Source organism: Papaver somniferum, chromosome 3 (genome assembly GCF_003573695.1).
Source record: "Papaver somniferum cultivar HN1 chromosome 3, ASM357369v1, whole genome shotgun sequence".
NCBI lineage: Eukaryota > Viridiplantae > Streptophyta > Magnoliopsida > Ranunculales > Papaveraceae > Papaver > Papaver somniferum.
Window position 1 is genome coordinate 167,579,306 of NC_039360.1, and position 72,089 is coordinate 167,651,394.

Sequence of the window (72,089 nt, forward strand, 5' to 3'; positions counted from 1 at the left end):
AGACAAAGAAAATTTTACCTTTGCTACTTAAGTTTCTTTGCGATCAAACAAATTAGTAATAGCAGAACAAACAATGAGAAGCAAAATTAAAATTAAAATCAAAATAAAAAAATATTGAATTAATTAGGAAGTGAAACTCACATGTCTTTCTTCATGGTCGATACTATGAAGAACAAAACTAATCAGAGGGAGTTTTCTTCTCTTTGAACTTTGGGAACTGACTTGCAGTTTTCTTTTCATTTGGGATTTGTTCTCATTTGGGAAGTTATTGGAACGCCTTGTATAGAAGACACCTAGGCGAAATAGGGAGAAAACAAAGGACTTTATGACACGTAGTGTCAATATGGAGAGTAGCGGTTTTCCACTTTCTGTGATGCAAAAAGGAATCCGAGCTTTAAAAGACAAAGGACGGCGGATCAATGTTTATCCAAGGAAACGGACGGAGGAGACCTTCGCTTGGTTGGACTACAAAATCACGACCACTCTTTGTGTTTCCATGACTCAATACCGACCACTTTTTGTCTCCCGAAAAGAAAACTGTGTCATAGTTAATTAATTATTTTCAGTATCGGTGGTATACATATTTCCGTGTTTCAGAACATTCTCTTACGAATCATACCAATGTAATTCTGATCATACGAAAGTATGATTCCGAGAATTGGGCACCTACACAGATTGAAGATGGTCAACATACTGTTATTGTTCATAAGATTCAGCAGTTGTCTAGAACAATCCTTAACCTTGTTTCCCAGCCGTATGAGCAATACCTGAGTTCGAAGAAGAACTAGCTCAGAGAATGGTACAACTAAGCCTTACAAGGATGGTGTTATACAACCCTATTTATGAAAAGGGTGTTTGGTATTATCGTGAAAGACAAATTCTTCAGTTGCAAAGAAGATCAATGGTATCCGTCAACCCTTATCCCAGTTTAGATGTTTCAGCAGACGATTACTTCAAAGTGATAAGGGAAGGTCATTATTGGAAAAAAGCTGATCAATTGATCCAGGAGCCAATGGACAGAAATGACTACCTATTGATAGACGCATTTATGTGTCTAATATAGCTCATTTGTATATATTGTTAGTGCTAGATATCGTACTTATTTGGTTATTTTATTTATTTTTGGAAGAATAAGGCTTTGTGGCGAAATTGGCTAAAAATGCGGCACTTGGACCTCCGTTGATAACTACCAGAAGCACCCTAGAAGTATGTTGGAGACACCCCAGAAATACCCCGGAGGAACCCCGAAAAAGTGCGGAAAACATCTCAGAAGAATTGCTAAAGGCATCCTTAAGTTGGATAAGGGGCACCCACTTGATAAGGGGTGACCATTTGCTGTTCGCACCCCATCAGAGGATAGGGGGACACCCTTCTTCTTCACGTTCAAAACAGAAAAATGGCGGGAAATTTGGAGTTCACGGCAGTAAATTAGAGTTTGGATTTTTGACGTGATTTTATGAGATTCAACACTGGATTTCGATTGGGCTGGACTCTAATAGACTTAACTGGTCTTCTATGGGCAATTTCCTCGATCCAATTGGGCTGGAATAACCGGGAGAAGAGATCAAAGTCCAAACAAGATACCGCTTCTCTGTTTAGGGTTTGGGATTGGTCAGAGAGATTTATGGGATATTCTTGCGTGGATATATACCAATTCAGTTCATTCCAAGTCAGAGAATAGTTTGGATACGAGAGAATAGCCAACAGAACCACGTGAATCAACAAGAAAGTGATTTTTCTCCAAACTGCCCGAGAAGAATAATGAGATTATTCTCGGATTTGATCGAGTTTCTAGGGAGTTGGATAGATATAAATAGCTGTGTTTTCATCATAGAAGGGTTAGAAAACCTAAGGAGAGAGCTTAGAGTCCAGGAGAGCCGAGGAGAAGCGATTACAGAGAGTTACAGTGCTGCTGCTACTGCTGTTCGAGGAGGAAGAAGAAGAGGAAGAACAGACCTGCTAAGGCAGTCGTTCTTCAACAGTCTTAAAACCAGAAACGAGTGTCGTTGTTTTACAACAACAGAAAAGTATCGTTTAATTTACAGCTCTTTCCCTTTTGTAACAGTGACACTGTAACACTATTACAGCGTTACAAACTTCAATTCTACATTATTTACATCAATAATAACACCTATTAATCCATGGATACATCTTGTGAGTGTGTTTTTGGGATGAGGAGCTAAACCCATTAGCCAAGGCGACGGAGGAAGCCATTGTTCCACATTAATTGGTATAATTCTAATTTTACTATTTATTTGCAATATTATTATTTGATTATTTGCATGGAATTGAAATTGAAATATTAGTTTTTATTGAATAGTTGTGAATTAATTTGATGAAGCATGCTGGGTTTTAATAACTTTTGATGTTTTATACTTTTTAATTACAATTATTACTTCAAAAACATATTTGAGGCAAATATTAGAATTGATTTTAAAGATAGAATTGCATAAAAACTATTTAGAGTTTACTATTTATTTGGTCAATGGTGGAATCCTAGTCTTGGTAATTTTCTCTAAAATTGAATTATTTTATTTATTTTCCTTTTTAAATTAAATCTAAAAAAATTGTTTTCTTCACAAGTCTGAAAAGACCCAGTTTTACCACTATTACTACAATCACTATTTGAAATCCACCAAATTTTTGGCGCCGCCGACGCGGATTTGTGTTTAGGTAGCATTTTTTTTTTAGATTTATTATTATTTTTTATTATTTTTTATTTGTTCCTTTTTACGTTTCTTTTTGTCTTTGATTTACAGGTTTGAAGTGAACACTAAGGAGTTGGAGAAAAAAAAAAGCTTAAAGCGTAAAGAGAAGACAAAAAGAAGAATATTTTTTAGGATTTAGTTTTATTATTATTATTTTTTAGAATTGTATTAGGAAATATTTTGTAATTTACTTTTTGTTTTTTCACTTTATTTTTGTGGACTGTGGACTTTAAACTTTGGACATTTTTATTTTTATTTTTATACCCTACGGAAGGGTAGTTTAAATACAAACTGTTTGCAGGGAAGGACGACGATTACAATATCGTCTCGGCCCCTCGGGTTCGCACACTGACACCGGAGTCAGTGGCCCGAGTCGACTTCATCGGTTCTTCGCCCGTCTGGTACGGGAGGTAAAATTCTAATCACCCGCGAATCTCCAGCAAGCGGGTTTACTGTATTCCTTAAGGTGATTCATTGATTGAGGACGAATTTGGACTTTTTTTTAAATTCCTAGTAAAGGGCAAGGACTGGCCATACAAGATAAGGGTTCGGATTTCATCACCGTTCTCTTCTTGCCCGCCTTAGGAAAACGAAACCTAACGCGAACTCAAGCTTTAAAATATGATTAGAAAGAGACCTATAGGGTATCGAGCTTGTTAGGAAAATTTTTCGAAAGATATTGGTCACCTTTTAAGCATACTTCGAAGTTCTTGATGGTTTCTGTGAGTTGAATGCGTGACTGCGCCGCCTTATACCGGTGAGGCCTTGGGTATTAAAGCTCCACCGAGCTTCCCTCGCCTTGATTCAACTTACTTTAACTCGGATTGATTCCAGAGGGGTTTTCTTAAACTTTAACGAATTCCCCTTCGAGAGATAGAAGCTAGTCTAGAAACAATCTAAGTGGAGCCATCATGCTTGTTGTTTGCTAGAAATATTTAGGTTCGTTGTGGTAGAGTCGAGTCAACCTGCAGTGTGATTGCTAGAACCTTCATGTTAGGATTTTTATTTCTTTTTGATATTTTTAGTGTATGCCCGATTTTGTTAGGGCTTGGAAAAGAGATACTCTAGGTCGATTGATTAGCGAAAAACCTGGTAGTTCTTCTGATATAAGCAGGGAGCTCAAAGATTCTTCTTTTGAGAGCCCTGTTTTTGATAACTTCAATTTTGAGAATCTGTCTCTTCGTGAGGAAAGTACCCCTAGTACTTCTGTTGTGCCAGCGATGACAACTTTGAAAGATTACATGTTCCCAACTAGGACCAACCGAGCTTCGTGCATTAAATTGCCAGCCACTACAACTAATTTCGAGATAAAACCTAGTATTCTTCCGATGATACCTATATTCTTAGGAAAAGATGATGAGAACCCTTATTTCCATATTAGGGACTTTGAGGAAATCTGTGGGACAATTAGAATAAAAGACCTTACTGATGAAGTCTTGAAACTTAAGATGTTTCCCTTTTCCTTGAGAGATAAAGCCAAGACCTGGCTGAACAACCTACCATCTGAAACCATTGAAACATGGCAGGAACTTATTGCTGATTTCTATATGAAATTCTACCCTAAGCATAAAACTGCAGCTGTTAGGCAGAAAATTAGTGCTAGTGTGCAACAAGAGGGAGAGTCTCTTTATAGGTTTTTAGAGAGATTCAACGATCTCCTATCCCAGTGTCCTCACCATGGATTTGATAATATGAAACTCGTACAAATTATTTATGATGGTTTAGACTATTCGACCAAAGCCATGGTTGAGTCTATGTGCGCTGGTGAGTCCACTAGTAAAAATGCTGATGATGCTTTTACCTTCTTAGGAGCTATCGCTGAAAAATCCCAACAGTGGGAAACTTGTGTTGAACCCCCTAAAAGACTCTTGGTCAATAGAAGTAGCACCAATATGGTAGATACAAGTTTTTCGTCAGATGCTAAGTTTGCTGCTTTGTCCAGAAGGTTAGAAGCTTTGGAAATGGGTCAGTCTAAAAATAGGTCCCTTGTTGAACCTAATTGAGCCTCTCAAGTCTCTAGTTGTGGAATAGAGCCCGATAATTCATTTTGGGAAGGTCAGGTTAGTGAAGAACAAGCCAATGCTGTCTATAACAACGCTAGGTTTGAGAACCGTCAGAAGTTTGACCCATACTAAGAAACCTACATCCATGGTTGGAGAAACCATCCTAATTTCTCTTGGTCTAAGGGCCAGAGTCAAGGCCAGTATAGCAATTCTCAGCCTCCCCCAGGTTTTTCTTTTAAGAACTCTTCAGGTCAAACCCAGTTTCAGAACACTTCTGAGAAAAAGATCTCTACCTTAGAAGAAACTCTCATTATGTTAGCAAATAACCATGACATGCTATCAAAAAACCACCTTAGCTTTCAACAAGAAGCTAGGAAAGAGTTGAAGAATAATTCCCAGAGTCTTGCTAAATTAGAACTTCAAGTAGGACAAATAGCTAAGTTTATAAGTGAGAGAGAAAATGGAAGGTTCCCTAGTCATACTGATCCTAACCACAAAGGAGAGAAATCGTACAATCATGTGAATGCTGTCACAACCCTGAGGAGTGGAAAGAAGGTTGACAACAAGGTTGCCATGCCTGATAGTGAACATGCTGTAGTTCACCCTGCTGAGCCAGAGAATGAAGAGACTGATAGAGTCTCTAAAGAGACCAATGAGGGTCCTGTTGAGCCCGGCTTTGTTCCCAGAGCCCCATTCCCACATCTGCTAGTTCCGACTAAGAGGGAGTCCAACTTTAATGATATATTGGAGGTTTTTAAGCAGGTTAATATCAACCTTCCATTATTAGATGCAATTAGGCAGATTCCCTCTTATGCCAAGTTCCTTAAGGACTTGTGTACGCGAAAGCGTAAGCTCAGTGTCCAGAAGAAAGCCTTCATAGCTAGTAATGTGAGTTCTATTATTCAGAATACCACTACTCCTAAGTATAAAGACCCAGGGTCCCCTACCATTTCTTGCACAATAGGTAAATACCGTGTTAAGAAATCGTTGCTTGACTTAGGAGCTAGTGTGAACTTACTACCATATCATGTGTACCTTAAGCTAGGACTTGGTGAGATGAAACCTACCCAGATGACACTTCAGTTAGCTGATAGGTCCATTAAAATTCCTCGTGGTGTGATCGAGGATGTTCTCATAGAGGTTGATAAGTTTATTTATCCAGTGGATTTTGTTATCCTAGATACCCAACCTGTCCCTGACCCAGAGAACCAAATACCAGTGATTTTAGGTCGCCCGTTTTTAGCTCCATCCAATGCGATCATTAACTGTCGAAATGGTATTATGAATTTGTCTTTTGGTAATATGACTATTGAGCTGAACATTTTTAATATTAGTAAGCTACCCTCTGAACTAGATGACTCGAATATAGAAGAGGTGAACATGATAGGAACATTAGTCGAGGAGTCATTACCAAAAACTTTGTTAGAATATCCATTAGAGAAATGCCTAGCTCACTTTGGGATTGATTTTGATGATGATAAGGTGATTAATGAGGTGAATGCTTTGTTAGATTCAACCCCTTTGTTAGATACTAGTAATGGATGGAAACCTAAGTTCGAATCACTACCAGTTTCTAAGTCTACCCTAGTTCCTTCTTTAGAAGAGCCTCCTAAGTTGGGCCTAAAACCATTGCCAGATACCCTGAAGTATGTGTTTTTAGGCCCGTCTGAGACTTTACCTGTGATTGTTTCTTCCGACTTGGATAGAGATCAGGAAAGTAGGCTAGTAACCGTCCTTCAAAACAACAAGGAAGCTTTAGGGTGGACCATAGCAGACATTAAGGGTATAAGTCCTACTGTTTGTATGCATCAGATCAATTTAAAGGAAGACACCAAACCTTATAGGGAGATGCAACGTCGACTAAACCCCAATATGAAAGAAGTAGTTCGAACTGAGGTTCTTAAGCTATTAGATGCAGGCATTATCTACCCTATTTCAGACAGTAAGTGGGTCAGCCCCGTTCAGGTTGTTCCCAAGAAATCTGGTATTACTGTAGTCCAGAATGATAACAATGAGTTAATCCCGACCTGAGTGACCACGGGTTGGCGTGTTTGTATTGACTATAGGAAATTGAACAAGGTCACTAGGAAGGACCACTTTCCCCTTCCCTTCATCGACCAGATGCTAGAGAGATTAGATGGACATAGTCACTATTGATTTTTAGATGGCTACTCTGGATATAATCAGATCGTTATTGCCCCAAAAGACCAGGAGAAAAACACTTTTACCTGTCCCTTTGGTACCTTTGCGTATAGACGCATGCCTTTAGGGCTATGTAATGCCCCAGCGACTTTTCAGCGTTGCATGATGAGCATATTTTCTGACATGGTAGAACGGTTCTTAGAGGTCTTTATGGATGATTTTTCAGTGTTTGGTTCGTCTTTCGATGAGTTCTTGCATCATTTGTCATTAGTTTTGACTAGGTATAAGGAGAAAAATTTAGTGCTTAATTGGGAGAAATGTCACTTCATGGTTCGTTCAGGAATTGTTTTAGGGCATATCGTATCTTCTAAGGGTATAGAGGTAGATAAAGCCAAAGTTGATCTTATTAAGACTTTACAGGTCCCAAAAACCGTAAGAGATATTAGGTCATTCTTAGGGCATGCAGGTTTTTATCGTCGATTCATTAAGGATTTTAGCTTAATTTCTAGACCTCTTTGCAATTTGCTTGCAAAAGATGTTAAGTTTGTCTTTGATGATGCTTGTTTAGAGGATTTTGAGAAGCTTAAGTCATTACTCACTACCGCCCCCATAGTCCAGGCACCAAACTGGAACCTACCCTTTGAGATCATGTGCGATGCTTCAGATTATGCTATCGGTGTTGTGCTAGGTCAGCGAGAAAATAAGTTACTTCATGTGATTTACTATGCTAGCAAAACTCTGAATGATGCCCAGTTGAACTATACCACTACTGAGAAAGAACTTTTAGCCATCGTGTTTGCTCTAGACAAGTTTAGACCCTATCTCTTAGGTTCTAAGATCGTAATATATACTGATCATGCTTCTTTGAAATACCTTTTGTCTAAGAAGGATGCCAAACCTAGATTTATTAGATGGATCCTATTGTTGCAAGAATTTTCTCCAGATATTAGAGACAAAAAGGGCGCAGAAAATGTAGTAGCAGATCACTTGTCTAGGCTAGTTGTTAGTTCCCCAAATGATTCCCTTCCTATAATGGATAACTTTCCTGATGAACAACTGTTCCTTGTCGCCCAATCACCTTGGTATGCGAATATAGTGAACTATCTTGTTACTGGTCGAATGCCCCAACATTGGGGTAAACAAGATCGTTCTAGATTTTTAGCTGAGGTTAAGAACTTCTTTTGGGATGATCCTTATTTGTTTAAGTATTGTCCAGACCAGATTATTAGGAGATGTATACCTGAGAGTGACCAGTCCAGTATTATTTCCTTTTGTCATGATCATGCTTGTGGGGGTCACTTTAGTGCTAAGAAGACTGCTGTTAAGATATTGCAGTGTGGATTCTATTAGCCGTCATTGTTTAAAGACTCCCACAATTATTGTGCCACTTGTGCACGTTGCCAGAAATTAGGAACCATTTCCCGCAGGAACATGATGCCCTTGAACCCTATTTTAATAGTTGAGGTCTTTGATGTGTGGGGTATTGACTTTATGGGTCCGTTCCCTAATTCTTTTGGTAATCTATACATCCTTGTCGCTGTAGAATATGTCTCTAAGTGGATTGAGGCGGTTGCGTGTAAAAACAATGACCATAGGGTTGTGATAGAGTTCTTGAAAGAAAACATACTTACACGTTTTGGTACACCGCGAGCTACAATTAGTGATGGAGGGTCCCACTTTTGTAATGGACCTTTTAGGCTCTTGATGAAGAAATATGGTATTACACATAAGGTAGCTACCCCGTATCATCCACAAACTACTGGTCAGTTAGAGGTTTCCAATAGAGAAATTAAACGTATTTTAGAGAAAATAGTTAATCCTGATAGGAAAGACTGGTCGTCGAGGCTTACTAATGCCTTATGGGCTTACCGTACTGCGTTTAAAACACCCATTGGAATGTCACATTATCGTTTAGTATTTGGAAGGCATGTCACCTGCCTGTTGAGTTAGATCATAGATCCTATTGGGCTATTAAGCAGTTAAATTTTTCACTTGACAAGGCAGGAGCCCATAGGAAACTCCAGCTCAATGAGTTGGAAGAGATTCGTAGAGATGCGTATGATAGTGCGAAGGAGTATAAGAACAAAATGAAACTTGTGCATGATAGGAATATCCTAAGAAAGACATTTTCTCCAGGTAAAAAAGTTCTTCTGTATGATACCCGCTTACATCTTTTTCCCGGGAAGTTGCGTTCTCGGTGGACGGGTCCTTTTTTATTGTTCGCACTGTTTTTCCTCATGGAGCTGTGGAAATTGAGTCACCGGATGGTAGTAGTTCTTCGAAGGTTAACGGTCAGAGATTGAAACCCTTTTTGGAGCCCTTTCCTACAGGTGATGTTGTGGAGGTCCCTATGGAGGACCCTGTTTACCCTTGATTGACCATTGAGGCGGTTTGTATGTTGTTTATTACTTTCTTCCTTAGTCTCTATAGAAGGATTGTTACGCTTTACCCAGGTACTATCTTTCCAACTTCACTCTTTACCTTTGCCTCGTGTTATTATTCTTTTGGTATTGCTCTTTCATTAGAAACATTGAGGACAATGTTAGATTTAAGTTTGGGGGTGGGGAAGAAACTTTTTGTTAGTTGTAAGTTGTAATAAATAAACTCCAGATCCTAGAAATTTATCGTTATTAAGGAGGGAACTATCCAATCTAAGTGGATGGAAGCATTTTGGTTTTAGGAGTTGAGGAACCAATCTGACTAGATGGAAACATCTATAGAGTCTATTCATAAAAGCACAGAGCTCAGGTGTTAGAAAGAAAAAACATGGTAGTTTCGCCATATCCTCGTGATGGAAACATCGAAAGAATCCTGATCACTTCTTTTTGTTTTATTTTTACCATTACTAGGGTGAAATAGAGTGACTGAGATTCCAAAAAAAAAAAATTGAAAAATTGAGGCCAGACCACCAGACCAACCGGAATAAATACAATAAAGTCGACCACTGGTACCCTTGTATATGCCAGCTGAGTTGACCTAGAGTTAGGATTATCGACCACTGGTTCCCTTGTATATGCCAGTGTGTTGATATTAGTCAAGACCAATATCTCAGTCCATTAGGATAGGTTCACCTTAGTCAACATCATCCATGTACATCCACCTTCTTAATCTATCCATGTGATTGGTTGACTCCGGTTTATGATGTCCAGAAACTATCTGAGTAGAGCTCTGTCACTTTATATGAATTTTAGTATGCTTGAGTGCAAACTCGTGTACAACAATTGGAATTTCGCATCAGGGTACTTCCTCCAATAATCAATAAGTATGCCAACCAAGGAGGTTCTTTAGTGCTTTCCGAGGTTCTGCGTAGATAGCTAGGGTCTGGAGTAAAGTTTTGTGGGTATATCTCTGTAAGCCCTCCCGAGACTATAACTCGGCCACTAGGGCCACCTAGGGGTTTAAAGGCTTATTGCATACGCTAAATGCAATCGACGATGCCTGCGAAGTGAGTTAGGATTTTATTTTGTAGTTTTGATTTGCTCGGGACTAGCAAATAATAAGTTTGGGGGTATTTGATAGACGCATTTATGTGTCTAATATAGCTCATTTGTATACATTTTTAGTGCTCGATATCGTACTTATTTGGTTATTTTATTTATTTGTAGGTGTTTTTTCAAGAATAAGGCTTTGTGGCGAAATCGGCTAAAAATGCGGCATTTGGACTTCCGTTGATAACTACCAGAAGCACCCTAGAAGTATGTTGGATACACCCCAGAAATACCCCGGAGGAACCCCGAAAAAGTGCGGAAAACATCCCAGAAGAATTGCTAAAGGCATCCTTAAGTTGGATAAGGGGCACCCACTTGATAAGGGGTGACCACTTGCTGTTCGCACCCCATCAGAGGATAGGGGGACACCCTTCTTCTTCACGTTCAAAACATAAAAATGGCGGGAAATTTGGAGTTCACAGCAGTAAATTAGAGTTTGGATTTTTGACGTGATTTTATGAGATTCAACACTGGATTTCGATTGGGCTGGACTCTAATAGACTTAACTGGGCTTTTATGGGCAATTTCCTCGATCCAATTGGGCTGGAATAGCCGGGAGAAGAGATCAAAGTCCAAACAGGATACCGCTTCTCTTTTTAGGGTTTGTGATTGGTCAGAGAGATTTATGGGATATTCTTGCGTGGATATATACCAATTCAGTTCATTCCAAGTCATAGAATAGTTTGGATACGAGAGAATAGCCAACAGAACCACGTGAATCAACAGGAAAGTGATTTTTCTCCAAACTGCCTGAGAAGAATAATGAGATTATTCTCGGATTTGATCGAGTTTCTAGGGAGTTGGATAGCTATAAATAGTTGTGTTTTCATCATAGAAGGGTTAGAAAACCTGAGGAGAGAGCTTAGAGTCCAGGAGAGCCGAGGAGAAGAGATTACAGAGAGTTACAGTGCTGCTGCTGCTGCTGTTCGAGGAGGAAGAAGAAGAGGAAGAACAGACCTGCTAAGGCAATCGTTCTTCAACAGTCTTAAAACCATAAATGAGTGTCGTTGTTTTACAACAACAGAAAATTATCGTTTAATTTACAGCTCTTTCCCTTTTGTAACAGTGACACTGTAACACTATTACAACGTTACAAACTTTAATTCTACATTATTTACATCAATAAAAACACCTATTAATCCATGGATACATCTTGTGAGTGTGTTTTTGGGATGAGGAGCTAAACCCATTAGCCAAGGCGACGGAGGAAGCCATTGTTCCACATTAATTGGTATAATTCTAATTTTACTATTTATTTGCAATATTATTATTTGATTATTTGCATGGAATTGAAATTGAAATATTAGTTTTTATTGAATAGTTGTGAATTAATTTGATGAAGCATGCTGGGTTTTAATAACTTTTGATGTTTTATACTTTTTGATTAACAATTATTACTTCAAAAACATATTTGAGGTAAATATTAGAATTGATTTTAAAGATAGAATTGCATAAAAACTATTTAGAGTTTACTATTTATTTGGTCAATGGTGGAATCCTAGTCTTGGTAATTTTCTCTAAAATTGAATTATTTTATTTATTTTCCTTTTTAAATTAAATCTAAAAAAATTGTTTTCTTCACAAGTCTGAAAAGACCCAGTTTTACCACTATTACTACAATCACTATTTGAAATCCACCACCTATCTTGGTATAACTCTATTTTAAAGCTCAATATTGCTATTGAACCGCAAAGTTTGGGTCGGATAAATTTCCCAGCTTTAGGTAGGATGCCACTTGCAGATGAATTTATTCCTTCCCAACCTCCACCAGATACGGGTGATGCATTTGCATATCCTTCTCAAAGTTCATCGTCAAACATGCCACCATTTTCTTGGGAGGTACAGACTATATCCAGTGCGTCTGGAGAGGTTGTTACTTATCCAATTGTTTCTAGTGCACTTGATCGGACTTATCCATACTTGGGGATCAATGTTACAGAGTTGCAGTATTAGACCCGGTTGAACGATTTAAATTTTCTACTTCAGGGATTTTATAAATTGCACTAGGAAGAGTTGCAAAAACTGAGGGACATCATGATGTTTGACATGAGTCAAGGATTTGATGGTAATGATGGTTCAGGTAGTAGTAGGGGAATGAGTCCCAATATTAGAGGAATGAGTCCTAGTGGTAGAGCTGTTAGAGAAATGAGTACCAATGGTAGAGGAATGACTCATTTGAGTCCCAGTGGTGGAGGTGGAGGAATGAGTCCAACTGGAAGTCAACAAAGTCGTGGAAGTGAAAGAAGATTGAGACGTCGTTCTATGCAGGAGTTACTAGAAAGTTCTACTCCAAATATAGTGTTAAATAGTCAAGTAGTACGTGGTGGTGAAGAAAACATTGGCTTGGCTACAACTCCTGCACGTATGTTTAGTCATATGCCAGCTGACATAATGACTCCAGGTGGTGGTGTGAACATGGAAGTAATTAGGCAAACTCCTCAAGAATATCAACAACACATGTTTCAAGATTTGTATCGTGTTCCCTTGCGCCCTGAACCCATTTCTTATCAAGTTTATGGTGATTCTGATGAGACTCAAGCACCAAGTGAGTCTCAAACCGGCTCACTAACTGATATGTTGAACAACACTCTTAATCCAGAAAACGCGGACAATTGGATCTTTGGTCAGGGAGGAAATGGACAAGGTAATGAGTAGTTTAAATGTAATCTTTTAGTTGAAATGTAAGTAATTTAGTTGAAATGTAATCTTTTTTTTTTAATTAATGGAAACTTTTTTTTAGATTAATATTAAATTACAAACTAGTTTTACATTTCATTAAAAATTAAGATTGCAAATACAAACTTATAATTTGGATCCCTGCACATGAACATTGTAGAGTTCATAACATTCGTCGTGACTAAACCATATTCCGTTGTCTTTAATGAATTTGGTACGAGCTCTAATTTTTATTTCTTCATTTGATAATGTAGGATTATCCCCTTTTATCAACCACATAATTTGCTGATACTTTATAATATTGTTATTGATGAAACAATAACGATTTTGAAGACACTCATTTGTTCTTCTTGGATTTACATGACTTAACGTCGTGAACCTTTGAAACACAGTGTCCCATAAGTTAAAAGTCTATAAATTGAAATCTATATCGCTTGCGACTGAAACCCAACATCGAATTAAAGAAACATCTTCCTCTGGAGTAAAATCCACTTCGTTATGCGAGCACCAGGCATGTTGAAATGAATTTGAATTTGAAGTTGGGTTGGAAAGGGTAGAAGTTATGTATTTATAGAGGGGGGAAATGGTAGCCGTTGGATGAAGATCTGATAAGCGTTGATCAGACCAGCGAGCGACAACTTGACTAACGCTGGCGTTGGGGTGACCAACGAGCGCTGACTTGACCATCGAGCTATGGACACTCTATCGCTCGATGGAAACTCTGTCGTGTATGCCTGTATGTTACTCCTGACATATATGTATATGAGTTTGGCAGTTTGGCATACCCATAATAGGTGCATATATGCCAAAAATCAGTGTTTGGCATATGCACAGGAATAGGCCTTAGTGATTAAATTAGAATGATTTCATCAAAAAAAAGAACAAGATTAAATTAGAATGATAATTTGATTTATTGAAAATAGATTTCATTAAAAAAAGTAGGATCATCTGCAGGGATTTGACTGCTCAGAACTTGAACATTTACGCGGCATGGGGGAATGTTTTGCGTCGTCTACGTATGTGGTTATGTTGCAGTTGTATGCAACTACGTGGTTGGAAGAAGGCCTGCAAAGAGAGGAAGGGAATGCATATAAATATCATTGCCAGTACGCTCAACGGAGCTGAGGTTGATTTTCTTATTCATGGATTGGATAAACCAGGTGAGAGTTCGTCAGTGTGTTTGGGTCCTGCCAGTTCTATGGCTTGCGATGCTGTAGATAGTATTGTCGTTTGCACTGAGTATGATGACGATGAAGGATCCCCCTGTCTGCTCTAGGATCCTCCCTGTCAACTGATCTTATTAACGCTGTACTGCAAAGGCAGTTTACCACGGTCACCAGCATCCCTCATAAATGCAGATTGTCTTTTGCGAGAGCTTTGAAGACTTGTCTTGACAGGGTAATCGTTAAACCTGGTAGCCTGAATGCTTGGATGCATCTTATCCTTATCCCAATCTGCACATTAACCTTGTACAGGCCGAAGAGCTCAGCTGAGAAGAAGTCCGGCAATAGGAAACGACTGCAGATTGCAGCCATTAACCAAGCCCTGGCTATTTGGAAGGAGGCTAACAGTTGCTACATCCTGTTGAATAAACTACTACAACAGCCTCTATGCAATGGGTCTAATAAAGCAGATGAGAAGAAGAAGGAAGCAGCTACGTTGTTAGCATGTCAGAAGAAAATAAATTGTGGCCATTTCGCAGCTGCCATCAGGGTGTTGTCTTCGTCTGGGGTGGCTCCATGCAACGAGAAAACTTACCACGATATGCTAGACAAGCATCCACCCGCGCCTCCTATTATTTCCGGCGATGCTTGCGTAGTTGATCCAATCACAGTGGAGTCTAGGGCTGTTTTAGGTGCTATCAAGAGATTCCCTAAGGGCACTTCGTGTGGCCGAGATGGTTTGCGTGCTCAACATTTAGTCGACGCAATCAGTGGGGCAGCTGCAGTGGTCGCAGACGATCTTCTAGTTTCGGTTACATGAGTCGTTAACCTTTGGTTGGCTGGAAAATGTCCTGCGGTTTTGGGGGAGTTTATCGCCAGTGCACCTTTAACTCATTTGCTTAAACCTGGGGGTGGAATTAGACCCATTGCTATTGGCACATTGTGGCATAGATTGGTGTCAAAAGTGGATGCTTTCTCGGTGGGAAAGGATATGTCTTCTTACCTGGGTGATTATCAATTCGGGGTTGGTATTCCTGCTGGTGGAGAAAGTATTTTACATGCTGTAAATCGGTTAATGGAGTTGAAAGGTCACTCGGAAAAAATGTCAATGCTGCTTATTGACTTTTCCGATGCCTTCAACATGGTGAGCATATCGCATCTCATCAATGAAGTCCGCCTTCATTTCCCAGGTATTTCTCGTTGGGTTGAATTTTGTTACTTAAAACCTGCTAAACTCTATTACGACCATTATATTTTGTCGTCTGCACTTGGAGTTCAGCAAGGGGATCCTCTCGGTCCATTGTTCTTTGCGTTGACACTCCACCCACTGGTGAATACGATTACTTCTAAATGCAAACTCGACCTGCACGCTTGGTACCTTGATGACGGTACAATTATTGGCGATACATTGGAGGTAGCCAAGGCTTTGAGTATAATCGAAACTGAAGGACCATGCAGAGGTTTACATCTTAATATAAAAAAGACAGAAGTCTTTTGGCCTTCTACTGATCCTAGAAGCACAACTGATGGTGTTTTCCCTGCTGATATTGGTAGACCTCCTAATGGTGTTAAACTTTTGGGTGGACCAGTGAGTTTAGATTTGAATTATATTAGTGATATGTTGTTGAGCAGGGTGAATAAGACTGTTCAATTAATGTCTGCAATCAAGAAACTCAGAGACCCCCAAAGTGAGATGCTATTACTTCGCAATTGCACTGGAGTTTCTAGATTATATTTTGCAATGCGTACTACCAACCCCGCAGCCCTGCAATCAGCCACTGCCCTTTTTGATGATCATCTACTTAAGTACCTGAGACTTCTAATTACGTGTGATGGTGCGGGGTTTGGTCCTTTACAACAACGATTAGCTACCTTGCCTATCAAAGATGGTGGACTTGGCATTTACACCATGGTTGATACCAACGCGTATTGTTACCTCGCTTCTCAGAGTCAGACTACTTCGGTGCAAAAGGTGATTCTTGGTAGTTCATTCTCAACGGACAAATGCCCTGCTTATCAGTTTGCACTTCAGAAATTTATTCAGGTATGTGGTTTACCTTCTACATATTGTATCGATAACACTGCCCCCCCTTCCATGCACTCCCTAGCAGTCACTTATTTCGATGCAGTTAAGAAGCAAATCCCAGACCAATTTTCTATGTATGCAAGAGATTCCATTTTGTGGCAGTGTAACCGTATCAAGCATGCACAAGATTATTTATTGGCTGTACCCATCAATGGGATTAATCAGTGCCTTGGACCTAGACAGTTTAGAGCTGTGCTTTGCTATCGCTTTGGTATCCCACTGTTCGATAAGAATGGATTATGCCCAAGTTGTAACAAATCTATGGATATCTTTGGGGATCACGCGCTTCATTGTTCTAAGGGTATCGACCCTAAGTTCTGACATGATTTAGTTCGTGATGTAGTCGCTGACATTTGTTACAAAGCTAGTGTGCCGGTGCGTAAGGAAGTTTCTCTGGGTTATCTGACGAAGGACGACAAAGATTTGAAACCTGCTGACATTCTTGTGCTCAACTGGGAAAATGGCAAGGATGTTTGTATGGATGTCACAGGAGTCTCGCCCTTCACTGTGATGGAATCCGCTCTTTCGTCCCCGGAAAAGCTATATCTGGTGCGGTCTCACGTAAACACACTAAAAATACTTGGACAAGTGTGTTTCCAATGGTTATGGTCTGGGTGTTTTAGCTTTTTATACTCTAGGAGAATTGGGTGAGGATACTTTATGTTTTTTCAAGCGTCTGAAGAACTGTTTGGTTAGCAACGACGCTGGTAGTGGTTATGGTAGTTTTATTTTTCATAAATTAGGCATTGCTATTCAGAAAGGTGTTGGAGCCCAGCTTATTGCTAGGCTGCCAACTAAAAGCTTTGTTTAATTTATTATTGATTAAACATTAATCGATAGATAAATATTTTTTTTATCTTCAAAAAAAATAAAAATAAATAAATAATAACATACGGGTGCTAGAATAAAATGTCAAGGACTGTCTCATAAACTCTTTCTTCCCTCCGGGTTCTCAATTTTCTTTAAACATAAACCCTAGACTAGACTCTGAGATTGAAATCCAACAAAGAAGAAGATAAAAATCGTCTCAAGCTTAATCACCACGAGATTGATTTTGTTGGGATCCTAGTCCCACATTGGTTAGATGGGGCTTAATTGGTAGTTTATAAAGTCAATGGGTTCCCTCATCTAGTCAACCGGTTTTCAAGTTGAGTTCTACCCATGGGCTTATGACGAGTTTAGGGTCGATTTCCTAACAATTGGTATCAAAGCCAACCACCACGATCCATGCCCTCTCCACGGAAGGGGTGACCTATAGGCTAGATTAAAGTGTTGTGACACATATGTATGGGCGTAGTTGTCACCCACATTAAATACTGATAGGGGAGTGAAGCCGCCATAAGAAAAAGGGCTACATTCGGGTCAGTGTCGATAGAGTGGACCAACGAGGACGTTGGGTTTGGAAGCGTGGTGGGATGTTGGGATCCTAGTCCCACATTGGTTAGATGGGACTTAATTGTTAGTTTATAAATCAATGGGTTCCCTCATCTAATCAACCGGTTTTCGAATTAAGTTCTACCCATGGGCTTATGACGAGTTTAGTGTCGTTATCCTAACATATTTATATCCAACGAATCATTCAAATTTGGTTGTTCCATTTGATTTAGAATTTCGACAAATTGTTTATATTGTTTGGGGAAATAAAAAATATGGTTATTGAAATTTCTAGTGATGATTTTGACTTGGGAATTGTTTTTTGACAATTTTATAACTAAAGGTGAACGAAATGCTACATTTTGCTCTTCTGAAATTCAAATCTATGATGATGATTATAAGGTTTCTGTCAAGAAGAGGGATAAATAGTCCTTCTAAAGCAAAATCTGTACACCATATCATGATTTCGTTCATATGAAAAGTCTGGACTGCTCCGTGTCAAACTAGGAAACACAGGGTTTGGATTGGAAAACTTAGGATTTGATGGTACCTTGATGTTCATCTGTTAACGATCTCTACTCTAGCTTAATTTATTTGTAATTTGCAATGGCAGTGAAATTGTTGGTATAGAATTTTACTGAGCTCGTGCTGTCAATTATTTCTTCAATGACCTATGTATAAAAATGATCTACTGACGGTTGTCTAATCTATGAAAGATATCTCACAGGTATAATGCTAGCTACTTTAAAGTGATCTCATGTAATTATGTTTTTCTTTATGTAAATGAGGATGATCCACAAATGCTAGCAAATGAGTGTGCAAAATAGGATGGCTGCTTTCGGATTTGTGGTACGGAAAATGGGTTATTTGTCCAAATATTTTTAAATCACAGTTCAAATGGACGAGTAAAAAATAGTTTGGGTGAAATGGTAAAAAAAAAATAGTAAGGATCCTTGCTTAAATTTAAAAAATAGAAAGGATGAAACTGGATACATCTTGTGTAAATTAAAAATAAGAAAAAATATTTGAAAATGGGCACGATAAAACTGGTTACATCCTGCTTATTTTTACATTTTTGTCCATTTAAACAGTATCAAAATCTAACTGTCCATTTCACCCAGGAATTGTTGATTTTGGTGTTTTTAACCAAGTTTGTGTTTGGGGTAGCATGGGTTAAAATAATAAATTGATAATAGCTGCGAAGCATATACAGATTTCATCGGCCATGGCATGCTCAAATTTTGGCTCTTGATGTTTAACAATTTTAGGGAAAGTTTCATGAACACGGAATTTTTTAGACGTACGTGGACAGTAACAACCTGTAGGGTCAATTTAGTGAACCCCAAAGGAAGAGCGGAACCAGATATTTGAAGATTGTTTTGGACATGCGTGGACAGTAACAACCTGTAGACCAGAGTTTAGGGTAAACAATCTAAGTAAATACTGAATGTTACCTCATGATTCAGCCAATGTATATAAATTGTGGGTCTATTTTAGGTTTTGAAATTTGGGCGATTTCACTGAACTAAGAAACCAGAAATGGCAGATTTTTAGTTTTGCGTAAATTTTAATTTAATTGAGAATTTTACTTTTTTGTTGGCAGGTTTATCTGTTTTAATACACTGTTACGTCTTGGTTACTCTTTCAAATGGATGTGGTAAGGAAGGATGAAGAGACTGTGCTGCGGAAGAGCAAAAAGAAGAAGCACAAGAAAAACAAGGAGAAAGAGGCTTTGAGCTCTTGCGAAGTACCTAAAGAGAAGAACAAGCACAAGAAAAGCAAGGAAATAGAGACTTTAAGTACCTTAGAAGTAAGTATAGAGGATAAAAAGAAGCACAATAATAGCAAGGAAATAGAAGCTATAAGTTCCTCAGAAGTACCTACAGAGAAGAAGAAGAAGCACAAGAGAAACAAGGAAAAGAGGCTTTGAGCTCCTCAGAAGTACCTAAAGATGTGGGAGGCGAGAAGGGGTCTGAGGAGAAAGAAGGTGGGTCTGATTATGGGATAGAAGAAAGTGGTAAACGCAAAAAGAAGAAAGACAAGGAAATAGTTACTGAGTGCAGTGATGTAGAATGTGCAACCGATCAGGCGGCTTCTAAAGAGAAGGATCGCATTTATGTGAGTGCTGAGGATAAGGGGAAGGGTAAAAAAAATAAAAGAAAGAATGAAAATGGAGGTGATTCCGGAGAAACCTGCATTGAGAAGTCTGGTGGTGAGGCTCAATCTGGTTCTCGTTCTTCTAAGAAGAAAATAACCAAATTGGATGCAAATATTGAAAATATGAACGCGAGCGTTGGAGATGTTGAAGCAGAAAACAATTTCGGAAGCAAGAACGAGCATTTGAGAAACTAGAGTTCCAAAAAATCATCTGAAAGAGTAAAATTTGCCAGTCATGTAGAAGTCTTCCATTCTGATGACACAGATGATGAGGAAAACCCAGGAAATAAGTTAGTTCGAGGTAAGAGGTTCACGCGGGAAGAAGATCAAATACTCAAAGATGCTGTTCACAAGTATATAGAGGTATGCTTATAATATTAATTCACAGCATTCTTTCATCCCTTGCTTTAGGTTCCTAATTTCTTATTGACGGTAGAGCACCACATTAATAGCCGTAATCCATTAATGTTCTTAGGCACATAAATTGGGTGAGAAAGGCTTGGATATGATTCTGCAGTGCCGAAGACATCCAAATATAAGAGGATGTTGGAGGGAAATAGGTCAGTGTACTCTTTCCATATATATATATATATATATATATATATATATATATAGTAACAGCGTATTGCATTCGTCGCCTCCATTTAGAATGTATAAGGTGTGATGAGCCGATGATTCCGCTTTCTGAGTCTGGGAAGTGACAAGAAAATTATGTTTGTATTCACTATGAGTGAAATGCACTTTGCGTTGCCTGTTCGACAGAAATTAATTGATTCGAAGAGGTATTTGAAAATTTTCAGGGGCTGCCTTACCGTATAGGCCTCGCACAGCGATATATGACAGAGGACATACTTTGTTTGAGAGGGCAGAGTCACGTGAATGGACTTCGGATGAGAAAGCATCTGTCTTAAAGTATGTTTCATAATGTTGGCTTCTGCTGCTTTCTCCACAAACAGTATGCTTATGTCAATCAATCCAAGTATCTGTATCTCATTCATCCTGAATTATGAATTATAATTTTCTTTCTCTACTTGACAGTCTTCTTAAATCCTAGGTTTTATGAAAAGCATGGACCAGATTGGAAAAGCATGTCCCAGGTCCTTGCAAAGGACAAAAATCATGTGAAGGACGCATGGCGTCGGACATTTCGTGCGGGTCTTGGAAAGGGTTAACTGCTTTCGTCTTTTCCTTATTCTCTTCTTTTGTCAGCTTACTTGTCTTGTATATTTATAAAATACTTTTTAGATTATATTTTGTCTACTTTAAAGCTATATAATAAGAACGCATGTGTCATCGAATTCTGAGTTTGTGAGACATAGATCAAGAACAGTATGCAGTTTCACGTTAAAATTGGTTTGAGTTGACTCTTCTTTCCTTGGGTCTATTTACTGTGAATACTAAGAGTATGCAGTCGCTCCATTTGTTTGTTTCAACGCAAAATGGATCATTTGTCCAAATATTTTTAAATCGCGGTTCAAATAGACGAGTAAAAAATAGTTTGAGTGAAATGGCCAAAAAAGAAATAGTAAGTTTCATCCTAGCTTAAATTTAAAAAATAGTAAGGATGAAACTGGATACATTCTGTGTAAATTAAAAATAAGAAAAAATATTTGAAAATGGGCACGATGAAACTGGTTACATCCTGCCTATTTTTACATTTTTGTCAATTTAAACAATATCAAAATCTAACTGTCCATTTCACCCAGGAATTGTTGATTTTGGTCTTTTTAATCAATTTTGTGTTGTTTCAAGTGGTTTATCTTTTGTTTCTAATTGTAAATTGTTGTGATTTTTTAATATATATGGTAAATAACTAAGGATCCTCTTAACTTGTATACCTGTATACATGTTAAGGTGCATCAAATTAACATTTTTTTACATTGGAAACAAGATTTGTTTGTTTTATTGCAATGAAAACAACAAATCTTTGCATTGGGAACATGATTTGTTGTTTTTAGTGTAAGAATTACCAATTTCTAGTAGAATAAGACAAGTATATAAGTTAACAAAACCCAATAACTAAAATATAAAGGCACATTACCCTTTTGGGGTAAAAGTTGAAACTTTGGTATTTAAGAATTAACCTAAATAATGATCGCCTTCTTCCTTTTGAACCGAATCGGGTAATGGAAAATGGGTAATTTGTCCAAAATAAATTTAAAGCATGGTTCAAATGGACAAGTAAAAATTAGTATGATTGAAATGGACAAAAAAAAGATTAGCAAGGATGGATTCATCGCGGCTTAAACTTAAAAAATAAAAAGGATGAAACTGGATGTATCCTGATATAAATTAAATATTTGAAAAAATATTTGAAAATGGGTAGGATAAAAATAAGAAAAAATATTTGAAAATGGGTAGGATGAAAATGGGTAGGATGAAACTATTTTTATATTTTTGTCCATTTGAAAGGTATCTTTTTAATTTTTGTCCATTTAAAAGTATCAAAACGTACAAGTCTTTTTCACCCAGGAATTCTTGATTTTGGTCTGTTTAACCAATTTTGTGATCAGGTAAGTGGACTCAGATGGAGTATCAGTCTTTGTTTCATTTAGTAAACAAGGATTTGCGAATGCATGTGTGTGAGGAAAAGAAATCAAAGCATGGCATGGTTAGTATGAGATGAATCGCAAAGCAAGTATTAATTGGATGGCCATTCATCTAATTTTCGAGTTTTAACAAAGGAACATGTTCTCCATTCTTAAGTTTCTTAACTTTTTTGCGCAGATACGTGACAATATCGGATGGAAAGCGATTAGTAACCGTTTAGCTACTCGAACACAAATGGGTTGCTGTAACAAATGGTACGTTTTGACAATGTTATTAATTCAACTTTGAATTCGTTGTTTCATACTGTAACTTCTCAAAGATAGTCATTGGTGTTTTCATTCAAAGTTGAAGATCACCATTCAGGGTGGAAGCGTAGAAAAGAATTCATGATATGAATTCAACGGAGAGTTGAAATGTACAAATTAGGAAATTTTGATATCTTAGATGCGGGATTCACACCTCCACATCCCCAGTCAGCATCTCAGTGTTCGAACTCAAGTCAAATTCTTGGGAGCCACTTCCCAAAACTCAAAAAACTAGAATCTTAGATGCTGAACTGTTTTATTACTGCGTGTAGTTTGACCATTAGGCTTTGTTTGTCAGGATGGTTAATTTTATAGGATCTTGAAATTTGCTTGGACCGCATTGACTCCTTTTCAGGTATAGACAATTATCATCATCTATGGTTAAAGAAAAGATATGGGCTGACATAGATGATTATCGATTGCTGGATGAGTAAGGAACTTGTCTTTGGCTTTCTAATTTAATATTGTATGGTTTCATGGTATCTATTTTCTAATTTAATTGTGTAACCTTATCTTAAGAGGAAAAAAGGAAATCAATCAATGTAAAGGAAGTTCATAATTTGTCATGAATAGTTATTTATTTATTTTCAGATGTTACTGTGAACTTTACTTGAGTGGTTACGTTTAGTTTCTGACGAGTAGTCCCATCTGGTCTAATAATGAATAATGTCTGATTAGGGATTACTTTGGCTCATTGTATGGGCAGTAATAGTGTGGATGACAAAACTTAAGTTTGGCAACTGACTCGAAGGGTTGACAAAATAAGTGATAAGTCTAATCAAATTACTGGTAATTAAAAATTGTAGACTTCTTAGGCTAGATGCGTGCTGTGTTGAAGATGTTGACCGGGATAATCTTCTTGAGCATAGGTAAGCAATTCAACCAAAGCTGATGCATCTACCACTTTGTTGTGATACTGTACGATTTCTCTGATAAATTCTTATGCTGCTAGGCACAAAAGTTACCCACACTTCATTTGTGGAAAACTCATCTCTTCTGATCCCGTTTGCAGGTCTGGAGATATTACTCTGAAACGTTGGAGACAGATGGTAAATCACATTGGTATTCATAAAATTCAATCCTTTGGAGAAAAAGTAGAAGTGCTCGCTAAGCGCTATTGTCCTGAGCTACTTGAAGTCAGAGAAGCTCTTGAGAGCAGACCCGTGGTTGATTGAGGTGTGGATATGGGAGCTGCGGGCTCGGCAGAGAGGTTGCCAAGAAGGTCAAGCCCTAATTCATCAACGTTTACGATTGCTCCAACAGTATGTGGTACATATTCTATGCTCAACTACGTGCATGTGTCCTTAAGCGTGGGCTCACTGAGAGTAATAGTTATACGGGTTATTCGTTGATTAACATGTACCTGAAATGCGGACCCATTGGAGAGTCAGAGATTGTTTTATGACATGCTCAGAAGAGATGTAATCTCGTGGAATTCACTCATCTTAGGTCTTGTGCAGAATGGGCATTCTAAGAAAGCGATAGAAATTGGAGAAAAGGCACTAAGTTTGGGTATCTATAACCACAATACATTGACTGCATTACTAACATCTTGCAGCCATGGAGGATTAGTTGACGCAGGGATTGAGTATTTTGGTGCCATGAGTAAAAACTCTGGGGTTGAACCATTTTTAGATCATTATGTTTGTGTGATTGATATGCTCGGAAGGGCAGGTTAAGTAGCTGAAGCACATAAGTTCTTACGCGAGATGCCCATCTCACTGCAACTCTTCTCAATGCATGGTTCATGGGAACAAGGCGATTGGGGAAGTTGCAGCTCGTGAGCTTCGGATTTTGGAGCCAAGTAACTCTGCAAGTTATGTAATGTTGGGAATCTATACCACAAAACAGGTCATTTTGAAGAATCTAGGCAGATATTGGAATTGATCTACAAGTTTGATTTAAAAAAGGAAAAGGGAATTAGTGGGACTCTTTAACTACAAATTACACATACAGAGATGCGAATTTTGATGACTACTTATCATTTGACATTGAATCTACTACATTAAATTATCTCCTGCGTTTTGCGCATAATCTCTATGCAACAACTCGAAATTAAACACTTCTCCTGAGCATACAACTTCTCTTGAATGGGTAATGATGTCAATAAAACACCTAAATGTGGTGTTAAACAGCCCTCCTCCTTTTCCTCTGCACAATATCATGAAAGAGATTACAGTTAGAAATAATCCAAGTTCTAACATCTAGTTGCTTAATAAGTTAGGAAACAAATTTTTTTTCCTGAATTGAGATCATGAATTCAAGCACGCCAATTTGAGCTTGCAAAAACTTGACATACTTATAAGCAGCATGAAACATGTCAGCTGTACTCAGTTTACTTCCTCCAGGAACCAACTTCCCAAGCTGTTGTGTTTTCTCACTTATTTTTCGTCTCCTCTCTCTAGCCGCAACACTCTGAGCCGATAAGTACCTGCCGTTGTTACATTTCTTCCCGTTACTCGCCTCAACGTAACCGCCACCTCGATAGTCTGAATACGGCGGCTGTGCAATTGAAACCTCATTAGCAGTAGCAGTGGTAATGGTAGTATTAGTTGGTGTTGGAAACAAAAATTCATCCAGCTGAGAACTTGGGAAACAACAGTTATTCAAAGGATTCGGAAACCATCCATCATTGTTATTGAGTGCAAAGTTATCCGAAGGAGGAAAACTAGGAAGTGAATCGACGTAGGGTCTTTGGCGTTTAAGGCTTGGTGAGTAAGAGCAGTATGGGAAAAGAGGATTAGTGTTGTTGAGGTTATCTGTAATATTGGTAGTGTCGAAGTAATCTTCTTGTTGAAACAAGAAAGAACTATCAGTAGTATGAGGATTAGGACTACTGGTAATAAAGGAAGTGTTTGTCAATGGAGCCCAGTAATTGGTACTGGTACTGATGAGAAGATTGTAGTTGTTTTTGTTGGAGTAGTAGACATTTGAGGGTTGATTCTTTAGCAATTCTGCTTGAAACACCGAATTGGACTGTTGATAGCATTAATCATCATCTTTATTACTAATCCTGTTTGAGATGAAAACAACAAAAGTAAGTTGGACAAGAAATGTAGTAAGACCCATGTTTTTGAGTGAGTGAGTGGTACCTACCAAATGATCCCAACTGTAAGAATTTGGAGATTTGTTGTGTGTTGTTGAAGCAGCAAGTGGACTCAGATGGAAAACCAAAAAACTGTCTTCTCAGATTAGTATGTGAGAAACAAAACAGAAAAAGAATAAACTTATTTCATCAAAGAAAAAATCCAATAAGCCGTTGTACATAGTTTGCAAAAACACCAACAACAAAAAAATTAAAAAAATCCGACCTACCGGATTCGAACCAGTGACCTAAGGATTATCTGCTACAGCAACTACAGTCCTCCGCTCTACCAACTGAGCTAAGGTCGGATGTGCTTGATTCCCAAGAAACAAATATTAAGTTGGTTTATTTGGAGAACCCCGTTTTCTTTAATTGGCCAGGCAGGATCAAAGACACACACCATTTATTTTATTTAGCCTCCAAACCTGCCGGAGGCATGACTCACGTACTGGGGGGAATTAGTTTGGGAAAAGGGATTAATTTTTTTTTTCTTTTTAGGTTTATGATATGAGCGGTACAAACAAAGTTACAACGTTATCCGCTCTCTATTGTTAGCATCCTAAAACCTTACCTCGTTTATTCTCCTTGACTGACATTTTTTTCTCTCTTTGTGATAGGAATTAATGGCCATGCCTATGCGCAACTATTTTCCTATTAACAGAGCAAAAAAAAGGAAAGATATTACAATACTGAAAGCATCATATTCATATCAGTAAAGCACCAAGAAATCTTAGCCTTTAAAGACAGAAGTAAACGCTTCCGACCTTTCATAGCTATCATTAGAAAATAAACTCCTCTTTATACTCCCAAAACTCTGAGGTCTCATGAAAGTGACTTATCATACATGAGTTGTTATCCTAGAAAACAACCATTTCACTAACTCAAAACTTGTGCTCAAATTAACTATTACCCGAAGGATAATCCCATCACCCCTTCGTCGAATTCTGGAAATATAGACACTATGAACCTTTTATGCATATATACGAGATTGTAACAAACGGTAAAAACAAACTACAACCCCTTGGAATCTACCTTTCAAGCAAACTTTCTTCCCAAAACTAAACCTAGACAACCACGTTTCAAACCCATCTCAATCGATAGCCATACCGCATTAAACAACCAATCCAATATACTTGTCGACCTACAACTCAATAAATTTAAACAAAACTAGTCATAAAAATCCAAGGTGACCAAACTTGTGGTACAAAAACCCCACTCAAATGTTGGGATTCATTAAAACTCCATCTTAAACTAAATTGATACAAAACCCCCAAATTTTAAAAAATTGATACAAAAACCCCAAATTTCAAAATTGGTTTAATCAAATTTTATGATGAAACCAAAAATTGGTTTCGTCAAATTCTATGAGGTTTAATCAAAATTTTGTTTTTTGGGGTTTTTGTTTTACTTTTGTTTTGGTGGGTTTTTTGTGGATGGATAGTGACACCTTTGGGGTTATAACATTTACTCTAAAGAGAAGTTGTGGATGTTTGTACTAAAAACCAAAATAATTAGTACAAACAAACTATCATCTAAAAATCCAAACCCCAAAAATTTGTTTTGTGTTGTTGAAGCAGCAAAGTGGACTCAAATGGAAAGCTAAAAAACCGTAAAAACTGTCTTCTCAGTTTAGTATGTGAGAAACAAAACATAAAGAGTTCTTCCTCCTTCGGTCATTAAGTGGTCTTCACGTAAGACGTGGTTGTGCTTAGTAAGTTAGTTGATTCCTAAATGTTCTCCATAATCATAGGACCCACTCAGGGTCGGCCCTGAGATTTGGCTGCCCCGAAGTGATGGTAAAATAGTTGCCTCATCCACACTGATACCCTTAGTACCCTTTGCTAGTCTTGATGAAAAATCAAGGTATAGAGAGACAGAACAAAGAGGAAGAACATACGGAAAAGAAGAGAGACTACATTGTGCTTACTTATTTTCACTATCATTAACAAAAAAAAAACAGATGCCTTTATAGGACATTTCAATCACGACTCATCACGTTAAGCTATCCTAAAGACTAGGAACCATTAACACCGTAACTACACGATTCTTAACAGAGTCCCAACTACTGACAATATGTATCCGTGTTAATACTAGTCACACAAGACCAAGTCTAAGACTTACCGAGTAGTTTCACCAAACCCATTCTTTAACAAGCTAGAGCTGCGACTCTTTTCATAGGAGTATACCTTCAAACATTTAGTGGGCACCTCTGGAATTCGGGCCTATTTCATTCAACTCTTCTACATTGCTGCTATCGAGTTCATCACTATCCCATTTGTTCAAGTCAGCATCAAATCCCTCTCCTCGTATACGATATTGGTAATTCTCCTGCCAATTATACCAGCGGAAGTACAAGGATCATCTTCTTCTATGACAAGAAAACATAACTATAACACAATAAATCAAACCAAACCTATTCTCTCTAATACTAAAATTGGGATTTAAAGTTGTTTATGAACAAATACTAAATCAGTAAACAATGAACAATTGAATTGAGAATCTAAAGTTTTTCCCTAAAATATTAAATTTGGATTTTTGACTTGGAAAACTCAAAAAATTAAATTGAATATATATCATGATCTTTGTATCTATATAATGAATATCTTACATCAGTAATAGTTTATCTCACCATTCAATTAATGGTCGTCGAGTCTGGTCGATGGCACTGGCGGTAACAAAGAAAGAGAAAAGGGTCTTAAACCAGAGAGAACTATTTGGGGCTTGAGGCTAAATTATGATTTTGACATTTTTTTTGTCTTCTATATTACTACTTATTTAAAGTGGGGGGCCTTTAAACAAAATTTATATTTTTATTATGCTACTTCACTTTCTTACTTATTAGTCCTTATTTCATTTCTAATCACAGTTTAAACCAGTTTTCTTTTGTTATTCACAGATATCACAATTTTGATGCCCTCCTGGTCGTGCTTCCCCGAAGTTTGACTTGGTCAACTTTGCCTTAGGGCGGCCATGGACCCACTGATAACAGAAAACTATTCCATCAAAGAAAAAGTCCCAACTATTCTGGTTTAAGAAACTGTGACTCGGTTTAGTCTGAGGTAAGTCGGAGATGGAGTACCCATTTCCCGACTTTTTAGTTAAACGGTTCGACGACAGTCATAAATTTTGCCGAGACATTTGCATATTACCCACTGCTAAAATATGTCACTTGACCCCAAACTTTTCCTCAGTCAAAATAAGTCTTATCTCGTGACCAAAAATCGACCTTTTAAGCCATTTTCTTGGTGAGCAAATTTTAAATTTTCCTGGATATCAAATTTTACCTTGTAATTGTAAGTATCTGTAATTCGTTCAAAATCAACAACGGGATCCAAAATTTTACTACCGACCTAAAACCTGCCATTACAAATCAAAATGCCATCAAATGCTTGGTGACCAAACCAAAATGCGTCATGACCCAGAATCTTATATGCAACTTGAAACTTGCCTTCAGACATTTTACCTTATAACTAACATCTGCAATCTTTTCAGAATTTATCTCACGACAAAAATATGGTCATTTTGACCCTAAATCTGCTAGTAGCTCAAATTATGATTGTGTAATGTCTGAAAATTTCCCATGGATTTCAGAATTTTCAAATTTGGATGAATCCTAACAAGATAATTGAAGACTAAATTCTGATATCATAATCAGACGACAAATGTGGCGCAAATCGTAAAAGCAAAAACGAAAAAGAAAAAACATAATTGTTGAAGGGTGAGCTCTAGGATTTGTGTAATGATTCTATTTTGGACTCTAGTATTGCAGTAGGTGGACCGGCAGTGGAAACCATCCTTCAACACCACCAGGCACCAGCGTAGGCTCCAGAAATTGTAAAAAGCGGGCCACCTCAATAGGCTGCAATCAACTTACCATTGGGATTATCCAAGGGTATTTTAGTAAAAACAACAAATAAATTCATTAGAAGTTTTAAACAACCAAACCCTAGAATTTCATTAAAGATTTAAACATAGAGTGAGACTGTGAGAGTGGGGACTAACAATGAGTTCTGCTTGCCGTTTCCAGATGGGAAGTTATTATGATCTGAATTTTGGTTATATGTGGGAAGATTTAGACATATCCTGGAGATCACACATAGAAACATGTTGTCATAATGACTTATCCTCCTAAAACTAAATTGTTTTTGGAAATAATTCAGCTTGAAGGTGCGTATTATCACAGATTACAAACTCTTTAAACCAGAAAAGTTGATCGGTACTTGTTAGAGCATAACTCGGTTGAACTCACCAAGCGTTTGTATGTCAAGTTTGGTTGTCATACTTTAGTATTAAAACTTATCTAGAGTCGCTTGATTAAATACTAGAGTCAACTTCGTGTAGGTTAGACTAGAAAGTCTAGGAATGTTGAGACATACAAGTATTACTCCGAAGACCTGAAGAATAAGAAGAAGTAACGAACTACAATGACAACATCATCCTCACACTTGAGGTTAGTAATGCTGACTTTAAATTGTTTCATTCCTAATGTATCTTTCAAGTTGTGCATATTGAAAACATAACTGTGAAGCTGTATATATTGTATATAATACTTTAGTGATGAGACATGATCATAATAGTATGATCATAGTATTGAGGAATTAGCCGATAAAGTATAACGCTTATCTTTTGAACTTCGTAGATATGATATCGACATAATCTTGTATATAGTTTTATGATTATGTGTATAGGTGTATGGTGAATATTTCATCCTAGGAAACAATGTTTTACATTTGTTTAAAGGAAGTGCATTCATGAACTTGTTTCGTGAATCAAAAGGGAAATCGATAGATTTATTGGTCCGGCTATTCATTGCATATTCTTAGGTTGACCAATATGTGTGAGTTGGTAGAACTGATCTTAACTCAGGTTATGTGTCTTGGTATAACCGATCACAATACCTAGACTTATGATTTTGTATGACCTGTTCTGGTAATTGGTGTAATCGATCCTAAGTAATCACCATGAGATGGTATGATCAATCCTTATAATTGGTGTGACCGATCCTGGTAATTGGTGAGACCGATCCTTGTAATTGGTGTAACTGATCCTAGTGACTAGTGTGACCGATCACAAGCAGATACCATGTTTAGGTAGAACCGGTCCTAGTGATTGGTATAAACGATCTGAACCATGTATGCGACTTGGTAGGACCAATCAAAGCTAACCATTGTGAATTGGTACGACCAATCACATAGTAGTCTTGGAATACTGGTAGATCCAATTCTAAACTTGTTTGGAAGTGTGTTAGAACCGATTTCAATAAGAAAATCCATGTAAATATGAAATAAGGATTTGTAGTGAAAAGATGTCAACATACTTTGAACACGAGCAGTAATTCTTATCATTTATTGTTCAAAGATATTCCTTGGTACTCAAGGTGATCATGTGCCGAAATAAATTAAGAGTCTTTTAATTAAGGTTTTTGGTTTTACATGCTTTAACTACCAGCAATTAATGAATAACTATAGAGAATAAAAATTAGTAACGTGCATTTACTAATTGGAGATTTTCTATGAGAGATTTCAGAAATATTGGACCAGTATTTATTGGAATTAGGAAAACCGAATTTGGGCATTTACTGAATATCTTGAGAATATTTTCGGTTTTGGAAATTCCTTAGTGTCCAAATATCCTTCGTCTATAAATACCTAAGTTTACATTTCTATAAAACTATCCTAAGATCCTGGCAAACTTCATTTCTTGTTGTTTCTGGTGGAGCAGTCTAATCGGAGAGGAAAGTATCCTAATTAGGTGAAATCTCTTACGACCGCTCGTTTAAAGACTTTTGTGGGATCAAGAAGATCTACGAGTACTGTTGGTGGGAAAATGGATAATTGCAGTGTTATTAGTTTTCGATTTGATTTCATTGACTAACGGTTGTTGAAACTTTGATTGCACCTAGTTTGTTTATTCTTGAGAATCTTCTCTTCTGATATAAGATTCACTCAGACTAGATCAAAATATCGACGGGATCTTTAGAACTATTGTTATATCTAAAGATATATTATGATAATCCATTGTTAACAGACTCCGTTCTGTGTGTGATTGATCACAAAAGATTCAAGTGGTGTTGTTCAGGTATTTGAAGGTAATAAAAGACTTGAAGACGAAAAAGGATTCTTATTAGTTTTTGTATCTTGTGGATTTAGTGCACAAACCTTGATCGGCTGGGATCCCACTAGAATCAATTTATCTCTGATAAATCAGATTGATTAATTGTGTCAGATCAGCATTCTCTATATTTCTCTTTGAGATATATATTGATTAAGTGTGAATCTAGACTTGACTATTTCGATAGTTATTGGATAGATTGATCTAACCAGACAAAAGAGTTTATTAGATTAAACATAAGAGCCTTAGTCTACAACGCATCATTATCTTGTAGCAAAATTGATTAGAGAGGTTACCAAACATATTCTTCCTTTGTTGTTTGGAATACGATCCAAAGGATTTTCTATTCATGTGCGTGGCTCTAGAAGTCGAAGGTGCAGGGATACTGAGGAAACTAAGTAGCTATGGATAGTCTACTTGGTCTCAACTATACGAAGTTGGTTTAGATTTTGTATAGCGACTTAATTCTGAGAGTATTTAAAACTTGACTAGGTCCCGGGGTTTTTCTGCGTTTGCGATTTCCTCGTTAATAAAATCTTGTGTTGTGTTATGTACTTTACTTCCGAATTATAATTGTTTTATATTATAATAAAGTAAATACACTTATTCGTTAATCCTAATCACTTGATATTGATCCAATAGTAAATCGGTTTCGGACTATAACTATTATCAAGTGAATATCAAGTTGTCGTATTGTCTCAACTTTGTCCATATACGATCACACTTGGTATCAGACTTATAAGTTGAAAATAAAAGATTGTGGTGTATTTGAGTACCCTCGTCTTTTCAATTGGTATCAGAGCAGGCAAACACGATAAGATCTAACAATATATGTTTGGTGCGATCCAACCTATAAGAAATGAATTCGAGTTATCGTGAATCGACTTCTGTTAACGTACCGCCAAGATTTTACGGAACAAACTATCTGCGGTGGAAATCTGCTATGGGATCTTTTCTCCAATCACGCGACTTTAATACTTGGCTATTAGTCGTCGATGGTTATAATCGCCCGAAAACGGAAGGTTCAGAAACTAAGTTTAAATGCTTAGTGGATTATACAGGCGAAGAAAAGGCATTGGCAAAGCAGATTTCAGATGGTTTGAATGCTATTATGCATGTTGTAAGCCGCGACCTACAACATTATGTATCCACATGCCAAACTTCACAAGAAGCTTTGAATAATATTCAGGTCGTATTTGAAGGTAACACATCAGAAAAGGAAGCTAGACTTCAAACTCTCATTACTGATTGGGAAAACCTTCGAATGAATGACAATGATACTTTTGAAAAGTTTCATATTGAACTCTCTGAGATAGTTGATGCTTCTTTCTCTCTTGGAAAAACTATTTCTGAAAAAGATATAATGTGCAAAATTCTCAGATCGTTGCCATCTAGATACGACTCTAAGAAGCATGTAATCATAGAGGCAAATGATCTTTCAACTCTCTATAAAAGCACACTTGTTGGGAAGTTAAAGATCTTTTATCATGAATCACAATATATTCAAGCTAAAGGAATCGCTTTTAAAGTTGAAATTTTTCTAAAAGCTCCTGTAGAGAAAAATAGATTGTTAGACGATTCTGATGAATTGATGTTAGAAGATTATGATGATGATGTAGAACAAACATCATCACTGATTACAAGACAGTTTCGAGATCTCTTAAAGAAAAGGAATAAGAGATTTGTAAAATATATTCATCGTACTTCTCGTCCTCATGATCGAGTTCCAATCAAGAACAAAAAATATCAAGAAGAAAATGATGAATATCAGCCTCGATGCTTCAAGTGTAAAGGTTTTGGTTATCTGGATAAAGAGTGTCCTAATCTAAAGAAATACACTGGAAGCAGGGCATTAGCTGTAATTCTAGATGAGACATCTGATTCATACAACTCTGAGGAAGAGGAAACAACTAATATTGCACAAGTTTTTAATTTAACTCCCTCGTATTCCATTAGTGATTTAACCATTTTAAAAATTGGCATGTCTTCCGATGTTGAGAAATCATCTAATGGTGCAAGGAAAAATAAGACAAAGTGCAAAACTATCTCAAAAACAAGGATTGCTAACAAGTGCATATGATATTCCAACCAATCTCCAAAAACTTCATTAATTCGAGGTAACAAGAGAAGCTATTTGAATTGTAATTCACTATATCAAGAACATCTTGTCTGTTCTAAATCCCATGATGAGAGAAAATCTCATACTAATACCACCTAATTGGTATTAGATTGTATCCTCACCTTGTGTGCCGATTATGTGTGTGGGGAAACAAAAATCAAGGCACTTGTGTGTAGATTATGGGAATAAAATCTAGTAATTGAAAATATATTTTAAGATATTCGTATTTATAGGAATATTTTTCGGTAGTATGAAAAATATAAAGGATCTCTCTCATTCTCTGGTCAGTCCTTGTCCGAATTATGAGTCAGGATCCGATGTCTTCTCTTGCAAAGGTGCTTGATTTACTTCGATATTTTGTATAAGGTCTATTTTGAATAGAACTATCAATATTATAATTTATGAATAAAATTATTATTTTATAATTTTTGTTTCATGTTATAGTTTTCGATTACATAGCCTGTGAATGAATGTTTATATTTTTGCTATGTATTTTCGGTTTGTGAGATGTCTGATTTCGGTTTTTATTAACCTTACTATTCGATCTCATATGGTGTAACCCTTATGATTTTTGTGGCTTTTTTATTTAATGGGATTAAGTTCTATCCCATGTTGGTAGGCTTTATCAAAGGATCATAAGGTGTTCCGATTGAAACTCATATGTGAAAAGTCACAATATGTTGAATCAATTTACGTTTAAATGAGTTGTGTTTAGGATAACATATGTATTTCGGGTTTTCAACTTTTCCTATTGGCACGCATTAGTTAAAACCGTTTCAACTTTCTCTGGTAAAGGTTACTTTTGTTGTTCTTTTGTTCTTGCGAGAGGATGACAACACACTGGGGGAGAGTTCTTATTTGAATTTGCGCCTGCGTAAATTGAGGTAACGATTTTATTTGTTACTTACTTGTTTTCCTGTTTAAGAAAAGCTTGTTTATAGTGCATATAGTTTGCTTTTTCTTAATAAAATTTCGGTACAATTGATATGTTCCATAATGTTGGGTATGGATTGTTTATGTGATTCAATTTTTTCCGGTTAAGAAAAACTGTATCAATTTATTTGGCTTATTTTCTGGTATCTTCTTTATTGTTGGGTATCAAGTGTTTTTTCTTAACGAAATTCGGTGCAATTGCGGTGCTGTAATGTATATATTTGTTTAAATTGCTTCTGGTTAAGAAAACAATTGTGCAAGTCAATTTATTTTGGTTTATATCTATTGTTTGTGTCTTAACAAAAATACGGGATCATTTGTTTAGTCCAATTGATTTCGGATAAGAGAAACTAAGTTAATTCTGATCTTAGTTAGACTTATCAATTGGAGGATTCAGTTATTCAAGTCTAATCGAATGCCTTGATAAGAAAAACTAGTTAACTAACCTAGTGTTTGTATTGTCTAAAGGGAAAGGTCTAAGTTATTGTCTGAATAATTAGAGCCCGGCGAGAAAAATAATGTTAATTATGATCTTTATTTTGGTCTTATCGAAACAAGCGATTGTACATAGGCAATCGGTTCAACAAGGGAATTAAGTATCTTAATCGATTTGTTGGACTTTTGGGGAAAATTTCTTCAGGCAATTGTTTCCTTGGTAATGTATGGGTTGGCGCAGGCTCAACAAATTAATCAAGATATTTCTCACTAATTAACTAGTAATATATCGGTAATAAGAGATCATTCCCACAGAGAGCTGTGTAATTGATAGGTTATTTGATCAGCAAAATAAAGTAAATAGCAAAGGGGGGATTAGTTTTAAGATAAAAAAAATCAATAAGAAGAAAGAGATGATAAAGGAATCCTTCACAGTTACCAAGCGATAACTAGATTAATATACTTATATACCCTTTATAAGAACCATGCATCACCAACCGTAGAATAACAACTAGCTCAGTGCTATCCCCAAAACTCCTTTTACCACGGAAGATCTCCAATATCGTATTATATTCAACCGAACCACCAAGTAGTAGATCACTCAGGGTGTAATCCAATCGAACGCTTTATGCTTTGTGACTTAGTTTAATCCCAGTAGTTAAACTCTTAGCTCAAGGTTTACTTGCTGGTGTTGATTTTACAAACGATTCCTCCACAAAATCCCTTCATAAGGTCTCGCGATTTCTACTTGTGTAGAGAGTTATTTGATGATTACTTATATCTTAACCTTTACTAGCAATAGATCAATCTAGCGTGCACTCCAAATCAATCTAAGAAACACTCATAAATCCTATATATGGTAAAAGCAAACGATGATGATAAAACTCTCAATAGATTTGTATTAATAATAAAGCTTCACGCTTAGAACATTGAATTCATCCTTAATCAACAAAGGATTTAGCTACTCATATTACAAAGAAAATGAAGAAGATGAATAATGGTGGTTTCTCCCAAAGAGGTAAACCCTAGCTTTTTATGTTGAATAAACCCTGGATTCTAATATGAGATGATATTGATGAAACACCTAGCTAATACCTATTTATATAGGTTTACATTTCCGACCTAAAAATAGTTCAGGAATTTTGGCCTTCAATAGTTTGCAAACCATCTTTCTAGAAAAAGTGTCCAGGAACTTTAGTTTCCAAATCAGTATGCAAACACTTTAATCCACGAAATCATAGTTTGCAAACCAGTATGCAAACTTTCATGTCTTCGGTATTCGATAAAACATTTTTTTGTCGTAACTTCTTCGTCCGAACTCGGAATGACCTCATTATTTTTAAATTATTTTCCTCTTTCAATTATCTTCAAGATGGTGATGAGAAATCCTGAATTTAAATGATTTAAGCTTGGTCTTTTCCCGTCTCTTGATTTTGAGCGTTTTGCTCCTTTTCGTCGCACTTCTTCCACTTCTCTTGGACTTGGGCACTTGGATACTTGGAATACTTATCTTTTGAGCTCTTTTTAGCACTTTGAAGCTCCTTTTTGGATGAGTCACCTAATAGAGACAAATGAGAGAAAACAAGAGTAATAATACGAACACATGCAAGAATAATAGCTTAAACAAGTATGGAATTGACATTAAAATCATATGAATTATACACTTATCAGATAACATATTGAAACTAAATTACTTTTGTAGTTTCAGTTTTAATATTGGTTATCTAAAATGGTATGTGAAACCTTCGTGCTTAACTCTTATAGGTTGTATACAAGTCTTATAGATTTGTAAGATCCTTTCGGTTTGTTCTTTATTTGCTCGAACCTTTGTCATTTTGTGACAAAAAAGGGGAGAGAAATATAGAGTAAAAAAGTAATTTTTAATCACTAGGAAAGGACAAATATGCTTAAACGTTATGTCTAATGAAAGAGTAAAGCATTGACTAAGGGGGAGAAACATATCATATTGTTGTGTAATATTAACACTTATATAGATTCTCTTGATTAAATACTAGAGTAAAATTCATTTAGGTTAGATTAGAAAGTCTAAGAATGTTGAGATATACAAGTATTACTATGAAGACCTGAAGAATGAGAAGAATTAACGAACTACAACGACGACATCATCCTTCCACTTGAGGTTAGTAATACTGACTTGAACTTGTTTCATTCCTAAAGTATCCTTCAAGTCGTACATATTGAATACATAACTGTGAAGCTGTATATGGTACATATTGTATATAATACTCTAGTTATGAGACATGATCATAATAGTATGATCATAATATTAAGTAATTAGACTACGAAGTATAACGTTTATCTTTTGAACTTCATAGATATGACATCAATATAATCTTGTATATAGTTTTATGATTATGTGTATGGTGAAGATTTCATCTTAGGAAACAATTTTTAAAATTTGTTTAAAAATAAGTACATTCATGAACCTGTTTCGTGAATCGAAAGGGAAATCAATAGGCTTATTGGTCCGGCTATTCATTGCATGTTCTTTCGATGACCAATATGTGTGAGTTCGTAGAACCGATCTTAACTCAGGTTATGTATCTTGGTATAACAGATCACAATACCTAGATTTATGATTTGGTATGACCGGTCCTGATAATTGGTGTAACCGATCCTAAGTAATCACCAATAAATGGTATGATCGATCTTTGTAATTGGTATGATCGATCCTGGTAATTGGTGTGACCGACTATAAGTGTGTGTGACCGATCCTTAAAATTGGTGTATCCGATCCTAGTGACTGGTGTGACCGATCACTAGTAGATATCATGTTTAGGTAGAACCAAACCTAATGATTGGTATAACCGATCCGAACCCATGTATGCGACTTGGTAGGACTGATCACAAGTAACCATTGTGACTTGGTACGACCAATCACATAGTAGTCTTGGAATACTAGTAGAACCGATTCCAAGAAGAAAATCCATGTAAATATGAAATAAGTATTTGCAGTGAAAATATGTCAACATACTTTGAACACAATCAGTAACTCTTATCATTTATTGTTCAAAGATATTCCTTGGTACTCAAGGTGATCATGTGCCGAAATAAATTAAGAGTCTTTTAATTAAGATTTTTGGTTTTATATGCTTTAACTACCAGCAATTAATGCATAACTCTAGAGAATAAAAATTAGTAACGTGCATTTACTAATTAGATATTTTCTATGAGAGATTTCAGAAATATTGGACCAACATTTATTGGAATTAGGAAAAACGAATTTGGGAATTAATTGCATATCTTGAGAATATTGTCGGTTTTGGAAATTCCTTGGTGTCCAAATATCCTTCGTCTATAAATACCTAAGTTTGCATTTCTATCAAACTATCGTAAGATCCAAGCAAACTTTATTTCTTGTTGTTTCTGGTGGAGCCATCTAACCGGAGAGGAACGTATCCTAATTAGGTGAAATCTCTTACGACCGCTCATTTAAAGACTTTTGTGGGATCAAGAATCTCTACGAGTATCTTTGGTAGGAAAATGGATAGTTTATTTATTCTTGAGAATCTTCTCTTCTAATATAAGATTCACTCAGACTAGATCAAAGTATCGACGTGATATTTAGAACTGTTGTTAGATCTAAAGATATTTTTTGGTAATCCATTTTTAACAGACTCCGTTCTGTGTGTGATTGATCACAAGAGATTCAAGTGGTGTTGTACAAGTATTTGAAGGCAATAGAATATTTGAAGACGAATAAGAGTTCTTATTAGTTTTCGTATCTTGTGGATTTAGTGCACAAACCTTGACCAGATGGGATCCAACTAGAATCGATTTATCTTTGATAGATCTGATTGATTAGTTGCATATATCGGCATTCTATATATTTCTCTTTGAGATATATATTGTTTGAGTGTGAATCTAGTCTTGACTATTTCGATAGTTATTGGATAGATTGATCTAACCAGACAAAAGAGTTTATTAGATTAAACATAAGAGCCTTAGTCTACAACGCATCATTATCTTGTAGCAAAATTGATTAGAGAGGTTACCAAACATATTCTTCCTTTGTTGTTTGGAATACGATCCAAAGGATTTTCTATTCATGTGCGTGGCTCTAGAAGTCGAAGGTGCAGGGATACTGAGGAAACTAAGTAACATGCAATCAACAAGGGAAATGATCTTTCAACTCTCTCTCGAAGCACACTTGTTGGGAAGTTAAAGATATTTTATCATGAATCACAATCTATTCAGGCTAAAAGAATCGCTTTTAAAGATGAAAATTTTCCAAAAGCTCCTGTAAAGAAAAATAGATTGTTAGATGATTCTGATGAATTGATTGCAGAAGATTCTGATGATGATGTAGAACAAACATTATCACTGATTACAAGACAGTTTCGGGATCTCTTAATGAAAAGTAATAAGAGATTTGTAAAAGATATTCATCGTACTTCTCGTCCTCATGATCGAGTTCCAATCAAGAACAAAAAAGATCAAGAAGAAGGTGATGAATATCAGACTAAGTGCTTCAAGTATAAAGGTTTTAGTCATTTGGCTAAATATTGTCCTAATCTAAGGAAATATACTAGGAGCAAGGCGTTATCTATAACTCTAGACGAGACCTAAGATTCATACAACTCTGAGGAAGAGGAAACATCTAATATCGCACTAGTTGTTAATTTAACTCCCTCGTTTTCCATTAGTGATTTAACCATTTTAAAAATGGGCATGTCTTCCGATGTTAAAAAATCACCTAATTGTGCAAGGAAAAATAAGACAAAGTGCAAAACTGTCTCAAAAACAAGGATTGCTAAGAAGTGCATATGCAATTCCAACCAATATCTGAAAACTTCATTAATTCGAGGTAACTAGAGAAGCTGTTTGAATCATACTTCACTAGATCAAGAACATCTTGTTTGTTCTAAATACCATGGTGAGAGAAATTCTCATACTAATACCACCTAATCGGTATTAGACATCCTCACCTTGTGTGCCGATTATGTGTGTGGGGAAGCAAAAATCAAAGCAATTGTGTGTAGATTATGGGAATAAAATATAGTAATCGAAAATATATTTAAGATCACTACAAAAAACTTGAGCATTGGCAACCAAGCTAGTTTGGTTGCCGAATATGAGTTTTTAGTTGTCAAACACATTGGCAACTAATGGTAGTTGCGGAGCCTAAGTTGTCGTATGGGGTGTTTCCAAATGTAAAGGCAATTACTAAAAATACATAGTTGCCATGGTTTCATTTGGCAACTTATGTTACAGGAGCCAAATACGTTACTTAGTTAAATGCAATTAATTAAAACCACAAAATTTTGCAGTTGTTCTAGAGTTACCAAACATATTAACAACATAATCATCGTAGTTGTCAGTAACTTTCCACATAATATGGCAACTAAATTAAAATCTTGTTGTGGATTTATTTAGCAATTAATTTGGTGGTAGCCAAATACTATGATTTCATAATTTCAATAGGTATAGACAATTAAATTGAAGTTGATTGATAGTTATCGAATCGTTAAACAATTAAATTTACTAGTTGGCATATGGTTCCCAAATCATTCCGCAACTGTGATATTGTAATTATAATTCCGCAACTGTGATATTCATTCCGCAACTGTGATATTGTAATTATTTTGGGTGTATGCATGGATGATATTGTAATTAATATCACAATTAATTATTATATTTATATGGTAATTAATATCTTCATTTATCTTGTAATTAATATCGTAATTAAACTCAAATAATTATCATAATTAATATGATAATGAAAATATCGTAATTAACCTCATAATTAGTTAATTACTATTTTTGATCATATCCTAATTAACAATTTTTTTGTATAATGTATGCATTGACAAAACAAATTAATAAAATATGCATTTCATTTCCAGAACCAAGAGTAAAAAGTCATAACACCTTGGATGCTCGTTATCATCCTCCCTACCCTAATATCCTAATACCTGAAAAAAAAACAAGAAAGAAAAAAAAACACAAAACAAAATAAAATAGAAATTCATGCATCACTCGCTGGCCCACTCCCAATTGGAATCCTCCACGTCAATCTTTCAAATAAAGAAAATAATTCATCATCCATGGCACCTTCCACATTTCGATCCTCCATATCAGGATAGTCACGGATGTAGTTTTCATCCTCTAGGTCATCATAGTCATCCTCATCATTTTGACCTTCCACATCAAGATCTCGCCCACTGACCTCTGCATCATCCTCCATTTCATCATCTGATACATCTGGTACAACCATGGAAGGATAATGTTTAGAAAAAAAACTATTAATTAGATCAGTAAGCCGACGTGTTTCTCTTCTCTGTAGCATGTTTTCTGTCTGTAGAGACTCAATTCTTCAATTCAACAATTGTATTTCTTTTTCCCTTAAATCAGCCAAACTCTTGTGAGTGTGAGAAGCTTTGCGACCACGTTTGTTAAGACTCCCACGTTGTTCATTATAGACAGTTTCATATATGTCAGATGGAGTTTTACTAGATTCTCCTCGCAGTGTTGCTTCTTTCATGTCCTCCATTGTTTTCTACATAAATTACAGATAGCTATACATGATCATATACTGTTGCAGAGATATATTTAGACACAAAATTCTAAGTATATTTGTAGTATGTCTTACTTCATCTCCTGACATTTCGGTGGCAATTTTTTAGAACCATGGGTTTCTGAAAACAAAATCACTGCATCACAAGGCTTGTTCTCCGCAATCTTTGAAGCAGCAAGCAGTTGCAAACAAACCAAGTAAGTTAACACTACACGGTATATAAAACACGGATTCGAACCAACATCAGTAGACAAAGAATGAGATACAATTAATGCATACCAAATCATATTCTACGCTGGCAAAACTTCTGTTGCCCGCACTATGATTAATTTCCTTTGCTTTAGCAGCCGCAGTCCCACATTTGTTTATTGTAAACAGATTCTCCTCGCAGTGTTGCTTCTTTCATGTCCTCATTGTTTTCTACATAAATTACAGATCAGTACTGTTGCACAGATCAATTAACACACATAAAATTCGAAGTGTAATTGTACAGTATGTCTTACTTTCATCACCTGACATTTGGGTGGTAGTTTTTTAGAACAATGGGTTTCCGGGAACAAAATCACCGCATCACAAGGCTTGTTCTCTGCAATCTTTGAAGCAGCAACAAGTCGCATACAAAAGAAGCTAGGTTAAAATTACACCATATATACAACAAGGATTCAAAATAACATCAGTAGAAAAAGAATGAGATACAATGTAATACCAAATCTTATTCTACGCTGGAAAAACTACTGTTGCCTGCACTATGAGAAATTTCCTTCACATTAGCTGTGACAATCCCTCGGTTTGATTTTTTTCTTTCATTTAAACTCCACCATCTGTTAGCTTAAGCAACTCTGCACATCAAGAATCAGTTCAGAAAAAAAACCAATCAGCAAACCAAATTGAAGAACAAACATGAATCTGTTCTGACTCGCTCGAGTCACAGAACATTTTGTGGTTTTCAGAAATAAATCATACTTCCTATGTGTATTAATTAAGCTTATTAGCAAAGGGTATTTGTTATAAGAAAAAAAAAAGAAATCATATGAATCGGTTCAGAAAATAAACCCTAACTCGCCTAAGAAAACAAAACCCTAATCAGGAAATCAGTGACGAATTATTGCAGAAATTAACGAATTCAAACACAACGAAAATGAAAATCTAATTATATACAGGAAATCAGGTATCAAACAAACAGAACATGAAAAATAAATCTGTACATGTGAGATTTATACCAGAGTTTGATGTTGAGATGTAAATCGGCGTAGTTTAAGCTGAGATTTCTTGAGATGAAGTTGGGGTTTAAGGTGAAGTTAGGTTTGAGGTGATGTTGGGTTTGATGTTTATCAGATGACAGAGGGTTGCAGATAGAATTTTTAGAGAGATTTTTTGTAGATCAAGAGTTTTCTAATTTGACGGATACCATAAATTGGGGTTTGAGGTGAAAAGAGTTTTTATCTTTCTGAGTAATTGATTAACTCTTTTGATTTGATTTTTTTAGATGAGAAAGAGTTAGGGTTTACATATAGTTTTTCTCTTTCTGAGATGAGAAAGTGTGTGAGTTGAATGGAGAAAGAACCGAGGGAGACCAAACATGTGGTGGTCCTCAATTCTGAAACATGTGTGAAGAGTACGTGTGGTGGTTTTCGATTTTTTTATTATCCAAAAAATGGAAGAGGTGACACGTAGCTGTTTCTAGAAGAATGAGGAAAATTTTGACGGGATGTTTGAGCGGTATTGTGGTGGAATTTCCTCAATCCGCATGATAATAATAAGAGCCGTTAGATTAGTTTTTGTACAATATGATTGGTTAAGATAATAGGTTACGGATTGAGGAATGTGTTTGTTTTTGTCATGCCAAACAAGGAATTGTGACCGTTAGATAATTTTTGTTTTTTTTTGCTTAATTTTAGATCGTCGGATTAGAAATTATAACTAAAATACCATCAAAAATATGTTACCTTTTCATAAAATTGGATACTGCACCTCGTCATCATTGAACAACTATAAGTCGGAAACTTCGAGAAATGAACCTGGCTCCTAAACCTCAAAGAGACCCCTTTTCGTCAACTTCGAGGGATGAACCTGGCTCCGAGTTCGAAACCTGGACGTGAGTGAACTACTATAAGTAGGAAACTTCATAAAAACGATGAATTTCCAGCCTCCTGTCTTGCTCTCTCTTCCTCCATTAAAAACACGAGACTAGTAGACACGTTCAAAACATGGCACTTTTTATGTAAATGTATACATTTATCAAAAATAAGAAATATGTAAATGCATACGAACTTGGATGTTAAAATGAGCACAAACGATCATTTAAAAAAATGGTCCACAAAACTAATCATTTGGTAGCATATACTAGCGTGTAAAATGTATCCTTCAAAAAAAAAACATATAGTCCATTGGAATGTGACACGTTAAATCTAGTCGTTCTAAAATTGTCAATGATGCTTTGGTTATTACTCATTTCATAAAGCTTTAATAACGGTTTAACCAGCTTTTCTGTGATGCATTCATCTTATTGATTTCCATTAATGGATGCAAACAAAATTTACACTTGTCAATTTAAAATAAAAATACGTATCTTTTAGAATTTGTGTGACTGTGAAATACGAATAGCAGAACCAGAAAACTTTTTCCTCCTCTCTCTTTTATCCATTCTAGACATCAACGATTTCCGTCGAGGGGAAAATATTTCCGGCGAGCTCTAAACTACTCAGATTTCCTGGAGAAAATATGAGCAGTATAAGTATCTAGATTTTATTATTTATTGGTTTCTTTTGGATTGGAAGGTAGGGTTTAGATTTGTGAAGGTTTTTATCGTTTTCCGACGATATATTCTTCCAGTCATCTGTAGTTTGGTTGCATCTTTATGGCATTTCTATTTACACTTTTAAGTGTTTCTCCTCTAGCTTTATTAGTTATTATACTTTAGTTACTAGAATTTTGAAGATCATCAATATGGAGCTCCAGTCGCCGGATTATGCCTTTTTTTGGTCAAAATTTGTGCAAACTACTCCATTGAAGATGGAGCATATCTTTCTCGAGAAGAAAATACATCAAATGGTAGAGTTTTGTCCTAATATCACCCGTCATCTGATTTCATCGGATCTTTTGTATTCATAATTAGTTAATTCTCAATATTCCTTTTCTCTCTAGTCGTAATATTTGCCCATGTACTCCTTACAATTTGTTCTTCTTGATACTCAAAGGTTCTTCATGTTTAAAAATTCTATGTATCCTTGGATTTGACATTAATGAAATTGGAGATTTTTATAAATAAATAGAAAAAAAACAAACAAAAGCAAAACCATAACAAAAAAAAAAAAAAAAAAATTTGCCCACCTGATGCAAATGAATGACCGCTAAATAAATATCAACTATATAATCTCGTTGGTAATACAATAGGGTGAGATCTATCGATTCTAATAGATTTCACATGTTATCTATCAATCATGTCTAATATTGCATGATCTCACTCAATTTTAACATGTTGGGTAGCAATATTATCCAATACCGCTCTAGCTCACTAACTTCTTTTAGATTCGATAGGTTTATCTATATGGTTACTTACCTACCAATTAAAACTGAATTACAATAAACTTCACTTAATTTTGGTTTCTACACCTTAATCAATGTGGTTAGGTCTCACTGAGTTTTTCTCGAATTACGTCGGTTTATCCAATTATCCATCATTTAAACCTCATGTCCACCCATGTTAGGAAATTTCACTCGTTTTTGATCATTTTTATCCAATATCACTCAACCTCATTATATTTCTCAAGTATTCCATGGGTTTATATGGTCACCTAGTGACACAAACGAATTTCCATCGTCTTCACATGGTTTCGCTTGTTAACTATCAAACTTACCCAATATTGGTCAACACAACCCAATTACTCCTTGATTTCACTGATTCGTCCAATTATCTATCATATTAATTGAAAGTCCATGAACCTTAGTCAATTTCATGTTATTCATCAATGTGTTTTATATCACCTGACCTCACGCAACTTTTTTCTAATTCCATGGGTTTATATGGGTATTTATCAATTCAAATCCAATTTTGATCAACTTCAATTAATTTCACTTGTCATCCATCATCTTATGATTAGATAACATCCATCCTTACTCTTTATCCCAGTTCTACTGGTTTCTTCAGTTATCAGAAATTTATCACCAAATGTTCATCAACCTTAGTTAATTTCGCGCGTTTAAATCAATCATATCCAATACCGCTCAACTCACTAGATTTCCCATAGATTTCATAGGTTTATATGGTTACATATCAATTCAAACTAAATTTTCGGTCGACTTTACTCGATTTTGCTTGTTATCCGTCAATCTTATTCAATATCGGTAGATTTCTTCTCTCGATTCTGTAGGTTTCTCCATTTATCCATGATTTTAATCGAATGTCCATCGACCTTACCCAATTTCATATGTTATATATCCTCAATCTTATCGAATATCGCTTGATTTTATTGGAATTAGCTTGGACTCCATGGGGTTTTACCCATTCAAACCAAAATTTCACCAGTCTTACCTAATGTCGGTCGACCTCACTCATTTTCTCACGGATTGCACTAATTTTCTCCAATTATATATTATTAACTTAGTGTTCGTTTTAAAAACGTTTTACCGGTTAAAGAGTAAAATGGTGGAGTAAGCAGATGCCAGATTAAGCAAATTCTATTAACCTTTAAACAAATGTATTGCACGGGAGTATTTTGAGTTCGAGACGCCAATTTGTAAGACTTCGGCCTATACCAAGAAATAACCGCTCCAAATGCATGTGAACTAAAAATACAAATGATTGTCTTGGAATCAACTGCATTAGATTTTACACATTTATCCACCAATTTTACTCGATTTTTAATTTGGTCATGTTTAGTTTACACAAATTCCAATACCAAACTCATAATGAGAATAATATATGAAATTTGAGATAGAACAATTTGAAGTTTGAGAGAATGAATCGACAATGAATAAGATTCTGACATTAAAATCGAATATTTTTCTAAAAATATATTTTTAAATTATGAGGATTTTATCAGGTTAACCCTTTTTCCTCAAACTCAACTCGCTCCTCATTATCCACCCATTTCTTGTTATCTATTGATAGTCACTACAATTAAGATCCCAATATTTAGCAATGCAAATTTCGGGTTACACACAAGACACCACACCAATACACCATAGCTAAATATACGCGATCCAGCCTGATATATATCCAACCAATAGAAAATTAGATTTTTTAATCCTACGGCTATCTACTAAAACACAAAAGGTATAAGGATTGCCATCTTATTCAACGGTGGCAAAAGAATTTCAACCATAATTTTTATGTGGCGGGAAAACATTTTGGGGAAAATGATTTGGCGGGAATGCTGGCGCCTTTTTTTGGGTGAAATCTAAAATTTCAATGAATTTTTCTAGAATTCTCGACTAGAAATTTTTTCACAGCTCCTATCTCACCCTTTCTCTTTCATTCTCAGTATCAATTATTCTAAAAAAACATTGATCTCTCCCCTATCTCTAAGAAACTAAAACAAAAAGCAAAACTTGTTTCCAGAATTGAAACTCAGATCCCCCACATCTCTAGCTCACAGTTTAAAAGAAACTCTCATCTTCTTTTTTCTCTCAGAAATTCCAAATTGACCTTTTCCGGCCAAACCAAATCCAAATCAGTTAACCAAACATTTTCACCAAGGGAAAATCAAGGCTAAAAATAAACTTTAAAACCACGAGTTTATGTGGTGCGAGAAAGGGAATGAAGTGGCTGTTAACGTTTGAGGTTTGTTGTGATTTCTCTCTGTATTCTTCGAGAAAGTTGCAGTCGATGCTATATGTTGTTCAGATCTTAATTTTTTTTTTAAATCTTTGAGTCAATTATCTTTCCCTGTCATTTCCAGGGTTTTGTAAGTGTGGGATTCGTTTGATTTTGGGGTTTCTTGACCGATTTCATTTCTTTTGGGGGGTTTAATCAATTTGTTATTTCGATTTTGTGCAGTTAGTGTTGACAATTGATTGATTGAAAAAAAAATTCAAGAAAAATTGTTAAGGAAGCAAGCTGAACTCATGGTGATTGAAAGTTGTTCTTGTCATAATCTTGCAACATTTTCTCCAACAGATCTTTTTCTGATTGGCATTAATGGGCTTGCTTCTGTTATAGAAGCGAGTTTTTGATTTGCAGTACTGTTGAGAAAGGTGGTGATAGAGGTTTCCCTTACTCAAAGGTAAAATTGAGTTGCATCTTTGTTTTTCAAGTTTCTTATGATTCACATTAGTTTCTCAGAGTCTTTTGTTGATCTAAAGAAAAAATATTGATTTCTTAATAGGGTTTTCATTTTGTTGGAGTTGGGTATTGGTTTTGTTTGTCGGGGATTTAGATGTTTGGGTATCATTTAGCACCTGAAATTAATCATCAGTTCGAGGTAATTTTCTTCTTGTCTTTCTTTTCCCCTTCATTTGAGTAATCTTAGTCATCATTTTGATATGTATTACCTGTTTGAGATATTGTCTCACTTGCCAATGTTATGGATTGCATTCTCAACAGTAGTTATAGTGGTGAAGAAGAGGGTGCTCTGGTTTGAACTATGAAATCTCTGTAACTAGAAGATTTTTTCTCCAAGCTAGTTCAAAAATGAGATAAGAGTCCAATATTAATTTGCCTTAGCTACGCTTCCTATTTCTTGGCTTTATCTCTTTTACTCATTTATGAAAACCCTTTTTTGGAATGGTATTAGTTTTCCACAATTTTAATTTGTAGTGGGTTTATTATTTATGATTAAAGAGTGTGTTCATTGGGTGTTTTCTTGGGTGATTTAGGTTGGGTCGTATAGGCTTGATAATGATCTAATGCATCAGCAATTTGCTCTAGTTTACGTTTTGCCGACACGGATGGTAAAGACCATTTACTCTTGGCTTCTTAGGGTTATGTTAGTTTGGATTCGAGGCTTTTCTTTGTGAATTGTGTGTTTTTCTTGGTATTTTACCTTCAGCAGCACTAATTGCAAACCCTCTTGAATCTGCATCCCCTTCAGCAGCACCAATTGCAGACCCTCTCATGTCATCAACACTAGAACCAGCACCAATTACCTGGCTTTGGGAGAAATGGAATGAAGTGGCCGTTGCTTCATGAGGTTTATTATACCTGTTGATCTTTGTGTTTGCCTACAATAGGGTGTTTTCTGAAGTCTGTTCTGTGTTGAATTTTTTCAATACATTTAGCTTGGACCCCAAAGGTAAAAACTGATTTCCACCACTTCATTTTGCAGGAGAAAAGAATTCAAGATGAAATTCAGGCTTAACCCGTTAATTGCAAATTCAGGAGGTTACAGTCATCCATAATACAATCGGCTTGGCGGAAGCATTCCAGGTTCATTTCAGAAGCTAATTTCCCAAACATATCGAGGAACGTCAGATAACAGATTTACTCCAAGAATTACTAACATCATCAATTGGTAAGACTTCACTCCAAGAATTACCAATTCATGAAAACATGTTAATAGGAAATTTACCTGTAAGTATGGGAGAGCTCACAAGTCTTGAACGTTTGCACTTAGAAAAAAACCGGGTAAAACTCCTTCAAAGTTTTGGAGATCTTATGAATCTTTTTGAAGCTGATCTCTCTAGAAACAGCTTGTCTGGTCCCAGTCCTCAACTAGTTAAGTTAACCTCAATGTTAGTACACCTAAAATGTGGTCAGGAAATACACCAATATCTTGGTTATTAAAAATGAACCAATTTTTCACTTATGTTTAGCTGTAACAGGGTTAACAACTTAACAGTGGCTTTAAGTCAATATATCCGTTTCTGGCAGGGGTAGGGGCACAGAGTTTTGTTTCTTCTTTCTTCTGGCTTCTTTGTAATGAAGAATTAGTCTTCGAACCACCATGTAAGAAAAGTGGAAATGGAGTAGACTGTTGTATATTTGCTGTATATTGCTTCTGGATAATGCGTAAACTGTCCCAAGCATGTTCAATTTGTGAATTGTCACCTGAGATGAACTTTAGTTGTTCTGTTGCAGTGATTTCTGAATTGTCATTCTTATGGGGGTGAACTTTAGTTTCCACGAGAAATATGCTTGTTCTTCTGACTATTACTGTATCTATTTGGTGTACCTTTCTGTGGATACATTCTCATTCTACTCCATAGCTCTTATTGTGTATTTCCTGTTTTCTTGTTGGAAACAAATAGGAGCATATGCCTTGTGTACTTGGATCACGCAGTTACTCCTGGTTGCCAGCAAAGGATTGAGTGCTCATTGATATCCCCAAATTTTATTTACAAACCCTGGTAGGTAACTCCTTCCAATTACTTCAATTTAAGCTTTGGTAAACTTTCTTTTGTGTTCCTATGCACTTTTTCTCATTGCTTCTTCGGTTTACTTTTCAGGTACATTGCGGATGAGTGAACTTCCGTTCGTCCTTCTGCAGTTTCTTCAAGCAACTACTTGAAATGTTTTCTCTGCAGTTGGCTCACAAGTTTTAATTTCATGACTTGTGCTTTAGCTAGATTTTATCCAATCAATCATGGTTTTGGTTTAGTACAAGTGTCATCTGGTTGCTTCCGAAAGCAATTAAGCAGCCATATACTCCGTAGGATAATTATCATTGCATCCCCCTATCATGTTTAAAATATTTTGACTTTTTCTGCTAAAATTCATATATCTTATACATGTATAGGAACTCCTGAATACCATGATGCATTTACTAATTTCATAGATACAGTCAATGGGAAACTTGGAAATCCTGAAATCATATTTAGTTGTCCTTGTGGTGATAGTAAGAATCTCGCTGTGCGAATTCATGGGGAGCCGGCTAGCTGCTAGCATTTCTAATTATGTTCACCAAGAGAGAGCAACACCCAGTGTATATCAGGTGGATCTTTCATGTTGCAGATGATGCTCTTATTGATCAGGTTCATGAAATTAGACACGCTCGATGGGGATTCGCAAAGCTGGTGGAAGATACTGACAGCACTAGTTGATCTTCTTATCTATTTGAGTTTAAGTATTGATTTTAACTGTACATTTGTGATAGCAATTTGCACTACTTCTTCCATAATTTACAAGTTAAGGTCAGTGAAAAAGTGATCTAATATTGTTAAAAAGACTGCACAAAGCTTACAAATCGGAACATTATTGAGGATGGTTGATGACTTAGACTTAAACCCGCAATGCTGGAGTTCAAGTCGCCACATAATCTACTTGGTTTTGTGTTTAGAAACTAATGGAAACAGTAGTTGTGATTAAACTGTTGCCGGAGTACTTAAGAACTAGCAGTTCTAGTAGTTGTGTCTGCTTTGTTTCAAAAGCATTAGGCTACAAGCGTATGTTTTGTAGTTGGCCTACATTAGTTGGCCTACATTTGTTAATTTTTTTGGAAACTAACGAAAACTGGAGTTGCGATCAACATGTTGCCGAAGTATATAGGAACTACAAGTTTCCTTTGCCTAGTTATGGAAGCATTAGGTTACTAGCGTATATCATGTTGTTGGCATATGTTTGTTGCTAAAGAGTTTAGAAACTAATAAAAACAATAGTTGCGATCAATTTATTGCCAAAGTATATAAGAACTACTAGTTGCAGTTGACTAGTTCCGAAAGGCTTTGGAAACTAATTTTTTTGTGCAGTTGCCAGATTTTAGTGGCCTTTTCTCGGGTTTTTTGTAGTGGATATTCGTATTTATAGGAATATTATATTTTCGGTAGTATGAAAAATATAGAGGATCTCTCTCATTCTCTGGTCATTCCTTGTCCGAACTATGAGTCAGGATCCGATATCTTCTCTTGCAAATGTGCTTGATCTAAAAGAGTTCTTTAAGAATAAGTCTGCACCATCTCTTGATGTTAAGAAACCAAACAGAAAGATCAAAAATAAATATTAGCTTAGCAAGAAGGAAATAGATAATATATTGAAGAAAAATTAGTGTATTGAGATATTGACAAAATTTATAGACCCCGGTAAGATAGGTATAGAATAGCCATATAAGTATACAAGTAGAATAAAAGAGAAAATAGAATACAACAGAAAACGGTAATTTTATTCCTTTGGAGTAAAAACTTTACAACTTTTACCTTTAAGGATTTTATCTTAGGTGTTGCTTTTTTTCTCTTGGTTTGTATTCTGGCATTTCCTCTAGTCTTCTGCGTGTGACCACTACAAGCACTCAATGGACCTATTTATAGGTTTAGGACAATGCTAAAACTAATCATACACAGATTAGGAAACCCCACTATTTTTGTCAACTTCTAAGAATATAACTCATATTGTTCCTTCTAGGAATATAAGTCTACTTCTAGAATTATTTGAAGAGTAATTCAGTGGTATTTTTAACCTAGGAATATGGTATTCTAATGGGCCAATACCTAAAAATGGATCAGACCTCTCCCATGAGGATGATTTTGGTCCCTTAAAAGCATTGAGTTGAGATGCACAGAAGTTTAGCTTGCAGCTGCACTCTTGAGTACTACTTTGCACGCTTTAGACTTTTGCCGTTAAGACATTCTTGAAACAATTGTAATTTTTTTTTACCCCTACAACTAACATCTGCAATTTTCTCAGAATTTATCTCACGACAAAAACGTAGCCGTTCTGACCCTAAATCTGCTACGTATCCCAAATTAGAGCATCTCAAAAAGTGGGTCAAAAAAATCCTACGTGAATTTCATTTTTAGACCTCCATTTGTTTGGGTTTCCAAATATGTGCTAAATAAGACCCTTGTTCCGAATTTCATCTCCAGTAGTCAAGGTTGTGCTATGCATTTTAGATTTAGATAAGCATAAATTATTTTTTTAGCATGATTTTATATTGGATATTAATTTTTTTTAAATAAAATTAACGGTATGGAATTAGTTAGGGGCCATTCTGAAGGTGTAGTTAAGACTTTCTTTAACACCTTCATATTTAGTATTCCATACCTCTTAATTTGTAGGACCTAACTATTAGAGATGCATTTATACTAAATAGGGATCTACAATCATACGTGTCATTAAAAAGAAAAGATTATTTCCATCCTCAATTGTAGGTGCTCTTATGATATGTTACACAATGTTTGTGTAATGATTAAAAATTTCCCATGGGTTTCAAAATTTTCAAGTTTAGATGAATCCTAACAAGATAATTAAAAACTAAATTTCGATATCATAATCAGACGACAAATGCGGCGTAATAGCTAAAATGGAAACGAAAAAATATAATTGGTTGAAGGATGAGGGCTAGGATTTGTGTAATGATTTTATCTTGGACTCTAAGTAATGAAACTGCAAACCAAGTGTACTGGTAGCAGAAACCATTCGTCAACACCACCAGGCACCAGCATAGGCTCCAGAAATTGAATAAACGGATCTCCTCAATAGGCTACAATCAACTTACCATTGGGATTGTCCAAGGGTATTTTAGTAAAAATGATAAAATATTCATATGTAAAGCAACCAAACCCTATAATTTCATTAGAAGTTTTAAACAGAAAGTGAGATTGTAAAAGTGAGGACTAAGAGTAAGATTGAGGCGATGTTAGGGGAAGAACGAACATGTGACCCAGAGATCTGCTTGCCGTTCCCAGAATCAGATGGGAGTTTATTATGATCTGAGTTTTGGTTATATGTGGGAAGCTTTACACATACCCTGGCGATCATACAGAGACATATTGTCATTATGACGTCTCCTCTCAAAACTAAGTTGTTTTTGGAAACCCTTTAAGCTTGAAAGTATGTATATCACGGATTACAGACTCTTTAAACATGAGAAGTTGACCAGGTACCGACCTTCTAAACAGAACGGGGGTATCATTAGTTGGAAGTTTGTGGCATCTTGGAATTGGTTGATATTGGATATTGGATTAGAGATGTTTTAAGTTGTTTTTTGTTTTTGTAGAAATATCAGTTCAAGTTTCAATTTGTATCTAGTTCACTGATAGTGTCAGGACAACTAGCTAATTGGTTTTAATCGGATGTTTTTTTTAGAGTGTACTCATATCTGATTTTGGTTACATATTTTCATAAACTCTTCTTTGCCGATTTAAAAAAAAAAGAATCAGTTTAGAACTTGCATTTTAATTGTTATGAGAGAATTTCTTTGTGGACCTTATATATTTTCTGTTGGGGTTGTTAATCTGGATAAGGGACATTGTTTTGCTTCCATTCCACTTCTACGGATAATCATACTCATTTTTCTATGTTTTAGTATGCATAAATATGTTACACTTGTTACTGTTACTTCGTTTAATCTCATTTCATCCAACAATGTTTGCACAATTATCTTAAGTTTCATAGCAGCTGACCTCTTCTTAAGATTGTAGTTCATGTAGTTTTTACCTACTTTACCAAGACTTGAATGAATGGACACACAGTCCTCAGCGATGCAATGTACAGTCTAATGTTGATGTTGTTCTCACCTTTAAGTGAGCCCATCATCCTAATTTTGTCAAAATGTCACTTTAGAGGTTGTGTATGAGAGACAAGAATTGACCGACAAAAATTCAATCTCGGGGTTTGTTGGTTCCGGATTAGACATTTCAGTGTTATACCTGTTAGCCATGAAAACTCTTAGGATTAGAGTTGCGATGATTATAGTGGTAATACAAAATCACATATGTCTTTGTAACGCTATAAATATGAATCTATAGACGTACATATCTAGTGAATGTAACTGTGGTGATCTACAATTGGTTTTCGGTTTATGGAAATTGTGCGAATTATTAAGGAAAATATAACTCTGTATTTACTTGAGAATAAGAATTGCCTTTAGGTTTTATTTTGCTGTCAGGTTGGTTATCTAGCTATTATTCTTAACCAAATGCGCTAAGAATTGTGATCGTGTGTATAGTGCTGCCACTTTTTTAACATCCGATAAAATTGAAACGATACAGAGAAGATTATCATTTCCCTTGCATAAGGATGATATGCACAAATCGGGAAAATCCTGTATTAGGTTTTTCTAATGTTTTTTCTTTACAAGTGCTAATTCATAAATACAAATATCCTTTTTTTCTTTCTTCTTCTTATGTACAAGAATTTGGCTATTGATATCTTAGTCTATCAACTTAGACATTTGTATAAGCCTCCGATTGTCCTTCATAAACGAACAATTAGATAATGGGATGTGTTCTCTAGATGAGGTAACTGGTATGATTAATTGCTATGAGTATGGATTTCATTGCTTCGAGGTATCGATTGTGTTCTGATATATTATTTTGTTTTCGAGGAATATATTACAGATGCATTCTGTTGCATTGTAAGGTTTAAAATCATACAATTAGGAACAAGTTTCATATATATTCCAATGCATTATACAGTTTGAAGCACTTGTATAGATAAACATGTGAAAATATGAAGAATATAAATTTTCATCTAGCTTCTAGATGTTATGTTTGCAATAAGGATCGGTATACAATGGATTATGTTCTGTGGCATCATGATTTTAGCTTCATTCTGTGGGATTGGTTGGGAGGCATTTTCTCATTTTTTTACACCCATCTTCTTTTTATAATACCCTAAATCTGTGTGCACATAAAATACCAATCATCCAGGAAGTCTGGTTGGCTGCCTCTTTTGGTACTCTAATGGTTGCACAAAAACAAGATTTGGTTTGAAAATGTTGCTTGTTGTGTTTGTAAGATTCAACAAAGTGTAATACAGCTCAGACATGAAGGGAGAATCAGAATCAAAGGGTTATATGTGGAATACTTCCTATGGCTTACTGATCCAAGAGTTCTTTGGGATCAAAAATTGGGAGAAATTTTGTGTATCGTTGAGCTTCCTTAAGTAGATATAACTATGGTTTGTTGTGAAACTTGCTTAACGTTGTTAGAAACTGAAAATGCAGGGGTACGAAGTACACCACCGACTTTTTCGTTCGACAACATGTATGGAAAAACTTAATACGATTGCAAGTAGAACAACTGATCATCCTTGATAATATACATATATTGTTTATATCTCTAACCTCTTCTCAATCAGTATGTATATAGACAAGAATCCGTAAACTTGATTGTTGAGAAGAGCACTTGGACGATATCAAAATAAATATCCAAGATCAATCTAGTGGAATCCAAATAATTCCATTGGAATTATTCAAAGTAATTAAACTTGTTATCTGTCTTTCAAGATACGAATTCTATAAGAAACTAGTCTCATAATCGAATACAATTAAGCGAACGTATCCACCTAGATTAAATGCGTACAAACCTATGCAAATATAATTATAAAGGTAAACAATATAATGTGAAAAATGAAAAACATAAGAAACTAAAAGTTGTTTTAACCATGAAATCTTAATAGAAAGAAAAAAAATCGGGACCTCGTCTAGATATGAACACCACACTGTATTAAGCCGCTACAAACACTAACCTACTATCATACTTCGGAATGGAATGTAGTTGAGTCCGAATCCACCCTTCAAACGATTCAATTACAGTCGTGCTCCTTACGTCTCTTGAACCTCGCAAGGCTCTACCCAATTGATTCCCTTAGCTGACGTCCTTTACAGCCTGAGAGTTGCTTCAGCCTTTTGATACCAATCTGCCTCTAACATATAAGCATATTTGATTTCCATTTATGTCAAAGATCAAGGTGAGAAAATTTATCTGCAATAGATAAAGCTAGCAAACCTCACAAATCCGGAACTTACAACTCCCAAAGAGCAGCCTAGATTCTTAACCACCTCCCAAGAACAATCTTCAAAGATCAATTAAGATCAGTTTTCAAATATCTACCTTGAAGAATCACAAAGACTGAGACGAAGAAAAATTTGTGATTACTATCTATCTTGCCTGAAAGAGATTACGAAAACCTCGATAACATAAAAGCAAGATCAGGATACACGAACTATTAAGGTAAATATAGTCGGACCTGGCTTCACGAATCCCCAAAGCGAATTCTTTTAGTCGTAGACCTAATTGTTTTTCTCAGAGAAAACCTAGCTCTATAGAGGAAGACTCTGTAGTCAACTAGGAAAAAATTTCAGGGATTAAATTTCCCAGTTGAGAGAGCATATACGTTTATAGATTGTTAATTACCAGGGGTCGCTTAGAATTCCAGCTAAGATAACTTGAGAATCAAGCAAACACTTTGAGGTCTTGAAAATATAATAGAAGATATATACTATGAACCGGTTCTTGAACCGTGTATAATGATTGTTTGGTTTGGAAAGTTTGCTAAAGAACTAAAGCAATTTGATGTTCGTTTAAACACTTAAGAATTTAATCATGATGCACACACATAAATGTTTGAGAGATCAATGAAGTCTTAAAAGTGTTTGAGAGAGTTATAATAATAATAATAAACATATTTGAAAAATAAATCTTTGAGCATGTACTAAAATCTTAAACTGGGACAGTTGGTACAAAGGTTCATGAGCTGTTAGGCTTGTTCACGAGTCAGGGTGCAACAATTCGTGAATCGGGTTCGACAACCCTACAAGACTACCGAACTCAGTTGACCACGATTCGTGAACCGGGTTCGTCAACTGCTAGCCTATAGTATCAACTTTCAAAATTCAGTTCATAAAAGTTTGTGAACCGGGTTCGTGAACTGTACCCATCTGAACTTGCAGTTCGTGAACTGGTTCGCCGACCCTCCTGTATTTATGAAACACATATATCTATGGTTTGCAAAATGGTTCACCAACCTACCCTGAGTATAAATATCATATATTTCAATATTTCTCTCTTAGATGTTTGAAACATTCCCTCGTAGATTCATGAAATATTTTCAATTGATCTAAAAATTAATTTACACAATAAATTGCTTAAAACTAATATTGTTAAGGATCGTTGAACATCTTTGCTTAGAATCATATTTCGATATTTTTAACAAGACAAGATTGACTCAAAACTTCTTCTTTGTGAATCTACCAGAAGGCATACGACATCGTCAAAAATATAGAATGATAAGATAGTGGATTAAAATAGAATGGTTCAGTCTTCATACACCTAATACATAAGTTCTCCAAATGTCTTCGTCGATCTTTAGTCTTCAAGGGTGATGTCTGACACTCGATTACCAAATTATAACCTAGTCCGAGACTTGACTTAGTAGACTAAAAATCAAGATATAATTTTGATCATATAACATTGACAACAAGCTTAAGATAGAAAAACTTGTGGGATTCTACCGAGCATTGCTCTAACAGAAATAGAAATGTAAACTTGATTATTTCATAGTGCACTAGTAAATATTTTGCATTTCTGGGACATTATTTCTTAGCGTTGACGATTGAGGAATTTCTATCTAACACTTGCCACTTGGGCCCTTAAAGCCCACCAATAAATATTTCAACCTAACTCAACATGGTGAGATGACTTGGTTGAACAACCAACTTTTCTTTTTTGGCCTTTCTTTTTTTTCTTCTCTTTTGGAAACAATAACACCTCAGTTATCATGAAAGAAGTGTAGAGAAGTTAATGAAGACGAAGGAAGTAGAATTAATGTTATTTCTTGAGTTTTAGTAGGTCTCAAAGTTATCGATAGACTTCAAAAAAAATTGATTCAAAAATGTTTTATTAATATAAATTAAGGGTTTACATAAGAGTCTTGATCAACCCATTCCTGAATATCTTTAGGCAGATCAATTAAAAATTCAAAATCAGACTTCAAAGTTCTAGCTCTTTTAGCTAGCTTGTGTGTTACTCCATTAACCTCTCTCTTAGCTGAAAGATACTTTCAAGGACTAATTTTACTTAAAAGAAACCTAATATCCAAGATTAAAGCCTGATTCATCCAATGAACATAGTAAGTTTGTTCATCAACGAACTTTATTAAGACCTCACTTTAATAAGATTATTTGAAATTTCCCAATTAGAAGCTGCCTTCAAATCGGAGCACTCCAATTATTCAACTTCAATACCTTCATTCATTCCTCCATTTATATATCTCCCTTGAGTACCAAAGCATATACCTGCAAAATCCCTCACAATTAATCTCATACCATCTTGTAATGTTTCCAGCAGAAAAGAGTCATCTAAGTTAATATTTAGATAACCATTATCTAGAGGCTTCCATCTCAGCACCTGCAAAATATCAATACTACTAGTAGGAGGGTTAATGCCATAGGAAAGAAACCCGTTGATACCATCTAAGGACATCATCCTATTAGGATTGATATTTTGGAAAACTTTAGTACATATGTCTTTCCAAATAGTCCATACAGTTACCATAAGTAATCGATTTATATCATGTCTAGTAAACATGAACTAAAAATCAAGTTATTACCTCTACAGAACTAAGATAATACCCAGTTTCTAAAAGAGCCATCTTGGGACACTAGATTACTAACATTGAAATTAATCCCCAACCATACATACCTAGCATAAGGACAATCAATGAGTAAGTGATCACTAGACTCACTGGGATGATTACAAAGACTACAATGCAGATCAATATTACTTTTGCATCTAGAAATCTTTTTCCTAGTTGGAACTATATCCTTAATACACTTTCAAACAAACAATTTAACTTTGTGAGGTGACTTAACCTTCCAAACAGATTTCCATACATGTGCAGGAATGGATTTAGTACCTGCAAAAGATTTAGGCATGATAGACAAGACATTATAAACACTTCTTACAGAGAATTGACCTCTCCTATCTGGTAACCAAATAAAAGCATCATTTCCTATAGCAGGAAATTCATTTCTAGAATCCTAGTAGCATAATCAGGAGAAACAAAAAATTAATCAGATGCACATTCTAGATTCTGGTACCTTCATAAAAGTGCTAAGAAACATAGATTTAGGAAACAGTGTTAACCAAGCCTTCAGCTGGTTCAGAAGGATGATCCATACCAATGACCCAACAATCTAACCAAATTTTATCTTTAGTACCATATCAAATATCCCAAAAACTATTGTTCTTAATGGTTTCTATACATTTATAGATTCCTCTCCAGATACAAGAACAATTTTCATTAAGCTTCTGCAAATGAAGAATTCTACAGTTATAAAATACTTAGCACTCAAAATTTGCACCCACAGTTTATCTTGTTCATTGACAAATTTTTAAACAATCTTACATATAAGAGCAATATTGAAAGTTTCTAGGTCTCTAAATCCAATCCCTCATAATTATTTAGACATTTTAATATTATCCCAAGAATGAACTTGTTACCTTTACTAGCTTTGTGCCCCTACCAAAACTTTGTCTGTAGAGTGTCAAGCTTACTAATTAGAGTAGTAGGAATTTTAAAACATCCCAAACAAATTTAATAAAAGTTGATCTACCAGATTGATTAAGAGTAATATTAAAACCCAATTTTTAAGTCTAGCGTCAAAAGATTGCACTATAAGATCCAAGTATTTTAACTTAGAGTGTCTTAATAATAGAGGGTCTCCTAGATATTTCTCATAATCTGTTACTATAGACATACTAATAGCCTTAGAAAGATCAACACAAGTACCAGAACTAAGATGCTTACTAAAATACACACAAGACTTATCAAAACGAAGCATTCGACCAGAAAGCTTACTTAAGTCCTGCAAAATCTGTAATATATTGCAATATGCAGCATAATAGCTTGACCAAAAATGAGAATATCATCGACAAAAAACACATGGTAAATAGGAGGTGTTTTCCTAGAAACTTTGACACCAATAATAGATTTATTAATTTCAGTAACTAACAGAGACCTAGATAGATATTCCATTGATAGAATAATAAGATAAAGGCATAAAGGATCCCCTTGTCTAATTTCTATTGTTGGCTCAACTTGATCACAGGGACATCCATCGCTTATATATGCTAGTGATGGAAATACATTGCATAATAAGATTACAAAATTCCTTGCTAAAATCAAAATTCTCTAGGAGTTTATTGAGAAAATCTCATTCCAATCTGTCAAAAGTTTTTGACAAATCAAGTTTAAGGACCATTATACCATTGAAACCTTCTTTCTCTTTCATAGAATGAATCATTTCATGTGCAATAATAATATTGTCATGAATAACTCTCTCTGGTAGAAAAGCATCCTGGTAAGGGGAGATCACTTCTTAAGTAAAGGTCTAATTTTACTATCTAAATTTTTTGACAAATCTTGTAAGAAGCATTACAGAAACTCAAATGGAAACTTATGACTTTTACACTTAGGGATAAGGGAAATATAAGTCTTGTTAACAAATCTAGGCATATGACCACTTTCAAAATCTTTGAAAAATATTAATGACATCTTTAGCAACAAGTTTCCACTGAGTTTGATAAAATTGAAATCCATATGGACCAGTGGAACTCCAAGCAAGCATATTTTTAACAACATTTTTAATTTCATGAATAATATGAATAAAATGTAACATAATATCATCAGCATGAGAAAGAATTCTAGGTATAATATTAAAATCATCATCAGTTAAAACAGGATTAGAAGTACATCCCACAGTACTATAATGATTAGTAAGAAGTTTAGTAAGAACATTTGTTTCCCTGTACCAATTTCCATTAGAATCACAAAGGGAATTAATGTTATTGGTATGCATTCTTTTATTAACCATAAAATGGAAATATCTAGTATTATTATCCATATCAAAAACATATTTATCCTTAGATTTCTCTTTATAAAAATCATATTGGCCTTTATACCAATTTTCCAAATCACTAAAAATATAATTGATTCTAGAATGATGATCATCAAAGTTAGGTTCATTCTGGGAAGACTCTAGCATATTCTGGAGACTGTTGATGTTCTTTTGAATGTCACCAAACTCCATCCTATTCCACTGGGACAAAGTGTTAGAGCATAGCTCGGTCAACCTCGCATGCGTTGTTATATCAAGCATGTTTGTCAATGTTAGTGATCAAAACTATAAAGTCTTGATTTCTAGCCTATTAGATAAGTCTCAGACTAGGATAGGAAAAGTGTAGTTGAGCTCAAGGACTTCATGGTGATTCAACGACAACAACGAATATCTACACCAAGGAACCGTGGAACTTCATCAACAAAAAGGTATGTGAAGACTTGAACTTATCTATCACTCGAAAGTCTATCTATTCTTCTCCTACTTCTTATGAGACAAAAGTCGTATGCTATATAGACTAGATCATATACACTTGATATTTCGAGCTGAGTATTCATTGTTGTTTGTACCATGAGTAAATTTGCCACATATAGGGCCAGAATGTTGACTGGGCCACTATTTTGCTGTCATCCAGCCCGCTAACCAGTCAACCAAAACAGCCCACCAGCCTGCCCAATATTACAATGACCGATCAATGGTCAAAGTCAACGCTCGGTCAACGGTCAAAGTCAACGTCTGGTCAACGATCGAAGTCAACCATTGGTCAACTGTCTAAGTCAGGATGCACATCACACTTCTAGACAAATTTTCAGCCATATTGCCAGCAATACTGCTAACCAATTTCCAGCCTGCCAGCCAACATCCATCCACACCGCCAGCCACTGTCAACCATCAATCCAGTCTGCCAGCATGCAGAATTTATCATGGAAACATGAATGAGCAGTTTCATGCAGAATTTATCATGGAAGCATGAATGAGCAGTTTCATGCAAAATTTATCATGGAAGCATGAATGAGCAGTTTCATGTGAAATTCATCATGGAGGCATAAATGAGCAGTTTCATGCAGAATTAAATAGAGAGGCATGAATGAGCAATTATGACCATTTAAGTTTATATTGAAATTATGTATTCTAACTGTATAAATAGAGAGGAGCAGAAATCAAAGGGGGGGGGGGGGGGGGGGGGGGATGGCAGAAAGGAGACTAGCTCATACTGAAAAATAGAGTGTAATTCTATTATCAATAAAACAATTCTCCCCAAGGGGATTCACCCGTGGATGTAGGCAAACCATGCCGAACCACGTAAAAACCTGTGTCTCATTCTTTGTTCTTCAATTCGTTTCCTAATCCAAAATACATACCAAAACATCGATTACATCGTGTTTCGTGCCCAAAAGTAATTTTGGGTACAAACATTGGCGCCGACTAAGGGGACTACGAGAAAAGAAATCGTGTTTTCCCGTTGAGAAAGGTTGTAAAAAAAAATACTTCAAAATCGTCTCCTTCAAAAAGCAGTTTGAACGTCTTGAAAAATCACTGCTGCAGTCCACTTAATCGCAACTGCTGCAGTCCAGTTTGATCGTTGTTGCAGTCCAGCTGATCGCAGCTGCTGCTGACCATATAAAATTACAGAAACTTCAGTCCAGTTGATCGCAACTGCTGTAGTCCAGACTCGTTGTTCGAGAACTGCTAAATCTGTTACCTTTGGAAACCGCCCAAACTATACTACTACAAGGGTTGTTAGAACTATTGTCACGACGTTCGGTCCATGACAAAAGATGGAGAGAAAATCACCAAGATTGTTGTCAGGATATTCGATCCGCATCATGTTCAAGTCCAAAGCTCGAAAAAAAAAATGTGGTCGGCGGCCATGCCGGCGGCAATTCCCGAAATCGTTGCAGAAAAGATTAATATCAGTTGCTGAAAGTCTAAAACGAGGATTAGTTGCAGAAAGTATAAACCGAGAAACAGTTGCTGAAGGTAAACCAGCTGCAGCAGGCCTAATACCACCACCAGTTGCAAAAAGTCTAAAACAGTTCGAAGTTGCTGAAAGTCTATAGCAATTGACAGTTGCTAAAGAATTTAGACGGCGGCCTTGCCCGGCGGCTAGAGCCGTTCACCCACTTCAGGGTTTCGTTCACCTACCTTAAGTTCCCATCACCCACGTTAGGGTTTCCGTTACCCACGTTAATGCCGATTGCGTCATCATTGCATCATCATTAGCTACGTCATCATCGCATCAGCAGTACGATGACACGCCAGTTGCCATGTCAGCAACGTGTCCAGTCAGCATGCCACATCAGCATCAGGCGACACATGCCACGTCAGCAATTGGTACAGCCAGCAGCTGCCACGCCATCACTCGGTCCAGCTATCAGCTGCCACGTCAACAACTTCTCAAGTAAGCAGCTTCCACGTCAGCAACTCGTTCCAGTCAGTAGCTGACACGTCAAAACTTGGTCCAGTCATCAGCCACCACGTCAGCAACTTATCCAGTCAGCATCTGCCATGTCAGCAACTCGTTCCAGTCAGCAATGCCCCGTCAGCACGATTGTCCAGTCAGGACCGCCACGTCAGCAAGCAGAACACACTATGAGGCGCCACGTTAGCAAACCAGGTTGTGCCACGTCATCAGTCACTGCCATGTCAGCTTGCCACATCAACAACATATTCTGCTTTAGAAGGAATATTCCGTAAACGTTATAACAGTGTTAACGGTTAGTAACGACGTCAGTAACCAACGAATCTAAGTCGTTCATCGTAACGCCGTTAGATTTCCCATCCATGACATCAACAATTCGTCAAAAGGTGATGTCACGCTGACGTCGTATCATCTTCTCAGGCAGCTTTTCAGTTCTGGCACCGGTGCAGTAGCAGGTCGCCGACGGCCATTCCCGGCGGATTTTCCCGGCGGCGATACCCGGCGGCTTTTCGCGGCGGCCATCGGCGGCAGCAAACAACCTTATTCGGTGTAGCACGAAGTAACTTAATAACTTACGTCTGATCGAGCGCAACGCGGCGCATCTTAATTCTGTAACCCCGATTCTGTGCAGCACGAAGTAACTTAATAACTTACGTATGATCGAGCGCAATGCGGAACAGCTTAATTTCGTAGCCCTGGATTTTTCAGCCCCATGCTATTTTCCTAGCGGATTTATACGCCCCACTTGAGCTTGGTCTTAAATTTTGTTTCCGAGATATCTCCTTCATCCCATGTCCGAATTGGGTGATTTTTGGCTCGTTGCGATCGTATTTCGATATCCTACATCATGAAGGTAAATTTTTTATAATTGGAGAATAATATTTTTTGGTACAATCACGTCATCAACATGTTTGGAGCAAGACGCTCACCGACCAATTTTGTTTCTTCGATAACTTCTTATCCGTGCGTCCAAACGGAGTGATTTTCGGCTCGTTGATATCGTATGTCAGTTTCCAGCATCATGAAGGCAAAATTTCAACGTATTAAAAAAATTTGAGATTGGAGCGGCGACATCGAAGAGGGGCGCACTTTAATCACCATATGAAGCCATAAAGAAATCCTCAAAAATTGATGTTATTAAAGTCCACAACATGAAATGTTCGTGCTTGTTGTGTAGATTTCGAATCTCAAGACACTTGTGCTCGGTGATGATCGTAATTGCTACAGTCCAGTCGATCGAGCTACCGTAGTCCAGTCCCTCAGCAAATACTGCAATTAAGTTGATCGAACTACTACAGTCCTTTTTCGCATAATCACTACAATTGATCAAACTGCTGTAGTCCCGTTTTTCTCAGAAATTTTTCAGTACAGCGAGTTGTCGTAGTCCTTTTCCGTATAATTACTATAGTCCAGTTGATCGAACTGCTATAGTCTGGTTTTTCTCAAAACTGTTTCAGCACAGTTTTCCTCACAACTGCTTCTGCCCAATATGATCGAACTTCTGTAGTTCGGTTTCTCAGCAACTGCTTCAGTCCAGTTTTACTTATAACTGTTACAGTTCAGCGGATCGCAGCTGTTGAAAAACAGTTCCATGGCAACTGTCTTCAATCCAGTTTTAATTCAACTGGTGCATTCCAGTCCCACAGACAAATCTAGTTGCTGAGTCAAGCCAAGACGCTGAAGCAACTACACTAGTCATCGTCGCTGGAAAACATCAACGTAACCAGTGGACATTATGACCACCTCTTACACAGAGTTTCAACACCACATCTCATAAGGTACGTATACAATTTACATATTTTTGCATCATTTCATATAATGATACATACTTTTGTTCACTGGGACACCTGCAATGTGGCGAGCGTTTTCGTGTGCCAAGGCATGTGAAAATGCACACATCTCAATTCTGTGCGAATCTGGAATAGTGGGATTGGCCCCCTGTGCGAATTCCAGATAGCAGAAAATCTTTCAACATCATTCCATGCGCGAGCAATATGCAGCAAGGTTGTGCACCCTTGTGCGAGCATTGAGCAACATGACTATCACCGTCTTCTGGAGGCGATTTGCATATCACTTCAACATGGATGACCATCACTTGGGGGGCGAGATATGTAACACCTCATGGTTTAAAATAAATCTATTGGGGCGAGCTGCGTAACACTCCACACGCTTGGGGGCGAGTTACATAGAACCTAAACGCAATGCAGAATTCAGCTTCTGAAAATCGAAATAAAAGGTAACCCAAACTTCTTAATCCTCCAACGAGTTACATGATTAAGAGGGGTGAGCATACACCTTAATATTTTGACGCAATTATTGCAATCAGTAAACTTTTACAGCTAAGTTGATTGAACTGTTGTAATCCAGTTCTTAAGTAACTGCTGCACTCAGTTGGACGCAATTGATGCAGTCCAGTTTTTCTCATCAATTCTGTACTCAGTTGGACGCAACTGATACAGTCTGGTTTTATTTGTAACTGTTACACTCAGATTTATCAATCCTCAGAAACTGATGTAGTCTAGCTGATCGAAGCTACTGCAATCCAATAATGATCGTTGTTGCTGCAGTCCAGCTTATCGAAGCTGCTGCAGTCCATCTTTGTTCGTCGCTGTTGCATTTCAGCTGACCGCAGCTGATGCAGTGCAGTCTTGCCCGTCACTGCTGCAGTTCAGTTGATCGAAGCTACTGCAGTACATCTATGTTCACAGTTCCTGCAGTCTAGCTGATCGCAGCTGCTCTAGTGTAACTTTGATAGTCACTGCTGCATTCCAGCGGATCGCAGCTACTACAGTACAACTATGTTCGCAGTTCCTGCAGTCCAGCTGATCGCAGCTGCTATAGTGTAACTTTTCTCGTCGCTGCTGCATTCCAGCTGATCGCGGCTGATGCAGTCCAGCTATGTTCACAGTTCCTGCAGTCCAGTTGATCGCAGCTGTTGTAGTGTAACTTTGATCATCGCTGCTGCATTCCAGCTGATCGCAGCTGCTGCAGTCAAGCAATGTCCTCAGTCCCTGCAGTCCAGCTGATCGCAGCTGCTGCAGTGAAACTTTGCTCGTTGCTGCTGCATTCCAGCTGATCGAAGCTGCTGCAGTCCAGATATGTTCGCAGATCCTACATTCCAGCTAACCGCAGCTGCTGCAGTCATGTTCGTAGCTCCTGCAGTCCAGCTGATCACAGCTGCTGCAGACCAACTTTGCTCAATGTTGCTACTACCCATTTTTTCTCATTACTATAGAGCACAATTTTCTGTGGCCATGGCAGTCCAGATAACCTCAATCACTGCAATCCATTTTCCGCATCAACTATTCTGATCTAGTCGGCATCGCTGCTACTATTGAAGCCATATAAAGATTGATGTCACATCCAGTGGCACAGCCAAGACCATCTCAACTAATAAAGGGTCACACCCTTTCACTATGCAACTACCTCAGTTCTGTTTTACATCAACAGTTACAACTCACTTTCAACACCATTCCTGTCCAGCATCACGCTTCCGTCGCAGTCCAGTTCACACTTCAGTCCTGTTTTTGCATACGACAATGGTTCACGCTCAACTGTTTCCCGCCGATCTTCCAATCCCAACAAGCCTCACTTGGGGGCGACTTAATTACGATTTCCTCAATCGACGAAGGCATTTTTCTTTGCGCTTCAACAACAACAATTTACCCTTGGGGGCGTCTTGATTTCCGCAAACAACAAGGGAATTTTGCCAATCACCTCAACATCAACAATCCACACTTGGGGGTGAGTTTTGCCATTGACTAAGGAAAACGAAATTTTCTTAACCCCCAACGAGTTGGAGGTTAAGAGGGGGCGATGTTTGTACCATGAGTAAATTTGCCACATATAGGGCCAGAATGTTGACTGGGCCACTATTCTGCTGTCATCCAGCCCGCTAATCAGTCAACCAAAGCATCCCACCAGCCTGCCCAGTATTACAATGACCGATCAGTGGTCAAAGTCAACGCTCGGTCAACGGTCAAAGTCAACGCCTGGTCAACAATCGAAGTCAACTGTCTAAGTCAGGATGCACATCACACTTCTAGACAAATTTTCAGCCATATTGCCAGCAATACTGCTAACCAATTTCCAGCCTGCCAGCCAACATCCATCCACACCGCCAACCACTGTCAACCATCAATCCAGTCTTCCAGCATGCAGAATTTATCATGGAAACATGAATGAGCAGTTTCATGCAGAATTTATCATGGAAGCATGAATGAGCAGTTTCATGCAAAATTTATCATGGAAGCATGAATGAGCAGTTTCATGCAGAATTCATCATGGAGGCATAAATGAGCATTTTCATGCAGAATTCATCATGGAGGCATGAATGAGCAGTTTCATGCAGAATTAAATAGAGAGGCATGAATTAGCAATTATGACCATTTAAGTTTATATTGAAATTATGTATTCAAACTGTATAAATAGAGAGGAGCAGAAATCAAAAGGGGGGGGGGGGGGGATGGCAGAAAGGAGACTAGCTCATACTGAAAAATAGAGTGTAATTCTATTATCAATAAAACAATTCTCCCAAGGGGATTCACCCGTGGATGTAGGCAAACCATGCCGAACCACGTAAAAACCCGTGTCTTATTCTTTGTTCTTCAATTCGTCTCCCAATCCAAAATACATACCAAAACATCGATTACATCGTGTTTCGTGCCCAAAAGTAATTTTGGGTACAAACAATTGCTTATCTTTTACTCGAAATCATGTGTTGGTAAACGTTTCGCTTTGATCAGGTTTATCTTCACCTAGTGACGAAAGTCATGAAAGTTTCAATCACTTTGGAAATTGCTCTGACGAGAAAGGTATGTTGTTCTTCACGACTGAATATCGCCCTCTGAGAATGTTTCAATGATTGAAATGAGAGTTTAGATTATATAACCGTATATTCCTTGAACCGAAGTTTTCGAACTTTGTTGATCAAGAGAAATCGGTAGGATTGTGGAATTGGCTTGCCAAGTCCGCGAACCCAGTCCGCATACTCAATCCGCGAACTGACGGAAGTCTCAACCGAGAATTTCTGCTGGGATTTTCAAAACTCGTTTGTGTGTTAAGTCCGCGAACTGGCGGAAGTTTTCGACCCGAGAATTTCTGTTGAGTTTGGAAAACGCAACCGATTAACTTAAGTCCGCGAACTTGTTTGTTAACTTAAGAGGTTATGATCTAAAGATGTGCTCTGAACATGAAACATTAATTATTAAGGAATGCTTTATGCAACCGTGGCTATAATTTTCATGAACCGATTCTAATCGAATCGAATCATCTTATATTCAATTGTGTCTTGTGTAGTTACATAATATCTCAGAGTAATTTAACAACTCTTAACTAGTTCATTTGAGTCAATTGAACTAGTTATGGTGAAGAAGAACATGATTAATATGAGATGCTCATATGGTTGACCTTTTGGGTTATCATGTTGAACCCACATACGTGTACTCGTTTGGGAATGGTTTTCTCAAACCCAGTAAACGTGTATCCAAGTGTATGTGACAAGCTATGTCTTTCGATCTAACGGTTGAGAGATATTGGCTTGAATCTAAATCAGGTTTTCACCTAACGGTGAATAAGGATCGCTTTGTACCTAAGGCAAAACCTTGATTTGAAAGGCTATATATAGAAGACATCTAGCATTGAGAAAACCTAATCCCCACACGTCCGTGTGCTACTAGTGCGCTCGCTAGATTCGATCTCCGTTAACTCTTGAGTTTCTTCTCTAAACTTGAGTTAACGACTTAAAGACTTCATTGGGATTGTGAAGCCAGAGCGATACTAATTTTATCGTAGTTGTGTGATCTGATCTTGCATCTTCTATCGTACGAGTACAATCGATTGATTGGCTTGATATCTTGAGAGTTCTCCGATAGGTAAGATAAAGAAGTCACAAACATCTTCATCTCACTGTTTGTGATTCCTCGACAATCCGCTTGTGTAGTCAGGAAGGATTGTAGAGAGGTGATTGATTAACTGTTCTTTGGGAATATAAGTCCGGATTTTCGATTGGTTCCTGTTACCTTGATTTTATATCTAAAGACGGAACAAAACCTAGGGTTTATCTGTGGGAGACAGGTTTATCCTTTCGATAGATTTTTCTATGGAGACAGATTCGTTTATTATCAAGTCTGTGATTTTGGGTTGCAGCAACTCTTAGTTGTGGGTGAGATCATCTAAGGGAATTAAGTGCGCAGTATCCTGATGGGATCAGAGGCGTAGGAGTAAAATTATACCTTGTATCAGTGGGATATTGGTAGAGGTTCAACTATAGATCAGTCCGAAGTTAGCTTGGAGTAGGCTAGTGTCTGTAGCGGCTTAATGCAGTGTGTATTCAATCCGGACTAGGTCCCGGGGTTTTTCTGCATTTGCGGTTTCCTCGTTAACAAAACTTCTGGTGTCTGTGTTATTTCTTTTCCGCGTTATATTTTATATAATATAAATAATACAGGTTGTGCGTTAGTGATCATCAACTTCTCTAATCCAACTTTTGGTTGTTGATTATAGTTGATTGATCCTTGGACATTGGTCTTTGGTACCGTCCAAGTTATCTCTCTTTGATAAAGACTCGCTATTGATTTTAGCTTGAGTAAAAATCAAATCGAGAGATTGAGATAATAACTCCTTGAGATACTTTTTATTTAGATTGAGTCTGACTGTCTAGTTGATTCTCTAGCAAAGTACTTCAGAGTTAGTCCATACAAATTTCTAAGTGAAATATCGGGTGGTGTTGTTAGACCCCCGCTTTTTGAATTGGTATCAGAGCAGGCAAACACGTTTAAGACCTCATCAGTCTGTGTTTGTAGCGATCTGACTCTGTGGACATAATCTCATACGCATACCAAAATGCCTCCTAAAGCTGTCAACTTTGTCAAAAGTCTTGGAAATACCTCAAAGGGTCACTCCTTAGCTGATTCTTCCGAATCCCGAGGTAAGAAGCATGTCCCATCGTATGTGAATCATTCTTCCTCCAATGAGGCATTGGACATAATGGCTAAAGCTGAAATGGAGCTCACCATAATTTCAAAAAATTTGATAGAGTTTGTTGATCTCGAGGATCATGTACAACTCATGGATGAATTTGAAAAGTCTATTGATCGTGAACAAGTACTCTACAACATTATAGGGTCATTCTCTAAGGAAATTGAGAAACTTTTTCAAGAAAACAATATACAGCGTGAAAAGATTTGTGATCTTGAAAAGCTGGTCAAAGAAGGCTCAATTAGAGAAAATTGTTTGATCAAGACGCATTCATCCGATCTAGACAAACTTCGTGTTGAGAAGGAGAAACTTGAAGCTTCAATTGTCTTAGCCCATGGACAATGCAAATCCTTTGAAAAGGAAAACTCTATTTTAAAGAAAAATTCTTCTGCACAAATTAATTCTCATGAGTTACTTTACAGAATGAAATTTTCTCCAGAAGAATATTGTGTCAAGAAAAGTTTTCACAACTTACAATCTTCTCCGGTGGCTATGAAGTTTAAACAAGTACCTGTTGTTACTTCTCCTCCACGAATTTGTACCTTCTGTGGAAAAGGAAATCACTATGCTATCCATTGTTTTGCTAGAAAGAAACGTGTTTCGGAACTTCACAGGTTGCTTCTTTCTACTGTCAATGGAGTAAATAGTCGGACGACTACTACAGTGAAGGTCCCCTTCACAGGAAACCAGGCATCTTATAATGATCTCTCTCTTAGAAATCAACACAAGACTTTTGTAAATTCTTGTGCTTATAAGATTGAATCTGATGAATCTAAGTCTAGTGTGTGGAGACGAATTTCGGAAAATCCCCTAGAAGCCACCTCTAGAGGTCCTAGACTTTATTATCAGAAAGGTTTCTCTCCTGTGATTCCCAGAAGGACTACTAGTCACACCCTCTTTCCTGGAAGCTGCGGTGAAAGGACAAGAAGTTCTGAGAAAAGATATCCTAGAGGAAATTATAGCTACTCTCTCATAACCGATGGTGAGACTATGTCTCCCTATGCTACCTAACAGCAGAATGGTCTATCCTTGTGTCTAACTTGAGAGATACAAGGATGAGGATTTGAGAGATGCTCAAGTTTTGTGCTATATTTTCTCTAGTTTGTATATCTCTTGTTGTAATAACCTTTTCACTGTCTCTTTGATATTTTGATGGTGGAAGTTTTGGAAGCTGTACAATATACCTCTTTAGGGCCATTTGTTTTGTCAGCCCAAGAACTCCCGGATCTCCTCAAGGAAATTTAGGGTTTCTATCCAGGGTATTCACGAACATATAATCTTATATGTAGTTAATTTTTCTTCAGAAAGGAGTTCTATGGAAAC

At 36.6% G+C, this 72,089-nt stretch overlaps 1 protein-coding gene, 4 long non-coding RNA genes, 1 other non-coding gene and 1 pseudogene across 11 annotated transcripts in view; 5 read left to right on the forward strand and 2 right to left on the reverse strand.

The window, feature by feature from the left end:
- Positions 1 to 206, reverse strand: part of LOC113361873 — a 1,766-nt gene extending 1,560 nt beyond the window's left edge. For 4 of the 5 annotated variants that reach the window (XR_003365394.1, XR_003365392.1, XR_003365393.1 and 1 more), the window contains exon 1: positions 142 to 206. This is a non-coding gene — a long non-coding RNA (uncharacterized LOC113361873). The remainder of the gene's footprint in view (positions 1 to 141) is intronic. The other variant, XR_003365391.1, reaches the window with a different exon arrangement.
- A 19,082-nt stretch (positions 207 to 19,288) lies between these two features.
- LOC113360312 lies at positions 19,289 to 23,827 on the forward strand. Its single transcript, XM_026603833.1, has 11 exons — positions 19,289 to 19,516; positions 19,609 to 19,932; positions 19,993 to 20,160; positions 20,273 to 20,357; positions 20,598 to 20,709; positions 20,852 to 20,964; positions 22,311 to 22,408; positions 22,525 to 22,601; positions 23,008 to 23,082; positions 23,459 to 23,521; positions 23,665 to 23,827. The coding sequence occupies exons 1-11, from the start codon at positions 19,289 to 19,291 to the stop codon at positions 23,825 to 23,827; spliced, it is 1,506 nt and encodes a 501-aa protein (XP_026459618.1).
- Positions 23,828 to 25,957: 2,130 nt separating this feature from the next.
- TRNAY-GUA lies at positions 25,958 to 26,045 on the reverse strand. The gene is given in 2 exon segments: positions 25,958 to 25,993; positions 26,009 to 26,045. It is a non-coding gene; the product is annotated as a tRNA-Tyr (tRNA).
- Positions 26,046 to 47,515: 21,470 nt separating this feature from the next.
- Positions 47,516 to 48,223, forward strand: LOC113361874. The gene is made up of 3 exons (XR_003365395.1): positions 47,516 to 47,655; positions 47,872 to 48,097; positions 48,200 to 48,223. It is a non-coding gene; the product is annotated as an uncharacterized LOC113361874 (long non-coding RNA).
- Positions 48,224 to 48,239: 16 nt separating this feature from the next.
- Positions 48,240 to 49,165, forward strand: LOC113361875. 2 transcript variants are annotated; one of them, XR_003365397.1, is made up of 3 exons: positions 48,240 to 48,295; positions 48,905 to 49,003; positions 49,139 to 49,165. It is a non-coding gene; the product is annotated as an uncharacterized LOC113361875 (long non-coding RNA). The 2 variants fall into 2 exon arrangements; XR_003365396.1 differs by lacking the exon at positions 48,240 to 48,295 and adding an exon at positions 48,700 to 48,764.
- Positions 49,166 to 49,180: 15 nt separating this feature from the next.
- Positions 49,181 to 50,929, forward strand: LOC113361876. The gene is made up of 3 exons (XR_003365398.1): positions 49,181 to 49,324; positions 50,061 to 50,159; positions 50,259 to 50,929. It is a non-coding gene; the product is annotated as an uncharacterized LOC113361876 (long non-coding RNA).
- A 3,763-nt stretch (positions 50,930 to 54,692) lies between these two features.
- On the forward strand, positions 54,693 to 54,802 carry LOC113362324 (annotated as a pseudogene).
- Positions 54,803 to 72,089: the final 17,287 nt, after the last annotated feature.

What these genes read in the sequence shown, in the direction of transcription:
- LOC113360312 (XM_026603833.1), top strand. Translation starts at nt 19,289, where the DNA reads ATGGATGTGGTAAGGAAGGATGAAGAGACTGTGCTGCGGAAGAGCAAA. An exon ending in AGGATGTTGGAGGGAAATAG is followed by an intron (nt 20,358 to 20,597) that starts GTCAGTGTACTC and finishes GAAAATTTTCAG; the next exon opens with GGGCTGCCTTACCGTATAGG. An exon ending in TCGTGCGGGTCTTGGAAAGG is followed by an intron (nt 20,965 to 22,310) that starts GTTAACTGCTTT and finishes TTTTGTGATCAG; the next exon opens with GTAAGTGGACTCAGATGGAG.